The sequence below is a fragment of the Ooceraea biroi genome, chromosome 3, assembly GCF_003672135.1.
Source record: "Ooceraea biroi isolate clonal line C1 chromosome 3, Obir_v5.4, whole genome shotgun sequence".
Classification (NCBI taxonomy): domain Eukaryota; kingdom Metazoa; phylum Arthropoda; class Insecta; order Hymenoptera; family Formicidae; genus Ooceraea; species Ooceraea biroi.
In genome coordinates, this window is record NC_039508.1 from 5,645,429 (window position 1) to 5,717,517 (window position 72,089).

The window sequence follows — 72,089 nt, forward strand, 5'->3', positions numbered from 1 at the left end:
TAAATTAAATTTTCATCGAAATCATTATTTGGCAGAAAGGATGAAATTTTACTCAATCGGATTATTTGAAAAGTAAATGCACTAGCTAATAGCGACCGCCTCGTTGATGAAAAAAAAAACACTTAACGTTGTCTTTTAATGATTTCCTCTAGCTTGAGCGACGGTAATGGTATAGCGTGCTCCACTTTCGTGACTCTCGTTCCCTAATGCTATCTCATTCTACGCCACACGTTTGCGTGACATTGTCGCATAATCCATTAAATATTATACGGAAGTTGGATGCAAATAATTTGCTCCGAACGCGCGGTAATCTTCCAACAGAAATACTCACTTCGGAAAAGCTTAAGAAAGGTCCCTCAAGCGATAGCGAACTGATTTGCACAGTTTCGCCTCGTTTATTGCTGCACCGTAAACTCCAGTATCTTTACTCTTAGAGTGTTATCTCATTTCACTATGAAAGAATATACGTTTTTTTACTACGGCATTGTAAAAGGAGGAATCGACTGTTTTATAAAGAACAAAGTAAGCCGGACTTACGATACACTATTTGATCGACTCAACTTGTTCCTATATATGAAATACGTACTTAAAAGGATTTTCATTTAGCCCGGAGTTATCCAAGGGCTAATAGTATTGATCTCGGCCATTTGCGGGATGACAGTGAAGGGTACAAAATGATTCTTCATCCTCAGCGGACGAGCTCCCGGAAAGCAATGACGAGGACGAATGAGGGAACATTGGACAATGCGAGGGTTGGACAGTTTGGTTGTCGCTGTCCTAGAAGCCTATGCCTGGAATCGTCAGCTTTTGTCCACCTGAATTGGTGAGCTAACAAGTTTCTGCCCTCTTAACCATTCAGGCAACCGATCCGATGAAGCTACGAGGGAAGTTTGCACGTCAGCTTTTTTTCGGACAGGATTTCACACGCGCACTTCTGTATGGTTCATCTGTGTTTCATCTCATTCTTCGAGACTTCTATTAAAACTCAATACAATAGCGACCTATAGTTTTTTAATTTCATTACGCGGTGCGATTCCCTCGAGCGAACACACCTTTATGAGAAACCCTCCTGGATATTGGGAGTGAAATTATAAGCATGCCTCTGGTCATGAAATCATGAATACGCCGAGACGAGGATGAAAAATGCGAAATGCAAATGGGACATGTTACGTCATTATTTGATCCGAATGCTCATAGGGAGTTTCTTTTTCAAGAGGATAGCACGTTCGGAGTTCTCGCGATAGAATGAGAATTTAATATCACGCGTCCTAGATCGCTAAAGCCGAAGTAAACACTTTTTACGTAAGGATTATTCTTTCATATATATATAATTTAATGTAACTTTTACTGTGTCTGGAAGTCACACCGATTACGCGGATCGTCACGCGGATTTAACGTAATAAACTTGATGAAAGAAGTTTTAAGACGCATTATAACAGAATAAAGCGCGGGCATAGCTGAGACTTTACGATCGAACGTCAAGAAGCGTGAAATTTTTCTTCTAGCAGTTTAGTATCCCACGGTTCAAGTGCGTTTAAAGTATTTACACACGTAAACGGAATATAACGTGGAATATGCAATCGAGAATGTTCGTCCGTAAAGTCGACGACTTTTTCCTTCCTCTTTTTTTACGATCCGTATAAACGTGCTGGCGTTGTTGAGGGATGCAGTCTCCCTATACGCTTAAATCATACGAAACGGTAGACTATAAAAACGCATAGAAACGTATATTTCCATCGTTGTCACTCGTAATTTAACATCGATTTGACCGACATTTTGCGAGAATAGTGCTGAGGGCATTGTTGATGGTGGGATTGGAAGATTTTTATAAAAGATGACAATACTGTACTTGAGATACCGTAATACAATTTATATTACCACGATACATTGACTGTGACGGAAACAATCGATAATAAATCTTAGATTGAAAAAATTCTATCGGCTTACTTGATGTAAGGAAACTTAATATTAAAAATATTAGAGACAATCTCTCGAGTGTCAGTTACACTATGCATAATTATCCAATAAATTTCTTTTCTAAATTGAACTCTAACTATTTCTAAAAGTCAATGCGATTTATGGACTACATATACTACGTGACATTTTATTTTACGAGCGTTGAAATTAAGCACTCACCAATGTAGAATGAGAACCTTTGATGTTGATCATGGTTCGTCGTAGTTCTCCGATGAAATCGGTCGCTTGGAACCTTCCGCATCTGGAAACTCTCACATCTGGAATCTTATGTAGCTCTGCTTCATTCTTGCACTTCCCTCGCCAGTTGCACTTCCTACTCTGTGCTTCGCTGATTACACTTCACATGCGCACTTCACATTTACACTCGCGACTCACGATATTGTCTTTTTAATGGAATTTAATGAATATTTACGTTGGAACAGAATTTACGAATTTCTTCGATGAATATTACATAGTGAAACAGCCAATTTTAAAATAGTTTAGTACTACACTTTATTTACGATACGTGAGGAAATATGCAGAAAAAGTAATCGCAGATTAAATGTCATCAAAGCATAAAATTTATCCATATATGCAATCAACATGAATATATGATAATTATCAAATATTTAAAGTTCTCATACTCGACTGTGTCGTAATAATAAGATAGCGAAGTTTATTGCAAAGCTCTTACGTTGCCTCCCAGAAATCGCTTTGCAATATTTTTGGGGAGAATGCTCCGCAATATCTTTATAAAGAGCTTTTTTCCGTAACATGTGAACAAAAATTACGCGATATTTTACTTTAATTTAATTAAATGTGGAAGAAAAACTAAAATTAAAAACGCGGTGATTGCGAAATCTAAAAATGTGTAGGCGAGCAAAATATAATTACGGCAATTATAAAATTATATATCCTTTTGAAGACATAAATAATAACTGCGAAGTACGAATGCAAAACTACGAATGTTAAACCTACCTAGATAACTAAAAATCGACGCAATTGCGAAACTAACGTGTACACGAGCAAAGTAATTACTAAATGCACGAAAACTGGACTGCTCCGCCATACTTTGACGATGGACGTTTCTGTGATATTCTCGTGAATTAAATTCGACGAAATTTCTATCTACAATCTCTCTCGATGACGTAGTTCTATCCATTTCTCTAACCGCATTGCGATTTTATATGTAAACAGTGAAAGATTAAATATCGCAACATGATTGCATAATCTATTGACGCGAGCAAGTATTCATGAATTCTAAATGACGTTAAATCTGGCGTGAGTTTGCGAAATGCAAGTGCCATGTTACTTGACGGCATTTGAACAGTCATATTTATCTATGGAAAATAATACTATTGAGTAAAGTAATGGTATAAATCTGCTAAACATTTTTATATTTTAAAGAGCATAATACTTAAATAGTTAGCAAATTTTTTATTGTTCTTTTTCTATAATTTACTTTTTGTAATTATAAAGAAAAATATATTCAACTGGTTGATCTTTTCTAATTCAGCAGTTTTATTTAAACATGTTATAAGAAGATTTGAATGAGAATTCAGATTTGCAATTTAGAAAGTTATAATTTTTCATTTAACTTTATACCATTTTTCATTCAACGATTTGCGGGTAAACATGCACAAATCTATTGTATATAGAAAAATATTCCAAAGCAAAATAAATTGCACTGATTTACACTGATTTACACTGATTTATACTGATTTACACAAAAGGAAAACACAGGGAAACATCTATCACCCTTAATTTTCTTCTATTTCTCACTCATCGATACAGTTGTAACTCAAGATTGATTCTATTACTCATATCTGTAATGAAAGTCATTCTATCGATTAGACTCATGAAGTAAACTTGATAAAAGAGCGATGTGCAGTTAATCATGTTTAATCCGCGATATCTTGATTATTTTAATGGACATATTTCAGCTTTCGATGAAAATAAACCAATCTATAGTATAAATGAAACGTATAAATAAAACAATAACAATATATAGATTAGTAGTGAGTTTATGAACTTACTTTCGAGTCAATCCGAATCGAAGCTTCTAGTATCGTGAATATTTTACACGTTCTTGGAACAAAAAATAAATATTCTCATTAGATGTATAATTTTAATATAATGTAGATTGACGTAATCTTATAATATCATTAGCGGTTTGCGCAATTATCACTCGCGAAACATTAAATATTAATAAATTCTCACGATAACATTAAATCTTTAATGAATCTTAATGTACAATTATTAAATGAGTGAATTTTAAAAGAATTTTACTATCTTCAAACGTTCAATAAGATAGAAGAATAAAGAATGTATTTAAGAGAGGAAGAGCTTTATTTATATTTTCATCTTACACAAAATTACCTTACGGTTCCTCCGTTGCTTGATGCTCCCCGGACCTCCTTCATCCCTAAAATATCTATCGATGGTTGCTATTTTTATTGCAAAAATGTGGCACTTCTCCAATACTACACGCGTTCGTAAAACGATTACTTTGCGCGGCAGAATACAACACTCTCAATGTACCAATCCTTTGAACTTCTGACACTTTCACACTTTTGACGCAATGTGTTAATTACACGATTAGTAAATCATTGCTTAATAGTTTCCACGAGTTTGTCACAGAAATTTCATCATTATTTAAATTAAAATATTACGAGAAAATAATGGCGCGGTTAGTGCTCCTTCGTACTTGTCGTGATTACGTACAATTAATGAGGTACGGAGTGACTTGCCCGCTACTTGCCTGCTCGAGTATCCTTGCGCGAGTGCACAAGAAATGGCTGTTTTCAACATACAAAACAGCGCGCCGTATGCAGAAAAACCGAGCAAACACCGTATCTCTAAATTGCTTCTAAGAATATAAATCTATTGAAATATATGCACCGATCTAATATTATATAATTATAATACTATACATAAATTTGCTTCTATGGTATAATATTCCTAAGCTTTCTTGAACAATAGATTCGCTACAAACGAGATGGAATACGTTGAACAGAAGTAAAAAAAACATAAAAAAAGAATGTAACATAATTCCATTGTGTAATAGAGTAAGTGCAACTGCATATCGCGTAGGTACCGCACAATTCATCATGCAATCGCGGAAATAACGGCGCACGATGTACAGGAGAGAATTAGTTTATGAATCGCGAATCCCGCCTGTTCGCGATTGATACAAAAAATTACTGTTGTTTGCGCAATTCATTCCTAACGATTGTTAAAGAGTTGGAATGTGCGTAGAAAACGCACTTGCCTCGTTCGTACAACGTTAACACAGATCTTAAGTATGATCCTAATTGGTGAGAACAGGTTTTCGACTTGCTTGCACCGGGTTTACCTTACATAATGTCAGAGTATGAAGCTTCTGCACGGCAGCTTACTACAAATGGACATCTCCATAAGCACTACTCACTCCACTTTCTCGTCCAACCGAATTCGGAAGCAATCGCAGCCTCCGAGCAGTTCCTATCCCGCAGCGTTAGTAATCTGATTTTAGATGCAGTGGCTGGCTTTTACCGGTATCTCTACTTGCCGTTCTAAAACAGTGAAGCGTTGCAGTGAGTTGTATGTATTTATTATGTATGTGCAAGTAAATAAAAGCTGCCTTTGCGCGTTCCAAAACATTTACAAATTATTTATATGTGCTGGATATTTCAGTACATCTTACGATATTTTCTATGTTTCTAGAAATCTTATTTATGGATTTTTTACACATATCACTGCTAATTGCTTTGCAAAATACATCTCTTGACAATATTCTTGACTTTACGCTTATCATCACTTATCACGATTTGTTAGTTGTCATGATTAACGCGGAAATGTGCGTAAGGTAGTCTTTTAACATAAAAGTTATCATTATTAGTGACATGTTGCTATTATAAATAGCAACGCGGTTTGTTACATCTTTAATTATTATACTATTGCCATCTGTGCAAAGTTTCATGTGTTAACTCTATCTTACGACACGATATACAGGGTGGCCCATTTTAATTTATACAGTCGATTTTTTAAAAAACTAAAAGAGATACGAAAAAATGTTTCAGACAGACATGTCACCGATTTACGTAATCACGTTTGACATTGTCGATATTCGACAATACACTGTTCGAACGTTGATCTCCATACACGACAGAGAATGTGGATACAACTAGACGGGTCATTGTTTATCGAAATTCTAACTTCCGGTCTGAAATTTTTTTTTAATGAGACATGGTATTTTTTTATTACGGATTCGGATTCTACGCGAGAAAACATGCAACTTTTGTCTGAAACATTTTTCCGAAAAATGTCATCTTATGTCCTTAAAATGATCTTCAAGATGAGTTTTGAGGACATTTTAAGGACATAAGATGACATTTTTCGGAAAAATGTTTCAGACAAAAGTTACTTACTTTTCGATGAAGAATAAGAATCTGCAATAAAAAGTTGGGGTTTCAGTTTAAGAAATTGAAGGTGATCTTCGCGTGACCTTCAAACGACTATTCAAGGCCAAACCAATGGTATCATCTTATGTCCCCCTCGAAATCGTGACATGTCTGTCTGAAACATTTTTTCGTATCTCTTTTAGTTTATTAAAAAATCGACTGTATAAATTTAAATGGGCCACCCTGTATATAACTGACGATATAATAAAATAAAAAAACGGATTTAGATACAACCATCTTTAGCTATCACGTGAAACTGATTAATATCAAAAAATGATTAGAAAATTATTCTTAAACGGATTTCTACTGTGTCTTATATTTTATTTATTCTTCGGTTGTCGAGAAATTTTATCGGACACTAAGGAACTCCGAAATTTATTATGGTAGACTGTAAAACGTTAAAAAATGTTTGTAGACTTTGATTATTTCTGAAATTGTAAGATCCTGTACAATGTACATCATCAAGGAATCTTATGAGACTCTGAAAGACTGATATTTATGTAAGAGAAAATTTACATGGCCGATCATCGATAATGCATTATCATTCAACAAATTTCTGAATTTGTATAAAAAGTATTAATAGTATAAAAAAGAGAGAAAGAGAGAGAACGAGCGTTTGTTATGAAAAAGTCGATTGCACGAACTCTGTATCACGCAAATAGTTTAAAAACATTTTTATCTAAAGAGCAAGTGATTTATCTTGCACTGTATAGTAAGGGACTTGCCGGTAAATGAGCAAAGAGATGCGATCAATCGTTTGTTGCTAAAAAGCTACAATGCATATAGATTATAACAGCAGTGGCACAGTAGTTTATTTTACCGATCAACGGCGTTTATTTATTCACACTAATCTTTTTATTAGCTGCACAATCTGTTTTTATAATAAAAATTACATGTAAATGCAAAGGAGAAAAAGTTGCAACTCAATTAACAGTTTTATATTAATACTTGCTTCGTATAAAAATTCTGCTATTTTTATAAATAAAATAAAAGTACATAGAATTGTGTTTTCTATTATAGAATTGATATTGAATTCTTAAAAGTGAATTTTAGAAAGCGAATCCAGAATTAGTTACTGCTCGTGCTATAAATGGATTCTGTGGAATTGCATTGATAAATGCTGAAGTTTTTTTATTTGTAGAGTAGCAATAATGCATAGTTGTAAAGTAACAATAGTTTATAAATCATACTGACAAGAGAGATAGATGTCTTTTACACTTGCATTTCGGAAAAAAATGTCTCATAAAAGTTTCTTTGACAATTAGAATCATTATGTTCACATATTTTGTGAAAGAATATATTTATTTTATATTAACTTATATTATTGTCATATATAGAGATGATTTAATAGATTTAAGAGGCAGAAATATACAATGAGAGAGAAATATGCAAGAAAATTCTACATTAAAGTCTACATTAAATGATTAAACGATGTCCGTTAATAAAGTGAGTATGTTATGTTCAATTAATTGTAAATTATTGCCCTAGAAATTATCCCACACGTATCATCGTCGATTTCCATTCTGAAATAATTGTAATGCAAAAGAATTAAAATATATATAATATTTGTTTTACGTGCTCGTCATTTTTTACTTTCCATTGCAACTGTAAAAAAGAATAATATTGCATACGTTATCGTATCATATTACGTATGAAATAATATTGGGATCATATAATTCAGCATACTAAGTTTTCGTAATTTATTACATCTGCCTGCTGATGATTATGACATCGATAATGTCGATTACGATATTTTTTAGTTTTATTTAAATAATGACATTTTCGCATCGAAGTTCGGCAGTCACTCCAGCATCTCCTTAACATTTGATACTTTGATACATTGATACGTGCGTGCGTGCGTGTGAATTAAGAGAAAGAGAAAATACGTTCAATGATTTAACTAGTATTCGTTTATAATTACAGCGTTGTGAATATTAGAATTTGCGTAGAGAGGTGCATTATTTATTTATAGCTTTTTTCTTGGCAAAGCCATTGGGTCGCATAATAAACTTAATTTTTTTAAAAACATGCAAATTTCTCTTTTCAAACAGAAAAAAGCGATGCTATAAAGAATATTTATACAATAGAACTTCTCCGATATTACACAGGCATTTTTTAAACAAGCTGCTGACCCTGTGAGCATAAGTAAATTAAGTTTTTAATGGTCTGCATATACGCTTGTTTTTATTTTAGATAAATTTTATACTGACGAAATTGTGCATAGTAATACACACCTACAAGCACTATCTATTCTTTTTCTGCATTTTTAGTCCAGTCATTGTAATTGATACTACGGTAACAAAAGCACAAATTTAAATGATGGATTACACAAGAAGTAATTTAATCATTTAGACATACATAAACAAGAAGTAAGTAAAACATTTAAACATAATTTAAACTTACGTAAAAAGTAGTTACGTAAATGATGAGTTACGTAATCAAGTAAATCGTTATGTAAAAATGCAGGTGTGCTCCGAATAATAGTAACTTTATTGATCGTTGAAATAAAAATTCTCAATGTCAGATAGAATGTATAACTCTATTGGAATAGATGCTGTTGGTGCAGTATACTAAAATCTGTTCATTTTAATTTTAATTAGCACAGATTTTTCCTGTACCAAAAAAAGAAAGTTTTTCTTGCTAAAGAATACATTATATTGAAATATTTAATTTTATATTAATATCTTTACAATGATAATTTACAGTTTTCTTTATTTAATTCATACAGACTTTAATATTTGTACTAGTGAGAAATATTATTCTCTTAGTTCTTACATTTCTTATCTTTGTACACATTATAAATACAAACTAACACAGATACGCGTTGATTAATGTAGATAAACACCATAAAGATATAACTCGGTTGCCGTTTCGATAAATTTCGATTTTCTCTCATGCACGCTCAAAATTAACTTTGTCCTATACGCTTAAATAATCCGTTGTTTCATATGTTTATTACATTATCCTTACAGCAACTGGAATCACTTCACAAGAATTTTAGTCTGTTCTATGCGTTCGTTTCTCTACGTATAAATGCATACAGAATCGCTTGTCTTAAAATCTTATTTCGTTTCATCTATCAAAGCCGCGAGTCCTAATACTGTAACATATTCGGCGGAATGTGAGTTTTATTGGTCGGACGAGATATTAAAATTCCTCATAAAAGCATACGAAGTTCGCATTTATCATATACTTCGTTTATCGCTGATTATCACTAATGTCGCTATTATTAATGCCTTACCATAGTAAACGTGACAAACGCAAGTGACAGATGACGGTTCCAGCAGCCCCAAGCTTCAACAAGTAAGAAGATACTTTGAAAAATATATTGTACATTCACTTAGTCAGTATTAAAGTGAGTGACGTGGGAATGATCTTATGCGTGGTCGTAGTAATGGTATCTGGTGTCTTCTCGACGATAACTAATCGGTCGCGTGCGGTTGGCTCCATCGAGATACGTTGATTCTTCAAGGACTCGTCGACTCCGTTCGGATATGTCGACAGAGTAATGGTAGTTTCTTGTTCCTTGATCGGTGTATTCGGTCGCATGTCACCCGTCAAGATGGAGAGCCGCATGACGCTTCGTTGTTCCCGACGTGAATCGCCCAAGTATTTTCTCGAACTGACGAGCGAAAAACTTTGCCCCCGCCCACGGGAACTCAGATCCGACGACCGTCGATGTCGTCTTCGCAGCTTCTTCCTGGAGCAGCACAGTAGATACCTGCGACCAGAGTTACAAAGTTCTCTGAATTTAATCGGTCGAGCGAGTACATCGATCAAGCTGATATATGTATTTTCGAAGCTTCATTCGAGGAGAAATTTCGGATTTTCTTGCGGACTTTTGAAGAAAGAGAGATTTATATTTTGGAATAAAATACCGCACGCGAAACGTACAATCGCATTTATATATTTGTTTTTGTACAGAGATTTTTGGAAACATGTGCACGAGAAGTAACGAAAAGTTGTTTTTTTCAGAGAGGTGCCATCTCTCTCTCTCTCTCTTTCTCTCAATCCACAGTGTGTTTTTTGCAAAACTATTGTTAATTCGTCGCTAGTAGAATAGAATGGAGAACGCTTACCTGTCAAAATATTTCCTGAAAGTACCGCTCACACAGTAGAGGGCGATAGGATTGATGCAGCTGTTGGTGAACGCAAGGCAGAAACCCAAAATGCGAAAATAGTGCCAGAAAGCGTTGTAATCCTTCTGCGCGTTCGGATGGAGGTAAAACCACAGCATGAAAACGTGTTGCGGGAAGAAACATACGGCGAACACAATGACGAAAGCCATCACCATCTTCGCTACTTTTTTACGGGCTTGCACTTGTTTCACCTGAAATCCAGTGTGCATCGGTGTACAAAAGCTACGTAGTGTTTACTGTGCAAACCACCTCAAGGTAGCAACACCGCATAAATCTTGAACTGAGATTATCCGTGGATAATACGGTAGAAAGAGAGAGGGAGAGAGTGAGATAATGAGAAACATAAAGAGACAGAGGAAATCAGTGAAAAAGAATAAGCTAAAGAAAGACAAAGACCGAAAGAAACGAAGAGACGATGGAAGAGAGAGAGAAATGAAAATTGGAATTTTTATAAGAGGAGTACTTTATTTCTGCCGCACACTGTGCTTGAACGCATAATAAATTACCTGGCCCTGCATCTCGCCGGGTATATTTCTCGTGCTGTGTATAAGGTGTCTGGCCATCAGCATGTAGAAAACCGCGATGATGCTGAGTGGTATCACATAGTAGATGAAGAAGCGACATATCAAGATCACCTTCGGATAGTACGGTCCGTATTCCTCGGGAAACGGATAGCACGCCTTGGGAAAATCATTAGGAAAGATCATTAGCGAAAGTGTGATTGATGAACGCGAGACGTTCCGCTGGAACATTGAAAGGGAGGAATGTCGTTGCATTTCATTAAGGAACGTCTATTCGTAATTTTTGCGTAATTTTAGCGTAATACGGTGGTTCAGGATAAACCGCGATGCTTTTACAGGCTCGATCTAAAACGGGACTCTTTATGAGCACGATGATCCGACTTACGCAAAAGCTCACGTTCCGGTTCACCTTGAAGACTCTGATATACGAGAAGGAAGCTGGGATCGCGCATACTATAGCCAAGAGCCAAATCAGCACTGCAACGATCGCGGTAAAGCGTGTTGCTCGTCTTCCGCTACCTTAAACGAACGAATAAGTAATTTATTCGCTGCGCTTCAGTTCTCAGTTTCATGTATTGCAGTATAGTAACAACATAGTTTTCTTATTTTTTATAAAAGATTTCTGTAAAATTCTGTGATCTAAAAATATATGCGGATATGCCGCTTTAACACTAACCAAGAAGTGTCGCTCATAATATCGTTCTTGGAGTGTTACATCGTCTTGAATCGAGATATTGTTAACAAAGAATGTTCCTATTTGTTATATTCATATTTTTATTGGAAACTTTTTTCGTTTCGTGCGATTTCCCGGGATACGAATATCGTTTTCCGAAACTACTGTAAAATCGTATGTACCTGTAACGTGCAATTTTCGCATGGGATCCACAATGGCGAAAAATCTGTCTGCTGAGAGAGCAGTTAACGTGAAAACGGATACTCCGATGGAAATATCCTTCGCGCACTCGGAGAGTTTGCATAGTAAGAGCCCGAAAGGCCAGGAGTCCAAAATGTAGACGGTGAATGTGAACGGTACGCATGTTACTATCACCTACAAAACAGAACGAGCAGTTACGCATAAATGATGATCAATCAAACTTAAGGAAGATTATAAAGTAGAAAACACACATATATTCTATTGAATATATTTTGAATATATAACATTGTGTGCATATATCAATACTTGGATATTCGACAATAGCAAAGAAAGCAAGCTCGAGGTCAATTCTTACTCCACATCGTTGATGCCTATTAAAAAAATCTGAAAATTTGATATTCGAGGGATTTATGCCTTTTGGATATGCTATGCTCATCGATCTCAGAGACCTGCTTGTCAAGAAGTGGTAAATATCCGTCGCGCGCGTGCTCGCATGAACTCATCGTGACGCATAGCACGTTGTTACGTTGTATGAGAATGTAAGTTATTTGTAGGTAGAGCGAAAAAAGGAGCAATAAATTTTCGGAGGCGCACGAGGATCGAAGTACATTCAGTAGCCTGTCCGTTGAAAATTTCGGAAATGATGTATGAGACGGTAAATATGAAGCCAGGCCTGCCAAGAGCTCCGTACACCACGTTAACACCGTTATTTGATGTACAGGGCTGAGAGAGAGATGAGTCGAGCTATCTGCATTACATGGGATTTGCTGCAAAGCAACGATGCGGCATGCGAGAACGGACTTGTGCCTCTGTACATAGCGACGTCGCAGCTAAATCGATCGATTTCGGCTTTTCTATCTGATGAAACTCGCGTGCACTGCAAGAAGGATTTAAAAGTCTCATTTTTGCGTGAATATCTTCGGTTTATTGGCGTGGGTTCCGCAAATGAAGTCCCGTAAATGAAGCGAAAATGAATTGATCGCACTTCTGAGCTTTCTAAATGCGCAAACGGGAATAAAAACGTCAGATCGCAAGGGAACGCATTTACTTTAAAGGAAGTGCTCCCCACAGTCTTAAGAATCCTGAGAGCGTGCGGGTGAAAAAGCAATTCGCCATCTGTCAAAAGTTTCAGGCAATATTGCCTCCAAAGTTTTCACATTTCATTTCTTCTGATGCTAACCGGATTAAGCATATGATTTGATGTGACGTTGCTTTCTATAAAAATATTTTATAATTATGAGTTAATACTCTTTTCCTATAAAAATATTTTATGATTATGAGTTAATACTCTTTTCCCGAAATTATTAGATAATTTAATCGAGAAATTGTCATCTGTATCAAATTGGATTATTATGTATTCCAGCATGCTAATGACGTTAAACGCTCGAATATGTCCAGGTGTTAGCATTCCGGCAAATAATAGCAACTTCGTCATATTATAGTCACATATTATAGTCACCTCATTTATCAGCGGTGTTCATATCTCTTGCAATTTTCCTTCTTGCAGTACCGAGTTTGCATTAAACACGCGATACGCTCATAAGGTAGACATAATAAATAGTTAAGCAGCGAAAAGAATATATAACGAGCAAATGCAGAAAGAAACATTACTGAAGTAAAGCACGAAAAATATTTGAACAGTTATGAAATTTTAATCTTTGTACAAACATCGGCATATACAAAGCAGTGATATAAATAATGAAAAACATAGGAAAAACATCAAAAAATGAGAGAGCGTTTATTTAGAGAAAGATCCGTATCTTTTGATGAATATTACAGCTGCACAAATATTCGCTGGCATCTCGAATATTGGCAAGCTCGCTTAAATCGATAGCAGCAGCAGCAGTATTATCAGCAGCAGCAGCAGCAGCTTGCAGTGAATGTGCACGAGTAGAGAGCTATGTTTTGCACGGTGCACCACAGGATTCCCCATGAAGAAGTCTAAATATTACGTGCCAGTAAATCCCCGAGCGCCAGCGACAGAACGTACGTATTGGGTACGTTCCTCATATTCGTGTGTCGGAGGATCGTGAGAGCGAGCACGCCGTTTCCGGTCAAGCCGATCAGCAGGATCAGGAGAAAGACGATCGGCACGATGTACGTTTCTGGTCGATCGCTATACGGCGTATACTCCTCTTCTTCGTCGTTGATTTCCTTGGTGATGGCACTGCCGATGATGCCATCGATGTTGCTGGCCTCCGTGTAATTCGATGTTAATGCCAACGGTATCATTCGCGTTGTCACCAGCAATGTCGCGAACGAGAAGGACGACGGTGCGTTGGTCGCGTGTGGCCAGGACATGACCGCTCGTGTCCGATGCAAGCACTGAAAAATTGTCGCTTCTCTCTTGCCGTTAACGAGAATACGACCCTCTTTGCATTTTGATCTGCCTCCCGTCGTCCGATCGTTACAAAGCCTCCGACGCCGGCGACAGTCACATGTACCGGCTGTAAAATAAAAAAGAGAGGGAGCGCTGATGAGACTTTTACGCAAGAAGCCTGAAACCAACTCATTTTCTGTTGGCTTGCGTCCTTTTGGACACAACGACGCGAGAAAACTTTATATTCGCTAGGAAACGGCATTCAATGAATGATTATTCAAAAGATGCACTCGATAACTATAGCACATCGATTTTAAAATTCAACGTTAAATATAATATATCACAATTTATTGTTATAACATGTTGGTTTTAGAAAAACATATATGTAAAACATATATGACAACATCAATGCGTGCAATAAGTTCCAATAATTAGTAAATTACATTTTGAACCTTTTAAACATAGACATATTTATTAATGCTTTCTCGGAATATGTAATCCTATAGAGAGTTTTAATTTTCCACGAACATATCATTAATCGATATGTATATCGACGAAATGTTTCATGCAGTTCACACAAGGAAAAAGCCGTCGGCTGCATCAAACATTGATACAGTCCTCGTGACTTGAATCTCAACCCGATTCAATACTGAGGAACTGTCAAGTACTAAAGTAACTTTTGCGCTTTGGATGTATGACAAGTATTTCTCTTGATGAATGCAACTGATAAATATTGATAAAAGTTACTTATAAAAAAAGTATGTAATTTCGTTGCATTAAAAAATTATCGGCTGCTAGGTATAATAGGCAAATGAAATTTATGCAACTTTAACTGTTGGTCATTGTTAAGATTAAAAGTTTTGGTCATTGCTGATTTCCAGTTTTCGCTGATTCACTTTAATAAATTGCATCTTACATGCTTCGATGACTTGATTGATTGCGAAATACGTTATTGTGCCTTCATGTTTTGCTCTGCTACATCATACTTCATCTTCGAGCTTTCGTCATGTTATCGTAAATCGATTCATAACTTTATGAAAGGACGACTATGACGTAAAAGTGATCAAATATACAAAAAATAACATAACAGGAATAATTATAAAGGTAATCAAAAAGTGATGTAACGGAAGCGCAAGAGCTTTACATCGGATGTCGGTTAAAGAGCTTCTACTCTTTCCTCGACTCTGCTCAGGATGAAAGTATTTATATATGTATAAGGTTGACATTTCACGAACTTCTTTCACATAAACAATATTATGTACTTTCTATAGGTACATTTAAAACCCTCGATATATTGACGATAAACTGAATGTATAATATTTTATTCTATACCGGCAGGATTTGAAATGTGTACACCATAAATGAAATCTTACTGTGGGAACGAAATCAATGCATAAATTAATCGTAATATGATATGTGATAATAATGTAAAGACCGTATCAAGTAATAATGTAAAGACAGTATCAGAATTCGAAAGAACTTTTGATACAAGATTAACGAAAATTTACAATTTTATTCTTTTTGTTGAGGCAGCATCGAAATATAAAGTTCAATTATAATCGGCGTTAGGAGCAAAATGGTTAAATATCGTCAAAAAGTTATATCTTTTGAGCATCTGTAAGATACGTACTTAAAATTTATCGCAAAATATTAAGAAAATGTACATGTAATAGAATATATAATAAAAAATATAATAGATAGGTAAATGTAATAGATGCTGTGATTACGTGATAGCTTACGCGTTCCAATGGGTTGTACACTCATTCTCGTGCATAACTTATGAATGAATTACAGGAAAAAGAGAGAAAACAATACTATTGCAGTACAGTAAACAAAGTACACATGATCGAATCATACAGTCGGAGGATTAGCTTACTCCTGTATCGAGGTAACATAGATTCATGAATGCAACATGCTGAGATACCAGTGATATCGCACCTCTATATCTGGTTGCGAATTTCTATGAATATTGACCACTCTCGCACTGAGTAATATGTGTGTTACATATGTATATGTTACATTCGCGTTGCACCTATGCATATCAAAGCTGGGATGTAATCGTGCGCTTTGATACAAATACAGTCATCAAGCGTCGCTCTGACAATGAGAGAAATTTCTTTCTTATGATTGCAATCGAGTCGTGAAACATCGCGAATGTAGCTATTGGAGAAAAATCCACGGTCCAAATTAAATTGCATTTTGCGATGTTTGTAAGACACACGATGACCACGCAATCCACGATAATCTAAAGAGGAATCATGTCGCATCCAATATTTAGCCAACGAAACTGCACGGGAGAAAACGCAGAAGTTTCGCGCGAGATTCGCGTTTAATAAATGATTCTCAGCTTTTTCATGCCTCTCATGTAAAATATTGAAAAATGTCTCTGTGCGTGTGGGTGTTTTCATCAGGTTGTAAATATTTTTTATGCATTCATTTAATTAAATTTTCTGTTACATACCACATGTTATTTGTGGCGTCGTAAGTTTCACTTTGTGCCTATTTTGTCGGCATGTTCGAAAATAAAATAATTAAAAGAACGTAACTCTCTTTGTTTATTCCAGTGTAATTACGTTATAAAAAATACTCAGTTACATGTTGGTAACAATTGGTTTATGTTGGTAACAATTTATATATCAATTGTGCAAGCTGTGTCGACAGATCGAAAACTCATGGGAACGTAAGCTGAGAAAGCATAAAATGCAGAATGCAAAATTAGAGATTAAGGAAAGAACGAATGAAAACAAAAGAAAGCAATAGAAAGATTAAGAAGGATGATAGAGATTAAGAAAGCAAATGGAAAATGCTGAGGTAAGATGAAACAGGGTAAAGTGAAAGGAGAATGAGAGAAGACGAGAAAATTGCAAAGCAATCTTTGTGAATCAAGCTTAGTTAGAGGCATATGCTTAGATTTAGGTAAATAATTTAATAAATATACATGTATGCTAATCTCGAAGAAAACGCAGGGGAGAAATAACTGCTAATCTGACAGTGTAACGCAAGCACAATTCATATTACGAATGCATAGAATTATACATTAAGAGATTTTATCGCAATTTAATGAAGTTTCAGGGACGATCGCGTAGACTAAGATTCGTGAATACAATTGCAAGTTTCAGGTGGAGGAAAGTTTCAGAGATTTCGTGAACTTTGTTACGCAATAATTTGTAATTAAGAGATTATTCTATTCTAGTCTAGGATATCAACTACCAATAACATTTCACCATACAAAATCGATGTTTCTTGGAAACGTAAAACATCGCGACGCAACAGCGATAATCAGTGTGCATGTCACATGAATAAAACTGCCGCAATTTAAATCTTTCTATAATGAAGGAGCGATTTTTCCGCCGGCAACAATGTCTGTTGTTGTCACTTTGCACGAGCAAAAACTGCTTTCCCTGTAAAACGCGAAATCTCGGCTGGCGTCATAAACATTTTAACGACCTATGATGAGGATCGTTTCAAACGTTTTCCTCTTGGGGAGGGAATCGCGGATCAAATGCTTAATTGGGACAAGAAAATAATCAGATCCGGACACATGGCCCGACGAATTTGCGGTCGGTTGGGCCATCCCCTTTGCCATTTATCCCATAACGACTCCATAACGTTCGGTCATTATCAAATGTTACATTTCCGTTCCTGCTTACGCTTTAATTCACAAATCTAACGTCTATCCTTCAGACATTAGTCTTTAGACGCAGAACCTGACAAAAAATACTACTATAATGTTAAATGTACCGTAATGTCTCGATATATCAAGATATTGAATTGACATTGAGTCGCTTCTGCGCTTTGACTACCTTTCTGCACACCACTGCGATAACGTAGCTCTGCTTTCCTTTCCGCTCTGTACATTCTGCCTATATTTACACAAATATTCCTTTCTTTCTATTTGTTAAGATAATATTAGTAACACGTACCGCGAACTATAATAGATTATTGCATTTCTGTGCTGCGTTCAACTTACAGTCATTTCTCTCTCGCGTTATGACGTGCATTTTGCCATGTTATTTCCTTAAGAAAATATATATAAGGAAAAGCAATTGTCGCAAAGAGAAGTGTTGAATTATCGACTTGTTGTTACAGTTATCGGATTCTATCATCAAACGCGTTTTCTGCGAAGATATTAGACAGATTTGCCGCATGCCGCACTCGCGCTCGATCGATACAGGAGCTAAAAGAAATTTCTTTTCGTCAGCCCCGGGTGATTTCCCTCCATTTACGATCTACCTGACCTCGTAATAACTCAACTATCAATACCGTCGCAGGTGGCAAGGCCGACGCCGTGTTGGCGATCTCGGTAGCTTTCGTGGGTGGAAAAAGTTCATGTTTTCAATGGAGTTTAATTAACCCTCAAATTAAGAATCAATGACGCGAAATAACGTAGATAGAAATATTCTCGAATATCAAATTTGTCTCGATTGAACATCGATGTAACGGAGGATCTGTGCGGCGATCACATTGGAAAAATATGCAAGTGGACATACAGCAACATGTAAGCGCAAGATACAGAAAGCTAGTGAGATGTAAAATAGTAATCCAAGACTGCAAGTACGCTCCTTGACACATTCTAGATCTTCATTAATAAAAATTCACGATGTCTAATAGTTGCGCGACATTGAGTATTAAACTTACAAGGGACCTGTCACGACTGTCCGAAACCGATTTGATTCTCCTTGAAATATGTTATTAAGTATAAAAATCTAAGAGACACGTATTTTTTTATACGTGCCCAATCTCACTTTTAAGGGGTAAAACACCCCCTGAAAGGTTCGGCATATTTACTTTTTAGAGAATATTTTCGAAACCGTGAGAGATACAAAACAATGTTTTAGATAAAAGTTTAATGGAAAATAACGTTGTTGAAAATGATGTAATAAAATTTTGCAAAAATTTAATATTTTGCAAAATATCCCTACCACCATCCCTTATTTTTACCCCTTAAAAGTGAGATTGGGCACGTATAAAAAAAAACGTGTCTCTTAGATTTTTATACTTAATAACATATTTCAAGGAGAATCAAATCGGTTTCGAACAGTCGTGACAGGTCTCTTGTTAGTTAAACTTCAGGATTACGAATGAACAATAGAATCTTATGTCACATTTAATCTCGAATAGCCGTAACAAAGTATTTCACTGGAACCTAAGTATGGACAGTGTCAGACTTGGCGTTTAGAATTTGCCATTTTAACAAAAAAAATTAAGTGAAGCTTACTTAATTAGCAATTAAAACCTTGTCAAAGGACATTCCGTGATTATTGTCTACGTCGACGTCCGTGACGTTGATTACGTAAATCATCAGGCGCAAGGATGGACTTATCCACCGTAAACCGCAATACGTTGCACCGGAGAACAATGGCCGTCAGTGCCAGCAAAGCGCTGCAAGAGCAGCAAAAGCGACACATCTGTCTTGATTTGCAGCATTACCGAGTGTCATTAACACATTAATTCTATACATTGTCTCCGCAAAATTCTGAGAGTCCGATAGAGAATCTACGGTTACTATCACGTCGAAAGCGATTATCCGCATGCACCATGTGGGCGATTTGTGCACCGCGTGCTCAGAACGTGATAATAGTTCTAGATCTAGACTGGTTCCTTCCTGTTCTTAGACACGGTGAGGTACTTCGCACCCTAGATAACTTTTCAGTGGAATCAAGAGCTTAACCACGTAGATCTTGGGACTCCAAACTAGGTCTCGACAAACTCACACATCGCATTTGCGAGTGATTATCATGTTAATATGCTTCGAGTCGCTGCACGTTGTACTTTCATCAACACTGTAGGAACTATGACCGATTTAATCTACAAATCGCTCGCACATTGATGAACAACATCGCACGTGCGGCTGTACAGCCGATAAACACTCAATTAGCATCATCGATTAATATCGGCATAAATATTTTACGGTGGGACGAGCGTTTACGGGCAAGCGGCTATTGGCCAGCTGGATATTATACACGTCCGTTATGTGTGTCTGAAATGTGTGTCTGAAAAATCATTTATTAGTCCGCACGCATGACACACGCCTCTCTGATGCTTATGAGCGAATATATGCTTCCTGTAATGCACAATATGACATTTAGAACGCACGAGCGAACTTCATAAATCCTCGAGATGTGGTGCGGGAAACACCGACGTACGCATTAATGCGATATTCGCCGATGCTGCGACATTTGATATCCCCGGTATGGGACAGATGCTATACCGCCAGAAACTGTTTTAAGAAACGTTTCGCGATGTTATGCTACATATCATATGTACATGAACAATGTCGATGAAAGAGATCGATCCCTATCGTCGAAACTTATTAACTTACTTAATGAATGAGTTTTCACGAAATTGTGATACTTGATATGAATTCTTATAATTAGCATGACTCACATACAGCACCGTTCACACATTTTCGGCTCGATTAAGGCCCGACACGGCAAAAATCGTTTAAAATTACAATGGAATTTGTTAGATAGCTAGCTAACCGGCATTCGTGCCATCCTCACACACGCAATGCGGTGCCTGTTAAATGGCGATAGCTCATATATTTTCAGGAAGTTTGACATCATATAATGGCGTTTATTCTCTTTGCATGGAGAAACTGGAATTCGTGGACAAGAGCCAAATTACTATCTGGAATAGCATTAAGCAAAACGAAAAAATTATATATATAAATTTTGCGAATGCTCGTGAAACGTGATTTCTCACGAGGAATTGAGGGAATCACTAAAAGAGTTATATACACAGAGTTTATAAAGGGATAAGGGACGCGAAACGATTCGTTAAAATATATATGCGTAAAAATAATTCATGCATTTGAAGTTCCTTTTTCATTTGAATCGTTGTCATTCGTTCCCATAGACCTTTTCAAGTAATTTATAGTGATCATAAATTTGAGCATATTTTGATAGGAGTGAATTTGATAGTTTTCTTTGCGGCAATAAATATTCTTAAACACTATCCTTCAGAGCTTTTTAATATTCCTGAAAAAAGGTATAGAAATTATATTTTCAACGGAGAATTCAAATATTTCTTTCTCTTGCACATATTTTTATCAATATAAATTATTATACATTATGTTATATATTATATGAGTAAACTCCGTGATTCTTTTGTTATTTCGTACTTTGTATTTTACAAGTACCTTCTCACAGACTCAAAATTTCCCAAATTATTCACTATGAAAATAGCAATTTATCTTCAGGTTCTGCGCAAAACGAGCGTTATGAGCGCAGACGGGAAGTTTACATAAAACGTGATACATTTAAACTACGTGGAAGGCATAACAAAGACATTATACATAAATCAGACATTAACAGAAATGACGCTCGCACATTTATAATCGGATCGCATTCTCATTCCGGTTTCTTGTTGTCTCTAAGAGTAGCTTTTCTCCAAGCCGCTTACTGGAATTGTCGCTGTTCATTTAATTCATATTTCTGCTATTAATAACAACATTCAATGTACATACGAACAAAGTCGTTTTTATTACATAGTGAATGCTCAAGATTGAAATATTCATGTAAAAGTGCCAACATTAATTATGTGCATAAGCATCCCACTGCAAAGTGAACTAATTAAAAACATTATTATATCTTCCGTCTACAAAGGATCTTACTACAAAACGGTCACGAGTGCAACAAGCATGTGTAATTGCAGAGCTTTTATACGTTAGCGTATACAGTCATATGGTTCTTTATAGAATGAAGCAATTCTTTTTTGAAAAAAAGATTGTTTAACATTTTTTATCATTTATAACATATTCCATAAGTTTTGTGTATGTATGCTTGCATTGCTGTGATAGAATATTACACTGTGACTGGTTCCGAGTAAGTAAATATCTATGGGAAGACTACACTTTTAAATGAATTTTGAGACGAAAAGGGCGATTTTATTACAAACATTTATATTGATTCCGAATGTTTAACATGAAAAATTAGAGGATTGTTAGCATATCGCGTCTCAATTTTGCATGGAAATTTTGCAAACAGAAAATCTCGCCGTTTGTTTTCTACCCCCAAAAATGTTATATATGCTTTGATTCATGCTGTTTTCATCATCAGAGAAAATGCTTAGTTTTATGCTTTTTTCTTTTATTCCTTCTAACATTTCTTTTATACTTCTATTATGCATATGCAACCGTAACATTGTAACTGGGTTAAGTGTAGAAGCACGAAAGGAATAAGTACGAAATGTAAAAGTGATAAATGTGTACACGGTCGCGCGATCAACCGCACGCTGGAATCGTTAAATTATTTTCATGCTAAAAATTCTACACGTTTTATTAAAAAAAAGAATTCAATTTTCTAACATTCTTCCACAAAGACCCACACGTTTGCTTTCGCGCTCCAATGCAAATACGTTTTGACATAATTAAACCGGACACGAGGGTATATAGCCGTTAAAATTGACGACCGACTCATTGAGCCACGCGTATAATGAACGGGTTAATTAGAAGCGGAATGGCTTCGCTTGCGCGGTAGGAAAAAACGATGTAAGACCGTGCGGATAAGCGCTAGAGCAATAGGAAATAGAGCCTGCTGCTGGCATACAACGCGGTTTTCATAATTGCTCTCTTGCGGCAAAACGATCGTCGGTGTTAATGTATTCGCGTAGTAGCCAGCAGCGTAGCTCAGGTATATAAACCATCGGACTCACCCTCCGCCCTTCACCGCTCGTCCCTTTTCAAGAGGAGACCGACGTATATCCGTCGGCGATTTCCTCCCTTCGTGAGCCATAAAGTTGCAAAAGTACCTGCCCTCGTTTCTCGTTATACCTTGTATTATCTCTTGGTCACCCTTTAAACACATCCACCTCCCTTCTTCATTCTCACGTCGCGAGCAATCTCGCGATGAAAACTCTCACAGCCTGTCGGCCACGTGTTCTAGTACTGTATAGTCTATACTAGTTAACTGAGGAAACAATCTCTAAACTGCATTTACCTGTATATTGTGCAGGATTTTGACGATACCTCAATATGTCGAGTGGCTTAAAATGACGGGCATGTATTTTTTATGTATGTTCTTTATTGTAGATTCGGAGGTGAGAAGAGTTATTGGAAGCTATAAGAGCGTATATAATCCGAACCATATGACGCTGAAACCATAAAATATAAAAGGATATTGGGGAAAAAAGTTCTCTTTATGGTAATAAAAGCACTTTGTAACCATGCGTTCGAGGTTGCCAAACAAATTAAGCAGCTGCAGAATTGATCGTAAATTTTGAATAATAACCTAAACATATAAAAAAGCATTTCTCTCGTAAAACTTTTATTTCGAATTTTCAAAGCTTTTGTTACAGGATCATTGTCTTTTATATTTTACAAATCTGAGATATATTCGAAATTCAAAATTAATGATATATCTAAAATCACTGCGTATCTCATCTGTAGGATGTAGTCAATTTTGATGTATCATGTATCTATAATTTGTTCTGAAATAGTTCTCTCTCTTTCTCTCTCTCTTTTTCTCTGTCTTGTGAGCAATAGTTTGGTCAGTTCCCTTCTAGTTGAACTGTGTTTGATTAAACAACTGAAACAAATAATGCTAACAAGAGAAGTTCATCGATCCGTGAATTCAAACAGATTTGAAACTTTACAGAGATTTCAAGGAGTAGAATTGCTGTTCAAAGATAAAGCAAATTTTTTAATTATCTTCATATGAAAGCTGTTATATATCAAAAAGTTACAACAAATTATTTATTTAGATTATGATATCTTACAAGCTATAAAATAAGATGCTAATGCAAATAATCATTAATTTATATATATGTCATGTTTTACTTTGAGTACAAAATAGATTTCCATGTTTCCATGTGAAATGCACGAAAAGCTAATAAATAAAATTAGAAGAATTCGCGTAAAAGAATACAAATCGCATTAATAGCTCATAGATTTTCCATGTTGCTTGTCAAATATGCGTTATTTATGTAATTTGAGAACATAGATTAAATTAGCACGTTTTTTTAAAAAAAAATCATAATGACTTTTCGAGAACGACATCCTTATGTGAAAGAATCTATCGAATAAGAAGAAAACTACTTGGAGGGGAAAAGTTTTAAGTTTTGAGCAAATAGTCTCACTTATTTTTCGTTCGGACCGTGCACTTGCAATCTTTGTTATTTATGGAAAGCTTGAATATATATAAGATTTTGGTGTTGATATCTGTCAGAAATGGCTGAAGTTCATAATATAGTACTTTACCGCATTCTTCCTGCATCGTGTCGTTCCTTTAACAATTTATCTTTCCATTCTTACTTTTTTATTTCAATGACATGTTCCTGTTTTATATTCTACAATCACTGAGATGTTTCTGTTACTATAAACGATAGTATATAAAAAGAAAAAGATATTTATTTGTACTTTTGTCTGTGTTAGAAAATTTGTTAAATTTAATTAAATAATGAATAAGATATATCGTGTCAATAAATTTCTCAAATCTTAACGTTGTATTATCGCACAATGTGTACAGAAAATTTGTTTGCACAGAAATATTTGTTAGTTAAGCTTCTTATATAAGTTGTGTAACTTCTTAATTACAAGTTGTTGGACAAAGCAAGTATCAGAGAGTAAAAGAAGATTTAAAGTTACTACAAAGGTATCCAATTATTTCTAATAGCTTCATGTTATCGATGCGGAACATTTTATGTAATACTTATGTGAAAAATAAAAGACTTTATCATATTTACAAGCTAACATTTCAATAGCTGTTCAAGCTGTCGTAAGCTTAATTTACATCTACTTTACCTCATGGTAAAACCATATTTTACCAAGAAATCACAGAAAGATTAGTAATGTCAGCAATACATTATTACTTCAGTTTACATTTTCTTTAATTAGTGCAAGATATTTATGAGCACGTCACGTGAGAATCTCAGCGAAGCGTTATTACCTCATTGCCACTGTGTGTGTGCACGCATAATTTTCTCTATACGTGTGTTTACTATAGAAAAAAATAATGATGAATAATATTAATATATTTTACATTTTACTGCTTTGCTTGGTACTTGAAATTTCCTTAAATTACAAGTAAACTTCTAGCGTTTCTGAATATAATTGCAGCATATATCTCGTGCATATTCAATGTTAACAGCACAGTTAAAAGCATGTAAAACTACGTGTAATGTATTATAACAACAGGTAGCGGTTATTTATCCATAATGTACATATACAATATACGAGAGCTTCTGCAGAGCACTGAGTTATCGTTTGATGTATTTTTACAGAGCTATGTAATAAAAATGCTTTTTATGTGCATTGATTCGTCTGATATAGTTCGCGTATTGAGCTTATGTCCTGGTATTATTATTATTATTATTATTATTATACGACGGCATAATCCAGTAACAGGAAGAATGTCATGTGTCACAAATTTAATATCGCGATATTATACCTTACGTAAGAGCCATAAAGCTTTTCACGTCTAAGTCAAATATCACCTACATCAGGTATTAATCTCCTTAATTTCTTTTCTGCATTCTTATACTCATTTTCATTAAATAAGCATTGACTTGTTTCATTCTGCTTCAAAGCTCGAGCATTTCGCAGAATTGGCGGATTTACACATGTGCATAACTGAATGTCCAACTGACTAAATATGTCAATTCAACGTCAGAATTTATTTGAAACGTAACGTGGTTATCAAACTTTAAAATGTGAATGATTTTCATAAAGCTATCCGCCGTGTATGCGCAAAAGTGTCGAGAACCAGTTTGGCGAACTGAACGCTTTAATGTTTACGACGTATGCAATGGCTGGTAGCCAGCTATTAAATATAGACAAGTAGTATATATACCAGTGGATTTTCGGCTTGATTGCACAACGAGTGCAAATCCCTCTTTTTTAATAAACAACATACCATATTATGAACCATCGTTATTTCGCTGAAATCGTCTCAACATACATATAGTAGATTTTAGAAATACAGATTGTACTGCATAACGCTTTTAGTCGACCCTTCACTTTACTAGCGTATCTATGGATCACATGGCTATTAATATCGACCATTCTAAATGGACAAGATCGTAAATCAACAGTGACTCGTGAAAAAATACGCTTCCGCATCTCGACGATATCGGTATGAAGCGCATCGTAATGCAAATTGAAACAGATACGAAAAAAAATAGCTGTTCTTGCAGATGGATGTACAATATGCGGACGGGATAATCATTTGTATCCAATTTCGTTTATGCACATACGATGAAATATTTCATCGTATAATATTTTATCGCATAATTATCGCAAATGTATCGTACGTTGCGTATACCCGTATCCTAATTAACAAGTGATTTGTTAAATGAGAGCATTTTAGTATTTCAGATTTTCAGGAAGCATGCATAACTTTGATATATAATCATTCACATTTTAATTCTATGTGAAAGAAAAAAAATTCAGTAGTTCTGAAGATTAATTAAGTCCATATTAAATTGATCAATCGATGTAAAATATTCTCTCTCTCTCTCTCTCTCTCTCTCTCTCTCTTGTTAAGTCTAATAATACTCATGTAATAGATCGTGGAGAATGCGGGAACCTACATTTTCCAGAAGAAGATTGCACTGTATATCCGCACTTATCGCTATCGGCCAAACCAGGGAATTTCGTAGAACTATCGAAAATTCATATATTGAGAAATCGACTTCCTAAAATCTACCGACAGTGCAGGATTTACGGATTCGACCTAGGTCATGGAGATACCTATATCATATCGTAGTTGTTCGTATACGACCAACTGTTGAATCCGTTTAATATTTTATTTGAAAACGGAAAATACACAATGCATACGCAATATGCGTAATGGACTCGTGCACGCGAGCACATAGAATGCAACGTGAAACGGAACAAATGATAAAAATGATTGTTTAAAGTCAGTTTAAAAATTAGAGAAATAAGGAGAGGGAGAGGGAGAGAGAGAGAGAGATCGAGAGAGAGAGAGAGAAGTTGAAAATTGTTAAATTTAATAAAATCACAGTTAATACGCGCACAATGCTCGTATCTTGTCACTGTAAAATGTGACGAGTACTGCTATTTATTCCGTATGGACAACGATCGGGGACACTATCGATAATTCCGTATTAATACCTATGTACGTATAATCGGACGCGATAACTTCTATCTCCCAGTTCATACTCGATACATCGAGTATTATTACGAATATTTCCAGAGAAAAACAAACCTTCATGTCTCTCCTCGTTTGCTCTGATTTGCTCGATAGAAATTTAAGCTATGATTACATCGATTACTTCTCGTATAGAAGACGGGTTTTTGGACAAACATAAATTGATGTAAAGAAATGTGCATGCACAAAGTTGAGATAAATTGTTGTTTATTGAGTATACTGCGAATACCAGCATTAATATTGGTCGGAAATCAAATAGAGGAAGAAGTAGCGAGTCTGTAACTATATGCATCATGTATATGAGATTACGCTTCTGCGATACCATAAAATGTCACAATTTCATTACATGATGAATTGTAGGATTCATGTATATGTATTATTCGGGATCAAATTTTCACGAAGAAAATTACTACCGGGAAGTGATATAAAGTATAACATTTTACACAAGAAGTAGTTTCATAATCAATTTAATATGGTCATCGCGATCTTCGTTCGAGAAGAAGAACGATTGTACATAGGTACTATCCAGTGGCGTTATGAATTGTCCCACTTTTTTAGTGTTTTAATAATATAGGTATAACATATATCCGTTATTGAAAACAAACGGAACGAATAATGTTACAACCCAATAGATTCCTAGCAGCACTTCCGTTAGCGGGCTATAAGGTAATCCACTGTCAATTTCCAACGATACCGTATACCCTGCAAGCTATTGACATACAATATGTATCCAATATCGAATTGTGGAAAACGATATCGAAGCTTTTTGTTTTTCTTAACGTGGCAACGATGCATTTCGTGAAACTTTGTCGATCTGCTACATCACGCATCGCAGTAAAGTACCATGCGCAAGTTAACGAGTTCTCAATGGCAGGAAGCTCTGCGTTAATTTCCTCGATGTTAATCCCATTAGATGTATTTTATGGCCTTGCGAAACTTCATAGGCCACGTGATTTGATGGTAGCGAGCATCCAAGGATCAAAGATATTAATATTCATAATTGAGACAAAGCGTTCCACCTGCGCGTCTTGCAAGGACGTCGCGGCGATTAAAAGCTAAATTGAGCCTGATGTGTAATCACTGTAAAATCGATCGTGAGAAAAAATTAAAAAATTGGTCGAGTGAAACAGGATTGAGTACGCGCACGCAGTGGGATAGATATTTTATAAAGCAGCAATGTACGGACAGCGTAAATATACGTGTTTGATGAGTTCGCTCGAAAACTGCACAACTTCTTGTATGGAACGATGCAATTTGCGTCTTAAAGCGAATTATACCAGTCTTCGTGCAATACATTACATTGCGTTCGTCCAACATTAAAGCAACGAGTAAAAACTTATGAATAATAACATAAAGTAGAAAGCTAAAGCGGATGAAAAATTCAGAGTGAGGAAATCTATTCTAGACGATTTGTTATTTTTCTTTTCGGTGTGCTTTTGATCCGATTTCTTCTATTGATCTTTTTATATCTTCCATCTTGTTTTTCTCGTTATTCGTTACATTCGTTGGTCTTCGACGTCTTATTTTCGGCGGAAGATCAATGCTGACAATAAACCACCTACCACCTACTTGGCGGAGGAACCTGATGCCATTCGCTGACTCTCATTAGATCGCATATCGATATATCCTACAGCTTCACGCCATTATGATCCTCGTTGCCGTTATTGTCGTCATTAATCTCTGCCCACATCATTCTCCGCGACTGTACGGTTTTGCGATTCCCCGTAGCCATACATGATAAAATTCATTTACGTCACATTTTGTCTTCTAGCAGGAATTAAATACGTGACGAGCGGCACATTTCAATCGGAAAAATGTGTCGATATGCAAATTGCGCTACAGCGCAAAGCGATAAAGTTACTAGGAATAAAGTTGCACGTGCATCGGTACAATTGCTGCCAATACGGTATTTTATCCATATGGAGCATTAGAGTATCCCCGGATGTGGCACGCGTTCCAATATTCATTTATATGCAATTCACTTCCGTTAAACTCGATAGTTTCTATTCATCTAACAATCAGATTGCATTACGCCAATTTCATCTGATGAGATCTATCTAGTAAAGTAAGATCAATACGCGAACAATATCAGATGAATTGATACGCATAAAAAGCATATTTACTGCACAACTCCATAAAAATACATCAAACGCCATGTCAGTGCACTGCGAATCCTCGCACTATACGTATACATTATAAATACCCGCTCCCTGTTATTACATGGTTTCACATAGCTTCAATTGCTGTTAACATTGTTTGAATACGCATGAAAATACACGTTGCAATTGATTTGTAATTTACTAATGTGTGTCAAATGACAGCGAGTCATAGAATGCAGAACACGTGGCCGTATTAACTCTTCCGGACTTTTCACCCGCTTATACGAGCTTTAACGGAATCAATTTATCGGTCGTCGTGGCTGCGTCTATAAATAGACGAGGTACGATTAAAGTTCTTTTATCGCGCAGTAGGCGCGGTGCATCCCGCTAAATCCTGGTACGAAGTTTCGTAATGGGTATAAGATACGCGCACGAGTGCGACGAGGCGCCCGGCGGAGATGCGATCGAGTATAATATTCACACAGTGCTTCTAACTGTGTAGTGTGTGTGACTTTTTTCAATATGTGTTATATTCACACATATAGAAACATTACACATATGTGAATACTACGGTGTTTGACTATTTTATGCATCATTGGGTGTTTGACTAAATTCATACGTTGAAGTGTGTGATTTTTACACATTCTCTAGCGTATTTTACACGCGCACCTTCAGACGCAAGTGCATGATGTTTAAAAATCATGCATCAAATATGTGTAACGCATTAACATTCACACATTTTAAATGTGTAACGTGTTAATATTTACACATGTGTGACAGATCAACTTCTAACAGTGGAGTTTCCGATTTGAATGGTGAACTCGTCGGCGAAAATTCTCGCCGTTAAATTGGAACCGCTCTCGCGGGACTTGTGTGCAAATTCGTCCGACGCACTTCTATGATCTTTCTGAAATATGCGAGGAACCCGAAGCGCGTCATCATTCGGGCGGGTGCTACGCACCGGCTACCTTCGCACGGAATTTTAACAAGCCCATTGTAAAAACGGATTCCCACAGCAGCGCGCGTGCGGATCATTCCCTGATTTATTGTACACGTGAGATGTCGGTCACGTCCGATTTTTAATCGGGTGTCAGTGATGTCAATTGGAAAACGTGGCGTTTCAGCGATCAAGCGTCAGCACTAGTCACTAGTCGTTGTCACGCGCATCATTTCGATATTTCTGGCTGTATTTTCCGTGTATTGACTATCGTTTTGTTCTACCCTGTTGCTCTGAATCTCAGTAGCGATCCGCGGACCGAGTGTGCTTGGTTTTTTAATTGACATTGTGTAATGCATTCAGTACGCATATTGTTGCGTTCATGCTACGGTCCACTGATAAATACTCTAAATTGCTTTACATTCGTGCAGGGAGTAGGTATATATTGCGGTGCGCATAATATTTAATCCACCCGTGAATGCTTGTGGGACACATTAGCTCAATATTTGATGGTACTGTGTTGACTTGCACGCGAGTTCATCCGCACGCGGTCGTGCTGCTTGTGCAATTGCACGCTCTATTTAGGCCGTATGACTCCATAGACTCGGCTGTGGAGTACTAAAACGAAAAAGGGAGAACTAGCAATTACCGCGATATCACGTTAACTGTATTGAAAATAATCGCGATCGATGTCTGACTAGACTGTAACTAAGAGATCGTGTAACTGCTGTGTAAACGTGTAAACGAAGGAATATCGTCGAAGCTTGCTCATTTGCTTAGGCACTAATGCGCTGTCGAGACACAGCTGGATGTCCAGATTAACTCTGGGATAATTGTTTAGGCAGACAAACGCAGCTTCTCTAATTGTAAGTATGTAATACGTATTGGAGTGACGTCTTTCATTCTGTTCTTCATGTAATATCGCGTTCGACAGAGAATAGCGCAATTTCGATGGAATGCATCGAGTGACGGGGAATTAAACGCATCACTGACGATGGATATTGCGTAAGAAAAAGTGGAAGTCACGAGTACTCGAGTCTGCAAGTATCGAACAGATTCAGTTGTTATGGTGACGCCTTTGAGAAGAAATGTTCGTGCACAGAATAACTTACAGTGGTTTGGCAATTTAGTCGATCCTGTCTTGATGAGAACAGAGTAGTGCATTCAGTAAACAAATTAGAATACTGTTGAATAATCTACCTCAAGTCTTAAATCGTCTCAGTAAGGTTTTTGAGGAGTTAAAGAAACAGTGCAACAGTCGCAGACACGTTCTTGCGCGGAGAATATAATTATAATTCAACGTTACATAAGTTTCATAAGTTACTTAATGCCTCGTAAAGGCACGTCTTGCGTGGAACAACTGTCTCATCATATCTTTAATAGTTTTCGAGAAATTTAACATGCTAGTGTTTGTATGCGAAAATTGAACTACGAATACAGAGAAAACAATGGAGTTGATTGCATTGCAAATTCAATGCAACGGTAAATTCAAAGGTATACGAACGTGATCTTACAAGTTTGTTTAAAAATGCACGAGCTATCGTACTGTTATTCCGCGTGCTACCAAGTGTCTCACGTTCGGATGTGTATTCGGATGTAAATTTTACGAAATACAAGTGTAAAACATAGATTGATTTTTCGATAACGTAAGAATATTTTTTTCTTTTCGGTGCTTGGGTATAAAGAATTATGCACACTTTTTTGTAAACTTTCTATATTGAAAGCTTATGAATACATTTTATTCTTATTTTTACTAGTTTTCTATTTTTCTCATAAATTTATAAAGAAAATTTACTATTTATTTATAAAAATAATAAAGTAAAAAAGAAAGTTTAAGGTGTAATGTAGCTAGTAGAGAAGTAATAGGGAGGATATGATGCATAACACAATTTCCATGCAGTAAATTTTTGTGAAAGACCTGTATCGCAAAGTAAAAATTGCATTAACGTCACATATGTAATTCTGTTTTCAAGTTGCGTTCTATTTTGCGATAAAGCTGGAGTGATGTCACTATAACAAATTTTAAACTGTAAAATATTTTTCTAATAAAAGTGCATTTCTTGAAATATTTTTGATTGTATGTATAACGTTGTAAAAGTAAAGTAATATAATATGGATTAAATCATTAAACTAATTATATAAAAAAATTAATAAGAGAAAATACACTTTTTATATGCAGAATTGTCTTGCGTGTATTTAAAATTTTTGCTTAATTGGCTATTTGCGATAAAAATCTGTTTTGCTTTATAACTCATGTAGAAAGATAATTATCTGAACGCACATAACACGGATAGAAACATGAGCCGGACTAAAATAATGAGAATAGTGTCTTTATTGCAGATGTATCAACTTACCTTGTCCCTGTTATAATCTTTAATGAATCATATATCATATGTGTACGTGTATTAATCTGAGGCCTTGACCTACTTTATGCATGACGTCATACTAAATGTTATATTAATAGTTTACTTACTTTGTTTAAATTTTCATTTTAAAGATTAAAAGTCCTAAAACTATTTAAAAACTTACAGTGTTTAAAAAGATCAGTAAATTCATTGAAATATTGATTTAGTAGACTGCAATGATAAAAATACGTACATATACAGGGTGTCCCGGGTTTTAACCGATAAATTGCGGGAGCATATTCTACTAGTGGAAATAAGAAAAAATTCTTATATCGAGTTTGCTTAGAAATGCTTTATTACAAAGTTATAAACCAATATTGAAAAGAAATATGAGATAAGTAACAACGGATTTTTTCACAAAAATAAAAATTATCTACGCAATGATTTAGTGACGCATTTCAAAATGTTGTCCTTGCACATCGATACAAGCTAGACATCGACGTAGTACAGAACTTGTTACAGTACGACATTCCTGAAAATTTTGTTGCATCTCAGTAACTGATTTAGTAATTCGTTGCTTTAAATCTATCTGGTACTCTCCTGTTAGGAAATCTACGTTGATACTCTCGTACGGCAGCTCGTGCATTTCCGTCACAGAATCCGTACACGAAATGAATATCAGTGTATTCCTCATTTGAAAACACTTTTGGCACTCTGATAGTAATTGCTAGTTCACACGACGATTGAAATCTAACAGCTACTGTTGTAAAAGTAAAAATCATACTGAATCGTTTCAACATAGTGAACATGAATACATGTGAATACACATAACATAAACATCTTCGACCTTCCAAATTCTACACTATGTTCCGTTGTTACTTATTTCATATTTCTTTTCAATATTGGTTTATAACTTTGTAATAAAGCATTTCTAAGCAAACTCGATATAAGAATTTTTTCTTATTTCCACTAGTAGAATATGCTCCCGCAGTTTGTCGGTTAAAACCCGGGACACCCTGTATAGGTATTATAAAATCTACAGCAGCACACAACCGGTTTTATTGGAAAATTTCTTAAAGAGCAGTCAAACCCAATGGTCCAGCGAACAAAAGTTTGGCGATCACGTTTTGGAATCACGTGTGCGTACCCGTGTGAATTTCAATGAACATTCCAGGAAATGGCACATTCTCAAAATTTTGATGGAAAAACGGTTTTTACTTATTTCTTTCATTCGTTCCATTCGAGATATCAAGCGGTGATGCAGGATAACTGCACGAGTGTAATTGATCGTTTATCGTTTGTACATGCCTTTGTTAAATATATCATCGATCGTTACGTTCGGTGAAAAATACGACACAGAAATTGGAAGTGATTTAATACGTAATCTGGCCAATTAGCGATAAAATTCTGACATCTGTTTTCATCAGTCATCAAATTAGAATTCGATGTTAAACGTTGATGTAAGTAAACGTGAGCTGTCGCAACGCTTCGCCATCGACACAGCTCGATCAACTGTATATTTAGGTGCGTGGTTCCATAAAAGAAACGGTGCACCTTTGATCGCAGCGGAAGTAGTTCGACTAATGTAAACTTAGAGTCCACATCCGATCTAAATGCACGAAACGGGAACTTAAGCACCTTAATTAAAAAGGTTTTCGAGAAAAACTGATTCGTAAGCAACACATTTATACGCTGCTGCGAAAGTCGATCGCTGTCGTTCTCTGTTTGAAACAAGCAGTCATGAAGCAATTGTCAAGCACTATCGATGTCTTAAGATGAGAAATTTCTCTATCCGGATTTTCTTCAACTTCAACACGATTGTGATTTTTCCGCCATAACTTTTCTACCGCAATACCGACGAGAACGAATAACGTAACGGACAAATGTTTAACAGCAGAGCATCGTGAAGATGGCACATGAATTGCTCATGAAAACTTTTCTAAAATATTTTGATATAATTTCATGTAATACGATTGAATTTTTCTTTCTTTTTATATGATATGAAAACGTAAAGTAAAAATAAAATTGAAAAATTTTGCAAATTATAACTATGCTGTTAACAGATCTACTTTATAGATTTTACATGGTGCTTCTTTAACTATTAACTCATTTTTTAAATTACAAATTATTAATTCATGTTTTAAATTATGTTAGATGAAAAGGATGTCAGATCTCAAATGAAAATCATGGCGCAGAATCGTAACTGAAAAAACAAACGTATCGTTTTAGATAATGTAAAAAAATCAATATTTTTTCGGAGAATACCAATTTATGGTCTCGTAAATCTTTCAAACGTTATTATTTTCAGTTGTTCAACTGTGCTCACTGTTTTCACACACTCACACTTTTCTCAGTGGAGCAAATACGATGTCAGAACTGTCCTTCCCGTAAAACAGTATAAAATAGAAAATGGAGGTACGGTTTTTCCCGCGAAGATAATTGGATCTGTACACCTGAATAACAAACAGATTTTTTGAAAAAAGTTCAGTCGTGCATCAATAACGAGCTTGAGCAATAACATCCTAGGATCATATTTGCATGAAGCACCGCGGGAACGATCGGATAACTATTAACATGAAACGATACAACTCATTTGATTCACGGATTTGTAACAGAACTGTGGCAATATGATATTTAATGCATATATCACGTTATTTCTACGTTATTTATGTTATGAGGATTTAATTAAGAAAGTAATCGATATGTGTTTTGCGATGTACGTTATTAAAAACATTTTTACATATACGCATCTGTTTTGCGCATGTGTACATGTATGTGTGTGGTTTATCAATCATACTTAATATGACGTTTACACATATTACATGTGTTTCGTATGATAGAATTATAAATAAAAAATATTATTTTCACATAAAAAGCGATCAGTGAAAGGTAAAGTGCAATTATATGCGCATCATTATTTATTGATTTACTAATTAATTTTAAGCAGAGAGAATATCACTCAAATAAAACAGAATCGAATATTCTTTTTATCTTTCGATTATATTAAACGCGGCGAAAATATTGTGTATATCGCGCATATCAGTTGAATTATGTAAAGAATATGTGCTATTTACTAGCCTTTAATGATCTAAAAGAGAAGCTGAGACAGAATTGTATAATGCATCTACAGATTCCTTCGTTATACATTGCTTCCGACTAAAATGCGGTCAAATAGTTGCAAGAATACTTTAGAGACAATCAACTCTAATGCACCCATATTGTGGAAAATTAGCTTCAAGATTTTGCTTAGTTAGTTTAGTAGCGTTTACATGAGGGGGCGACGTAGGATAATGAACGAGCGAAATAATCCATATCGTGATCGCATGGTTGCGTCCTGAATGTGAACAATGGCAGGGCTTCAGAAGTTTTAATTATCGCGTTCGGCATTTTTATATATGTCAGACATCGATATTACAATACAATACTTACAATTAGACGCCAGTCTAATTACCAGGAACATACGTCGTACACGCCAATTTTCTGATGACATATGCATAAATCATGGGACCGCGTAAAATCGATGCTTCATTATGATGCAAATTGAAAGAAATTTGAATTTACACGCCAAAACAACCCCATTTTAAATCGTCATAAAAATTATTCTATCGCAGCATTACTTCTGAAAATTATATTTTCAAATGCCCAATTGGATTTTTCTAATTGGACTTCTAACTAAGAATCTTGGTATCTAGCTTCGAAAGAAATAAAATTTTATTTATACACATTTATCCACACCTATGCCGCACCCGAGCTGTGATTATCCGCACGTGGATAATACGAAGTTAATTCTTCGACGATGTACTTATAGAGGATAGCTCTGGGCGCTACATCTTTAATGCGAATTGCGCTAATTAAGTTTCCATATTAGAAGTAGATGATACTATCACTATTCCTTATTTAACTCTAATAATATTTTTAATCTGAGATTATCGGAACACTTGAGAATTACTTGAATATTTTCCATAAAATTATTTAATATTAAATACAAATAGAATGCATAAAAACATGACGATTTATTAGATTTGGCTGAGAGTAATTCTAAACTGTGAATAATCCGCGAGAATCGTATATACATATACATAAGCATACTGGACACCGCTGTTTAAACATATTGAATCATTTATATCTATACCAAAATATAATGAATACTGATGACAAGAGATACATTCAGTAAATGAGTACAACAGAGATAGTAAACATGCATAAATCCATTTTAATAGCAGAAGCCCGAAATACTAAAATTTCTTCTATGAAAATGTTTGCGAGCGACAAATATTATAAAGCGTATATGCATACATATGAGATCACATATAACGGTACGCATACATCGTTTTGCATAAAGATTGATGTTTATTCCATATACAAAATTTGTATAAAAAAGAAATAGAGAAATAGTATCCTGAGTCGTTAAAAGATAAATGCGAGAAAATAAGTTTTTTACTTGTATATTCGACAGATCAATTTGAATTCTTGTTATTCCTATTATGAACCAATTTGAACTTTATGAATCTTCTAAATTTAGAACGCGTCAAGAGATACGAAATGAATAATGCCTGTCGATCGCGCCACATTCTTGCTGCTTTCCGCGAAGTTTATGAGTTTGAACGATCGATTTTTCGCCGCAAACTTTTTCGCGCGGGATTTCGACAGACGGTGCGGCGCAACGAACTTTCTCAGGAATATTTTCCCCTCAAATCCGGTATAATTTCAGTGAGTCCAGATAATGGATGGATTCTGCTAATGCACAAAAATAATCTCTATAGACAAATTATTTTTAAAAACCAAACGCGACAATTCTCATGAGGTACGTTTTCTTCTCAACATCAGCAAACTTCGAGGATCGAACTCACCGCAAATACACCGATTTTAACGTGTGTCCGATCCTTCGGAATCCAGCATCGTCCAGCGTGTACTTAGAAATTTGACGCTCGCATGTCGTAGCGAAAAGTCGAAAATAGAACAAAAGCGGAGGGAGCAATGAGATCGGAAAGAGAGGAACCGCGCCGGACCGGCACCGCGACGCTACTGGCGACGGCGGCTTCACCGCCGCGCGAGAACGAACGTATCGTCCGCCCTGGTGCGAACCACCACCACTTACCCCCGGGACACACGGAGAATCAACCCCTTGCCGTTTCTGCCTCTTTCACCGCTCGCGAGGTACGATCGAGAAATCCTTTATCTAAACCACAATATCCTGTCAACTGTAACTTTGTATAGTCATCAAGCTACACGATCCGTGATACGCTCTAGGCAGTGACAAGGCGAATCGATATTGGTTCACCAATCGAGATATCGTTTGTTACCGTAACCGACTAAAACGACTTAGGCTGGGAATTCAGCCGAAAAGCCAAGGAACGAAAGCGATAAATTACGACTTGGGCGTTTTTTCACTTTCCTTGTGTTTCTTCACGCATCATTTCCGACATTTCTGCCGAAGCATTGAACCCATACGAGAAACGTACATTTATCAATGCCTAGTTTGCTTGGAACCGTTTTGATACGTCAAATGAAAGTATATAAATATTTTTTATTATTCAGCTTCTGTTTTCGAGTATTCGTGTTTTTCAATTGATTGCTTTACTTTCTTTCACGGTTTTCCGATATTACAAAGAGCTCGGAGGCATCAATTGTAATACATCAATTTAAGGTGAGTTAAAGTAATGTTATGGTGAAAAGCGCAAACATTTAATCATAATATTTGATCTCAAATGAGCATCCAACAAAAAGTATTGTCAGTATGCAAAACGTTATGTGTAAGTAAAGGATTATTATTAATATTTTACATTTGTGATGTACAATGAGAGAATTATAATGCTCAACCGAAACAAGTCGATCAAGGGGACATCAATGAGCGCACTTGATTAATTATTAGTTTTGATTAAATCTATTAAACATGTGTATTGTCTTTACAAATTATATTATTAATTATATTAATTGTATTAATACGTTGTTAACCTAGACAAGTCGATAAAAATCTTTTCAAATTATATTATTAATTATATTAATTGTATTAATACGTTGTTAACCTAGACAAGTCGATAAGGATATTAATAAGCATACTTGATTAATTATTAGTTTTGATTAAAGTTATTAAACGTGCATTAATTTTTACAAATTAAATTATTACTTGCGTTATAATATATTACCAAGTATTAATGATACTTTTATAGATATTTACATTAATTGTACATGTTACAAAATAAGATGTACAACTACCAAATAGGATTATTCCAAATTCTCTTTCATTTTTCTATACATACTTCTTGTTTATTATAAATGTATATAACAATTAATTAAAATACATTTTCTGAGAAAGAAAAAAAGAGAAGTGTATAAATGTGTTTATTATCAAAATTTATATGATTCGCAATTCTCATGAAATTCTCATTTTACATTCCAGATTAATTTATGCTCCATTTTATCTCTGTAACTAATTATTTTTTTGCAGAATATTTTAATGATATTTAATTAAATGTTTATTAAAGACTTTCAAGTTGTTTACATAAATTGTCAAGAATACTTCTACACATCATAGTACAATTAGTAACATATATACGTATTTATCTACTAATATTTAAAAAATTATGTTTATGCAATAAAATTTTATAAGTTTTATGAGAATATATATATATTTATGAGAATAGCGTCTGTCTGTGTGTGAAAAGCCTAAACTGATACAAATTTAATTTGAAAGTTTAATATAAAGATAAAAGCTATTTCTTTAGTGGTGTGATAATTTAATTTAATAAAAAAAGGAGTAAAGAGTCTATTTTAATTATTAGTCATCCTGTCTTTAATCACTACAGTGTTTTAAGGAAATGCATATTTCTTGCAGCAACATTTTTATTATCGTCCTAATGCAAGCATATTGGAGAGATAAATGCCATTAAGTTATTGTGCAATAACATAATTAGTCGAACAGAAAAGATTTATATTCCATTGCATTACGCTTTTCCTCATGAAGATATGCTTCTGTTTTACAAAGTATTTCTGTTTCATTTTCGTACCTTCTCGCATATTAAGAAAATAATATAATTAAGAAAATAAGTGAGGTAATTAATTGTCATCGGTGATGATATCTCTGACGGTTAAACGAAGTTGCATATATGTATGAAAGAACACATTCAAAAAATTGCAGGTTTTACTTTTGTTGTTTTTACACTTATATTTTATTAATCTGATAATATGTATAATTATTATATCACATATCTCGCGAGAAAAAGTTAAAAGGTCGCTGTTAACAATTTTGCGATATAGTGAGATAAATGCGAAATTTATGGAAAGCGACACGGAAATGAACATATTCATATTTGACCTCTTCATTATTTGGTGTATAGAACTTCGTACAAACAGTACATATTTAACATTAATGATAAGTAAACACCGTAATTCATATATGCATGAAATATCGGTAGTTTGAAATTCTCAAATGCCATTTATTTCGAAAATAGAAACAACAATAGTTGCATACAGCGCATTGTTCGTTACTTACAATGAAGAAAGAAAATATAGTTACGAGAGCCTTTCAAGGAGATGACAAAATGGTATTTTCTTAGCCCCTTCCATTAATTGATTAATTCTTGTCTCACTGGGAGACGGGTTTTTCTTCGACATTCTTTTAAACCTTATGTTTCTTTATTTATATTGCGGTTTCAAGAAAGAATAGATTCAATCAGTGTAGTGTAATTTTTTCCTCGACAAAATATATTTAAAATGTTTGCTCTGGAAATGTTACGTCAATCATGTTTAATAGTACCGAGTTTATTTCTGATATTCTAAGTATTTTAAATCGAATGTATTGCATAGTCCCAATAAAGTTCCTCTTTATGAATCACCTGTTATCGCGTACGTGCATATCAACTTGCTATTTAATCAATGCAGAAGAAATTGTTGTTTATTTAACAAATCTCGTTAATTGTTTCTAGTTATTGTTGATATGTTACGAATTACAAGCGGAAACAGTTCCATTAATCCTGTTCAACTTTTTTACGTGTCTCACGTTTACTAACTCTTCAAATAATTTCATATTTATAATAATAAAATAATTAAATGCAAGGATCTTCCATTGAAATAATATTTAAAACACACATTCAGTTTATCACAAATGCTACATAATCGAACTAACTTATGCAATTATATATAGGATTTTTAATAAATAAATGTTGGGCTCTCCGTAAAATTCACTTAATATTGAAAATGACTTGTGTCCATAAAATGTTCAGTAAATTCTCGGAAATCCAATTTAAAAATTACCGAACAGTTCCAAAGATATCGTCTGTATTATTCCTAGAAAACAGTCATATTACAAGAACGCATCCATTAACGAAGTACATCGAATTTTTTCTGTATCTGTATGTCGATATAACATAACGAACGGTTTTCAATATCAACCGATATAACTTTTATACTAATGCAATTTATCTCGTAAGTTATAAAAAAGTTATGTATTAATTTCTTTTTTATATTATCAAGGAGGTCTCACCGGAATTAACGAGAATCATATGACAAATCATGTCACTTTATTCCTGCATTTTTTCTTTTGCGGATCGTTGTAGACTAGAAACTCACAAAACCCATGAAATGAATAGCGTCAGATGTAAAAAGGAAAGGTACGACTGGAGAATGAGAAGATATGCTGGGAAATGAAAAATCGTACATAATTAAAGATGTAGTATACTTTGTAATCAAGAATATTTATACGAGAATGATAATGTAAACTGGATCTTCTACAGCAAATATATATATATATATATATATATATATATATATATAGAGAGAGAGAGAGAGAGAGATAAACTTAATTATAAAATTCTCTTGTAAATTTTTCATTTTGCTGCATTTTAATGGATCTTTATTTTAAAAAATCATAATAACTTTTAATACAAAATCTTGATTTAAAATTGATTCACTCATATGTTTCTTAATTTTTCAAGTAAATGTAACAAGTTACAAAAACTGTTGCGCCGAATAATAAATATGAAGATGTACATTTAGAAAAATAATCACAGATTAAAATTCTTGTAATATGTGAACTGTCTGGATTAAAGCTGGAAATTTATATTTTTGTTTATGATGTCACGCCATGACGAGTCAAGCCTTCAAATGAAAGACCACCAGAACATTTTTCGTGTCTAAAATTACTTGCATGCGATGTCCTAAAGACTACAAGTTAATAGTCGCGCAATAAAAGTCCAAATCCGTATTATCCGTGTGTATCTGTACAAGTATTCTTTGCAAATCGATTATCCACAATTTTATGACGCATGAACCTCACGGTACATTCGTGTCTGGAAGTTTAATCGGCGGTAACAATATTAGTTATAATAAATAAAATCGTGCATAACAATTCCAATAATAACAGGACATGTCGACAGTCAAAAAGCTGCAAAACGAGCATTTAAACGCTTCGAAAGTAGATCGATTCACAATGCTGTGAGAGAAACACATAAACCTACATATTTTTTTCATACTACCTGCTTTGTTTCAGAAGCGGAAAGATCTTTGCTCTTAACTTAACGCTTGTACATCCTCATTCACTCTTTTTTCCCGAGAACTCTTTATCCGCACTCGTATATTTCGCTTCCGTAATTTGAGAGTACAATTGTGGATAAACTTGTCTGTGTCCCAATTAAGTCTCATACGTATTGCCCATTCACTTTATCCTCACACCCTCAACCCCTTCTTGCCTTTCATCACACAAAAAAAACGCATTTATGTAACAAGAATGTTATTAAAATATACTCCCTTTAATCACTGTAATGCGCAAATGGAGGTACACCGTACACCACGTTCGATTAAGTATTCCGATACAACTGCGCTCATTATCCACGGACACTCTTATCTGAAAGCAAATGTACACGTGTGGATCTACTACTATACATAGTCCATTGTATTAATCGTTCTATGCTGGAATATTGCATCCGAGATTAATGTACATTTGGAAAGCGGAAAAATATGCGAAGCTCTGCGAGAAAAATATCCACGTTCTGTCAATGAAATATTTTCGTAATGAAAATGTTTAACTAGTAAGTGAATCCATGAACCGTGCATAATTATCATTTGCTTAATATTTAAATCAAATTAGATAGAATCTTCTCTGCTCGCAGTGCAGAAAAAGCCAACCAGAACACTAAACAATAGGCTGGAATAATATTACATTTTGGGAGAATATTCTGTTTAAATGTTAATCTAATTATAAGATAAGTTGTATATAATTATATATTAGTATATAGTTATATATGTATAATTGTCTACATTAATTATTTTCTGTTGATTCGTGTTTATCTGTTTAAAAGTTTATTTAAATTCGTTTAATATTATATTCTAAAATATGTCTGTATATATTATTGAATAACATATAGTCAAAAATAAAAAATGTGATACTTGATTTTGATAGAAATAAAAAGTAAGAAATTTTTAGATGTTATATAGATGTCCCATTTTCTTATTTTATTTAAATTACTATCGTTTTGAAATGATATCATATATACAAAAGATATATTTTCACATTAATCATACATCATCATCCATGTGGTAAGAAATGCATAAAAAAACTGCACCTGCATGTATTACAGTATAACGTAACCGGTATATGGTATGTAACGTAAAGTTCAATGATGAGGAAGTATGAAATGTCTCGAAGATTTTCTTATCTCGATCATGTACCAGAGGTAGAGCAAGGAACATTCGAATTTATCGGATAGCATTCTGTACGTGCTCTTCCAAACCGGCTGCTTCAACCGTAGCAGTATTGAGCGTTTCTATTCGTGGTTGCAGCGCTATTCTCGCAACAGATAAAGTAGTGCTTCAGTTTATTGACAAACAACAATATCTCACTAATAAATATTTTAACTTTAGCATTAATAAAATGTTAATTGATAAAGATGATTTTTTACTGTGACAACATTTCATCAAATGTAAAAATCTAGGAGCGAAGAGAGAAGAAAATTTCAATGTAAAGAGAAACTTTGTAAAGAATTTCTTTAATATTTTAGTTAATTATATTATAGATTTTTAAATATATAATAGATTTTTAATTGTTTTTTTATTAATAATAATGTTATATTAAAGTATGATATTTTTCTCTCTGGTTATATCTAATTCTATTAGCAGAAAATCAATAAAAGGGAGAAATTATCCTGCCTTTTTTTCATGTCTCTTAGCTCAAAGAAATAGCTGTACTTGGTCGTATTATAACTTTATTAGAGGTTTTAAAGATTCATCACGTAATAAATCATTGCAGTCTTCTCGTCTCATTTACGAAGTTTTTCTATTAGGTTTGAACTTAATGTGTTCGTAAAGAAAAGATTGTTTGCAAAAATATTAAAGTAACATTTATGAGGAATGTTATTTTCTCTCATTTTTATAATGGAGCACTGGAGCAAGTTGACTTATTACAATTCAAATGAGCACATAATAATTATAATTGTAAAAAATTATACTAACAATATACTTTAATTGTATTTAATAAGTATTTAAAAATCATCTTCTATCCTGTATATAAGAATACAATTCGGAACAACGATCCCGACTGAATAATGCATCGTGCAAATCCTGCGATTACACAAAAGTCGATAAAGTGCTTATCACACTTAGTTATAAATCGTTAAGGGAGATTGGACAAAAGGAGTCTATTAACAGGACTCATACCACTAAATTTATTTCCGTCAAATTTGAGTGAAAAAGTCTAGATAGTTTCGCGATATGCTTTATGCTGCATCTGCGTATCGATTAAAATGACAAAGATGGCGAAAAGAATGGAATACGAATGACATCGCTGATACGCGAAAAGAACTGATTAAAACATGACGATAGCACATGTTGGCTTTCTTGATCGGAACATTTCTGCACCATTTGCGTCATAATTCATCCCGTGCTTCCAACAATGATCATCGCAGATTGCATTTTCAGACGATGATCGAAAATCTCTTCCTTGGAACATACTTGGGCAATCATTGCTGGCAATAATCACTGGCTTAAGGAAAGTGCAGGTTATTGGCTGGATGTCGGTGTAAGAGTTTTTGATTATGCGCTGTATAAAATTGCGTTCAGCGCGGAATAATGTATATTTACATGGTCCTTTTACCGTTTTCACTATCCTGCAACCGGTACATCTTAATATGCCCGAGAGATACGTGTCCATTTTTGTGGTCATTTACATGGTTTTTCCTGCGGCTCTTCCGCCGCGTATTATTTCGCTTTGAAATCTCCGAAAGCGAGATAGCGAAACGAAATTGTATTCCCTGCGCTGCAACGTATTCTGCGCGATAGATGTGTCATTCACGAAAACGAATTTGGCCGGAAACGAAACTCGAGAGAACACAAAATTCAAGCCGTGGCCACGATTAAGCGTTTTCGCATAATGATCTGTTGCGAGAATAATTAATGACTCTGTCTAACGTATTAATCAATCCTGATTCTTCTAATTATTTCATTTTATTTTTAATTTATCTTTAATTACGTCCGGTATCACGTATCATAATTATCATTAACTAAAACTTCATGGAGAAAACAAGCAAGCGTTTAATAAAGGATCAATTAGACGTTTAGCACCGGATCTTTGATAATTTCGACTATTAATGAAATTCTACGTAAATAAACTGGCAGAATTAAGCAGAATTGGTAAGCCATGATTTTTTTACTTCGCTTTATTCAGACTGTCGATGCCGTGACGTCAGAAACGCGAAGTTTTTCCTACCAACCTTCCTGACGATTATATACGTGGCCCTTTTACTGTTCCAAACAAGTTCCAAAATTATATACTCGTGCTTTTCTTCGTACATATTCCGATCGCATTATACTCGTCGCTCAATAACTAAAGTACTGATGCTGAATAAGTTAAGCTTTCTTAAATTAATCAATCGACTTAACTTAATAGGTATCAAACAAATAGAATGTCAATATTGAATGTCTTTTGTAAAGCGTCACATTGGGTTCAGAAATTTGCCTCGCAGATTGTTTGCCAGTTATTACTTGGAAACTTAACGACGTCGGCGCACTGCTGCAACTACATCACATTTCCATAAATTTCATTTCGCGATTTAATCAAGAAGTATCTTCGGAAAACGGTACCTTGAATCTTTTCTCAGTCTTCAATAAAACATTGGTTACAATAATTCACTATAGCAAAAAATAATTAATTATTTGCAGTATATATAAATATAGCAATTATTGCTATATTTAATAATATATTGCAATTATCGAACAAAATTTGCACTGTACATTACGTTTCTGAATAAGGCAAAATAAAAATTACATGTAAGAAAAAAATATAAAAACACGTTGTACATGTTTTACTGACATAATATATTTTTCTCTCAGAATTTTTCTCGTAATTGCAGTAAAAGATATAATATACATTTAACGTACCATTGTGTAATATTATACCAGATACATCATATTTTCTCTCTTTTTCGTTATATCGTTAAAATGTCATCTCGAAACACTAAGAAGACAGAGCAGATAGAATTCTTTCTAAAAGGGAAAACCCCGTAGCGAAACCTTTATTGCAGCGTCTTTTTTATCAATAAGAAAGTATCATGGTGAGGATTAATAATTGGTGAAGAAAAATTACCGCAAGACAACTAAGAAAGTATGAACTAAATATAATAATACATATAATAATACATGATCGAACAAGTATATATAAAAGTATTCTTTATTTCTGACTTCTACACTTCATTATATTTCATTATATCTTTATTAATTATAATTAGTCGCGAATAGATAATTGAAGAATAAAAGATTAAAAACGAATATTGTACAAGTATAAGAATAAATTAAAAAAATAACATTATACGCTATTGGAAAATACAAATTGTAGTGACAGTATCTTTTTTAAGTATTTTTAATTATTAATTATTGTAATTTTTAATTATTATGAGACTATGACAAATATATTAATAAATTTGTATGTAAGGTTTATATTGTATGTTATAAAATATTGCTTACAAATCATTAAAAATTGATTTGATCTTTTAGAAAGCAGGAAATGTTAGAGAGGATTGAGGGAACATTTTACGAAATGTGGAATGAGAATGCCAGATTCTGTAGATCGATGAGCTACAGAAAGGTGAAACGGAGCGTAAACTAAAAATTCAATTGTAAGCTGTTTAGTCGCATGCTAGTCCTCCACTTATGTGTAACGAATATTTTATGTTGTGCTTTCTTATGTAAAGCAGATTTCAGAACCGACGACGAGCAAGAAAGCGCACATTCGTGCATTTTCGTATAATTCCGTTGTTAAAATAGCTGCTTAAAAAGAGATTCAAGGGAGGATAAATATGGCACAAATTTACGGGAATAAAATCTCTGCTCGTCTCTTATGTAATATTTAACGCGCGATTTATTCTGCATTTCACAATCTCATTAATTCCTCAACGTTGAAAACTGTTTCGGGTTTACAAAGCGTTTATACATATATACAAGTCATATACCTAGCAACACTGGACAACTTGTGGGAGTGTTAAGCTTTCATGAGAGTTTCTTAATCTCTTTGGCATTCCGTGCTTCAGCTAATATGAACGAATAAAAGTGCCAGTTGCAAGCACAAAGGAATCTTCTGAAGTATAATTAAATGTTGTTTGCTCCCTTTCGTGGGTGGAGTATAAATCACCGACTATTATGTCCGCTTGTAATATTTATATATAAAAAATGGTTTTTAAAAAAATAAAAAGTTATTTTTTGGCGCAACCTCGTTGCAAGCTTTACATTATCGATTATACGATGAAATTTTATTATAATACAAGCATGTGGTTATCGTACGGATATACATATACATATTAATTGGCAATTTAAATTATGTAATATAAAGGAGAAAGTGCGCGTCGCTCTTATTATATTTTCTTGTGACCGCGTAAGCTTTGATGAATATAGAACCAGGCTTTTGTTAACGAAAATGTAATAGTACGTCTAATTATAAGGCCATCCAAAATTAAAGCGGATTACGCCGCGAGCGTGTAAATCGATGATAATATTTCATTAGCCAATTCTAGAATGGGCGTTACTCGTTCCTCGATTATTCCAGTTCAAACAAACATATTGTGAGCGTAACTCAAAGTAGGTACGTTCTTATTAGAAAGTTACGCAAATTTGTTGCTCTTCAGCTTTTCGCACGTAATAAATTTGAGGTGAGGCGACACGTTAATGCATATTGTGTCCTCCATCCTTTTTCGATGTTGTACTCGCTTTGACTGCAAGGCCTTACGAGCTGGGTAAATAGCGCATTGTGATTTATTTCACGTTTATACGGCACATGCATTTGCATTTGCGCGTTCAAGTAGCTAAGTAACTGCTCTTCAAGAAAACGCGCCTCGTCTCCCGCAAAGCGTATATTATATTTTTGAAGTGAACTGTTTATGGAAATTATGAAGAACTTCCCGAGCATCATACTCCAGTAGCAGCAATCCCCAGATGCAACATATTTCTCCATTTCCTTCGTCTTCCTCTCGAAAGCAAAATTATTCAAACTTACTTTCTATTTATTCAAATATTTATTCAAATTTATTCAAATAATTATATGAAAGCTGTTAAGTATTTTTATCTCGCAATAATTCTCCCATTATTCTTCCGATATCACACACTAATATGTGAAGGGTATATTCTTGTAGACACGTGCAAACTATATCGTTACCAAACCGTGGCAAAGTACATACTACAGTTTAGGACGATACGTTGCTCAGATAATCCACCACAGCTAAAACGCTTTGTTTGTTTTATGCTCGACCATCCAACTAAACAAGCGTAACGATCCGCAAATAATTTACCAAAATCCTTTTGCTTTTTATTAGAACTAGGTTAATATACTTCAGTTATCGTATTGTTTCTCAAACAAATCGTAGTTCTCTCGGTTCTTACTGACCCAACTATCTCGTGAAGAAGGAAACAGAAATGAGTTTATTCTGAGGAGTTAAATCAAAGCAATTACGTTTAAGGTTATACACTAGCAAGAATGTTTGGTTAATAAAATTATAACTACTGCAAATTTCATTAGATTTGATAAATTGCTTAATCTGCGCGCCAGAGATCAAGTAATCCGTGACTTGACGCTAGCCTCTCAGCAGTTCTCTTAAACTGATATATCGCATAATTAAACTAAGTTCAAGTCGAGTTAAGTGCGTGCGAGTTAAATTAAGTAGACGCAAGGCAGAATATATTCAAATTGAAATTCCGATACTGGGCGTACTGTAACATACAGCGCGAGAATTTATGCAACGTAACTTTGTTAGATGATATCGGCCATTGTCGCGCTATATGTGATGGCAGAATCGATCGACTCTTTGATAACTTGTAATACTCAGGTACAGACGCAATTTTTACAGCATTATCAAGATATATTTTATCAGAATATTTTAATAACTATTTTTATATGCGCGGGAAAGAAAAGAAAATATCGAAATCTGAATTAATCGTCCCGTTTTTCACTAATCTTGCATATTATTTTAAAAACATTTATTCGCACGCGTATGTATGTGTGTGAAAAATGAATGCAGTCAATGGAAAATCACCGCATTGAAAAACGTACCTGCGCATCGTTTGCCTTCACCTCGTTCTTTCGTGTTTGTTCCTGTCTATTTCCAGTGGTGGTTCAACGTGTAATCAATCACGAGCAATCAGAAAAATCTGGAGCTGAATCCGGCACAAAATCGGTGCACAATTTGCGAAACGAATAAAACAATATCGCAGGCAAGAGCTTGTATCGCGAAATGGAGCAACGAAAAAAGAATCGTGCGCTTTGACGTCCGACTGAATGATCGGGAACAGAAAAAAAAGATCGACCACGATATCGGGAAAGTGTAAGTGCATATGGATACCCAATGTAGGCATGGCTGGCCTGTTCGCAGTCTCACTTACCGTAGGAATTCTAATTGAATTTCAAGTGAATTCGCAAACGGAACCTCGAACGGCCAAGAGCGGTAGTTTAGTTAGTGGTGTCTGATCGTTTCTAGAATATCTCCTTCGACGTCCCTTGATACAGAGAATATCCAGCGCGGCCACAGTTACTTGTAGGAATAATTAATTATCGATGATGCGGATAATTATCGTGCAAATGTGACGATATAAAGTGAGATCCTCATAGAGATGGAAAGAATGATATTTACCATGTATGGAACAAAAGATTACAAGAAATTATGCTAATCAATTAAAATCGATTTAAAAAGCTAGTATTTTCTATTAACTTAATCTAAGAAATCTAAAGTAAAAAGTTATTTTTGATTCCTCGGTGCTTTATTAAAATGCATGTAAATTAAAATAAAATTTTTATATCATGCAACGTATTATATGTGAGAGCCATGTAATACGTCTCTCTCTGTCTCTCTCGCTTTCGCGTTGAGACTTACATATAATTGTATTGTATAAATACACGTGTATATCTACGACAGGAAATTGCAACACCTTAACTGTAGCTAAGATTTGCTCAATCGATTGATAGGGATGATAATATATTCGGTTATTCCTGTGTCTGTCTGTTGGCTTCAGTTCGCAAATTTAATGTGTATTTGGTTAAAGCACTGATCAGACAATAGATTGCAATGGTAAATTGGAAACTCGAAACTAAATCAGACTTTCCGTGTAATATGTTCCGTGCAATCTCTTTCTATGCATGTGTATATGCATACATATTAATACTTTTACGTTGCAATTAAAATTTGAATTATGTTCATAACAGGTGTCTTTCATTTTAATTGTAGGAATAAGAATAAAAATAATTATAATTTATTAAAACAAGCTATGCTTTCATGTTATAGCATAAAAAATAACATGAAAAATTAACAACACATGCGAAATTGACAAATTTTAAATTCTCTCTGCATTAATTTTTTTATATAAAGACATACATTTTTATACGTAATTATCCTCTTTTTTTAAGTTTTAATCCAGTATGATATACAATTTTTTTATCCTTTTAGGAAAAAGAGCTTTCGGTGAAGAGTTTACCATGTACTAAATCCTTCTTTCTATCTACTTATTCTTTTACAATTCGATCAAGAGTACATTAATTAAAGAATTGATGATATCCCGCAACGTGCAAGCTATAAATTTACTATATATTATCAAGGGTTCACCTATGAAGTTGCTGTGCCTTCTATGACTTTATTGCTACGTGTTCATCAGACTTCTACAGCAGCGGTATAAACCAACTGCCGTTGAAAAGTGTATCGATAATATGGGTGCATACTTTGACTGAAAATAAAATGTTTTTCTTTAAAAAAATGTCAAACTTTTATTCAAAAACTTCATAGGTAAACACCTAATATATTATAAGTTTTAATTGAAATAATTCATTACATATACTATGTATAATTTAATAATAAAATTTATATACTTTTATATATGTATATTATATTTATTAATTGCGTTGCATACGATCAAAAATATTTTCTATTGTTTTTTTCAGGAAGAGTGTGATACGCACAACTTGGAAGAATGGTGGTGCAAGGAAGACAGGGAGCACGCACGACGGAACGGAAGGAGAAAGATGGAAGCACTTGGTTGCACCGTGTTTTGCGACTGCGTCGAATGGACGTGGATCCTCCGTGAATCTGAGATTCCCTTCAGTTTACGCTGCGCACCCGATCTGCCAAATTGATACCCCGTTACTATACATGATAAAGGCAGTTTGTAATTATTTCCTCTAGTGGTGCAAAAATTATAATAGTAATAGTGCGTTTATTAATATTTATCGATAGTTTTAACGTTTATTTACAACTGCCTTTTAGATAAATGTATTGTAAAACTCCCAGTCTCTGCAATTAAAAATAACATATCAATTAAATTTTCGAAATTTCTCGTAAAGAATTGATTACTAAGATATTATTATTAGACGTATTAAAACGTTATAAATTATTATTTCATAAGTTAATATATTCGATTTCGTATTTTAATAACAATTATAATTTAATAACAATTCTTATATACTATTAAACTTAATTTAGTTTATTCAGCTTTTTTGCTATTATGATTTTAATAAAGAAAATAAAAGAAAATGGGATAAAAGTATCTTGCTAAAACGTTTGTCATCACAATTGTGATTCCAATCATAACAATCGAAATTCGATTTAGTTTTATTTCAAGAAAACGCGACAGTTTCATAAAACGAAAGATCAAGAAAGAATTTACAAGGTAAGCGTTTTCCAAAAATGGCTTTTTATTCTTAATGTCTTGGTCAATAGTACAATGTTTAAGAAGAAATTAGAGATGATAAGTAGATGTACTTCTCTCTAAACACAAATTCAATGTTTAACTTAGATTTAAAATGTGTAATTATAGTTTATTTCCGTATAGGATGTGTTTAAAAACGATCTAAACAATAACTTTAAAATTAATTTTTTACATTATAAATATTGCACTCCTATCAAAAATTATCTATTTTTTAGATAATTATGTATTTTTTAATAAAATTCTGATAAATTTCTTTGAACCTTATGTATCTAACAATAATCATAAATTAAGTTAAATTATTTAAATCATTATTTAAGAACAATTCATGTAGGTATTTTAAGATTTGTTTTCACCATTTGTATCGATAAATTTAAGCAGATTACATCTTTTCCCAAAACAATTCGATGTAAAAAATCCATTATATTCGGGACAAATAATTCCGATGATTCATTAAAGATATAAGCATGCTAATTTATCTCAAGATCGTCTCTTCCGTGCTAATACACATGATAGTAAATGTAGTGGATACCCCATAGGCATGACATCAGTAACTAGGTTGATATTAAGCAACTTCGAAGGTGCTTTCAAGCCTATTGAACAAGCGCTATTTGGCTGTCATCTATGTCAAGCAGAAAGTTTCGACAGATCAGAAGCATCGATATTCCTACGAGTAGTACTTGCTACCGCGACGTATCCGTGATACATGCAGTTTTCTTCAAGTCGTTATTACGCGAAAGTTCCGATTGTGTTCCGTCACTTTAGATTGCGTAATGTATCTTTGCTTGCTTGCAGCGTCTGTTTTCAAAGATACGCGATACATCCAGAAAGATCTTTGAAATGTTATGCACTTAAAGTTTCGAATTTTATTTTTAAAAGAAGAAAAACGAGAAATCATGTAAAAGATGAAAACGTGTAGTTATAATTACTCAATGTAAAATTGTCAGATTACACTGGGGAACACGAAGTTTTTGTCGGGCCAATGGCAACTCATTCTGATAGGTTTTTTCCCGTAGAATCCAAATGTGGAAATGAAAATAGTGAATTGGCTCTAGTGTTTAAACAAAACGGGGTCAAATATGCAAAAACCGTGGGTTTTTGGTTATTTTTGAACACCTGTAGAAAACAACGGGAGCTCCTAGAACTTTCTAATTGAGATTAAATGAAAGCCTAAACTTTCTTCTTTTAGGCTATAGATCGAAAAATGAGGTACCTTTAACTTGGAGTAACAATTTTTTTACGAGCGCGCACCGATTCCGCCACATGCTTTTCTGGCCGCGTGCACTGTTCTCTCCGCTCTCCAATTATTTTATCACTAGCATCCCCTGTCTTTGGCTTCCTCTGTGTTTTTCTACAGTATATTCACCACAAATGTAGCAGAATACATCTGGATGATTAAGACAAAGTTTTCATAACGAACTCATATTTATACAAACCTTAAATCGTAATTCCAATGTTTATACGATGTAAATAAATACGAATGGTACCTTGCACTTGCAAACACACTTTATGACTCGTAACAAACTCACGAGATGCATCTGCTCATTCATCTGCTCATACATGTGACGGATCGCATGTGGCGAAATCGGTGCGCGTTCGTAAAACAATTGTTACTCCAAGTTAAAGACACCTCATTTTTCAATCTATAGCCTAAAAGGGCAAGGTTTAGGCTTTCATTTCATCTTAATTACAAAGTTCTAGGAGCTCCCGTAGTTTTTCTACAGGTGTTCAAAAATGACCAAAAACACGGTTTTTTGCACTTTTGATCCCGTTTATTTCAAAAACTAGAGCCAATTTAGTATTTTAAAGGCCAGATTCATGTTTAGCGCATCCAAATTAGTAAAGAATACCCATTCCCTTAAAAACAATCTAAAAACGATAAAATTTTGTTGACCAGTGTTATCTGACAAAATTATATATTGCGAGGTAACGCGCGATATTTATTATTATAAAAATACGATTTTCTTGTTGGTTTGCAAATCATTTCGCAATTGCACTTTGAATTATTCTCGGTCACTATAAATATTGGATATATCCTTACGCGTTTATTTAGTATTCTTACATTGTAAAGTAAATTTGATAGTACAATAACAAGAGTAAAAGAAAGTTGCAAAACGGACAAAAATTACATTATGATAAGCGACCTGGGATCGGTCTAGTAACCTATGTCGTTACGAGAGCTAAACTCACATACGAACGTGACGTGTAAAGCAAGTATATTCTTTGGCTTAGGTAGCAAACATATTAAAGATACAGGAGCACATTAAGGTTTACTTGCCATCTTTTACCTAAAAGCACCTTATTAACGCGTTATTAATCTAAGAGTATCCTGTTGCAACCTGCTTCTCGTTTGCCAATGTTCTCAAATGCAAGAATATGTTTGTGACAACAAAGAGAAATATTACTGCTATTATTAGACACACATGAGCAGTATTACGGCGCAATTATAATATATAGTCTTTGAAAAGGCTAATTAGTTTGCTCTAATTATAATATTACCTATATTATACATTACAAATACGTATTACACAAGAAATATGATACATACATACTACTGAAAATACATGCGTTAAATGTAATATGCAGACGTACAGATGTAACTACATTAACAATGTAATAGCTTTGCTTTGTTAAACCCTCTAGCATTGATTAAGAAAATAGTTAAGATAGTTTTGTTAAATATTAAAATTGAATATACACACACATGCTGTTATTATACAACGCTAGAACTCTCAGTTGCAAACTTAGAAAGTAACAAGATCTTAATGTAAAAGTTACTAATAAACATTTGCGAATTGTGTTATTTATGCGACAAAAGATCGAAATGAAACAATTATAAATATTCATGTTTTATAACATAACCTGATTTTATTTCGAGAAATCAAAATTTGACACGTTCGTGTGAATCAAAGAAAGAAAGGAAATTTAAACAAAAAACTGAGTTAGTGACTTGTTGAAAATCTCAGCTCGCGATCATCGGGTTTATTCAAAGTGTTTGCAATTGAAAGTTTGGTCCGATTTTGTATGATGAAAATTTTGTTAGATTGTCACTCCTGCATTATTAGCTTTTCTAAAACTCCAGTCATAATCGTAAAAGTTAGAAGTTGAACCTCTGTACATAAAACAGAAATATTCTCGATAATGACACGCATATTTCTAACGCATAGAAGAATCTCCGACAATAAAAAATGGATTCAGATTACATGTTATTTTTGCACGTAGTGAGTGCAGTGAGGACGCGATTTTTACGATTCATAGCACTCGAAGATTCGATCTTTACTTGAGAGTTTTTCTTTCTTACTATGGTAGGATAGTTTTCTTATCGTTTCGATGACGAAGTATTTTATTATATATATCTTTCACGTTTTCTTTATTACGGTACCGTGTATACCACATTTTTGCTCGTCACGATACATTCGTTCATCATTTTGTTGCGCGATTTTTCTTCTTGTCACCGATACGTGACACAGATTAATAAATTCGATTGCTGTCAGCAAAATCTCGAAAACGCCTGACGCGACTGCACGATAAATTTCAGGTGTTGTTAAAACAAAGCTTAACAGCATTATCGGTTTGCACATTTCGCTTTGAGGCCGAATTACGGAAAATTCAATTAATCAATTCTTTCGTAAAGGCGGGATTATGCATTGTTCAAACTCGTTCACGGCCGATGTCGTGCATTGACAGATGTCACGTATAGAAAATATCGAACGTTTTAAAATACGAATACAACATCCGTTTGCTATAAACCATATATTATAGTTTAATAAAGACAATTTTTATCACGGATGTTCATTTTTTACCTTTTAGAAACATGTTTGTTGAGTGTTTATAAAAACGTTTTTACACAGTCACTCAGAAAAGGGTGGGATAGTACGACCTATCACTAGCTAGTGGACAGACAGTGAACTATCGATCGTCATAGACGGATTTGCGGACGGATTTGTATGAGCAACGCGTGATAAATTTAGTTTCTTTTCAAACGTTCGTCGAAGGAACACGATTAAGAAAAAGAATGATTTATTTGAATATAAAACTTTCTATTTATACGCTTCACTATTTCCAATATTGTAGTGCGTAATATTCCGCGAGCGCATATTACACATTCAAAAACAATTTGCATGTTATTTGAGGGATATATTCCACACAATTTACTCTCCGTTTTTCCTATTTTTTTATATCGCATAAATCAATTTTACATTCTCTATCCGCCAGAGGCAGATCATCAATATCATTATCGATCCCATGAGAGAAATACTTTATATAAATTTAAAAACAGGAATAAATAGAAGACAACTGTCTAAGAGAGATATGTACAAATATCATGTTTTCTTTTTGCCATATTGGAATATTTTATCGTATTGGAATTATATTACAAGATGTGATGATCAGCTGGTCCGGTTCGGTTCGATTGCAAATACGCATCACTGGATAACAGGAGCTTCACGTTACTACTATCACGAGTGACAGCGCAACGTTGGCAAACAATATGAAATAACAGCTTGACGTTTTGAGCAGCGTGCATTTTAGCAGATATTGTCACCGTCACGTTATACAGTGCTTATTTCGATGGCGAAATCATCGGCGACTCAATCATCTTCCAACTGACTTGACTCGATATCGTAGCAAATTTTAACAAAAAGACTGAAGAACGATCTTATTTGCATTTCGGGCCGCTATCCAATATTCATTATACCAAAGAAAGCAAAACGCAGCACGAAGAAACAGATCGTGAAATAGATCACGGAAGGTAGAAATCATGGATGTCGAAAGAGAACGAGCCTCACCTTTTTGTTAATAGACGATCTCGCATTGCGCGGTCAGATCTATATGTAAAAGATGACTCGATGAGTCTGGAATATCTTATTGGCAATTACGGCATTCAAGCATTCAATTTTGCTATCTGCGCAAGGGAGAAACGGAAATTCGTTGCACTATTCAAGAATCTCTTCGACTTCTCATCGCTTTCTCTCAAACGTAGATCTATATGCCTTATAATAATTACCGATGGATTGCGGAAGAGAACAGTATTATTCGACGCTTTTGGTGTATGTTCGCGGATTACCGTTGAATAAATCTTGATTACCTCGCTTGAGCTTCTCTCCGCTTCTATCATTACATGAAAGGCGATAGATACGCTCGTATCACTGACGTTTACATCGTTAAGATGCCCCAAAAGCCCAATTTTGAATCGATTTTCCGTCAATTACGTCCTGTCGAATGAACCCTCTGTAATTCAAACGAGATTGTGATTCGATAATCTATTGAGTGCTACCATTGTAGCGCATAAATTAAGACAGTAGCTTTAGCTAAATTATAGTTACCTTCCACGAGCGATTCCACAATTATAGTTACCTTCCACAAGGCGTATAACACGTTGCATATATTTAACCCATTGTTCGCTAGTAAACATACAAATAACTAGGTACTTGAATTACAAACTGCTAGAACAATTCGCTTTCAGTTATGGTTTGTTGTCAATTTACGTCATATAAATGCAGGAACACAAACAATATTAATTATAAACAATTTTTAAAGTTACTGATAAGTGGAAAGATATTAATACTGGAAAATTTAAAAGATCCTGAATAAATTAATAATTGTTTAAATTAATTAAGAAAAAGACAGATATTATGAGGCAAGTAGACAAACGCGTAATTCACTATTAATTAGATTTGCATTTTATATACAGGGTGAGGCACCTAAAACAGGCCACCTGAATATCTCGGCTGTTATTGGTGATAGAAAAAATGTGTCAAACCAAACTTGCATGGTTTCGAGGGACACATAATTTGTTCTAAATAGTTTTTTATTAGGTGGACGCGTAGAGATCATATGAAGGTCAACTTCGTTTTTTTAAATGGTATGATATTTTTTTTACGTACCATCTAGTAGAGCGTTTGAATATGCGCACATTGATCTACGGGTCAAAATCATTCAAGGTCACTGAAGGCCAACTGCAAGGGAAAATAATTTACTCTATATTGCCTAGAGTTCTCTGCTATTAAAAATACTGTAAACTCAGAAATGAAAAAGTTCTAGCCCTTAGAAAATTTTTCTTTTTCCGCGAAGTTCTGAGTTGTTGTTATCATTATTTTTTATATTGCCTAGAGTTCTCTACTATTAAAAATACCGTAAATTCAGAAATGAAAAAGTTCTCAAGTTTACAATTTTTTCTTCTCAGAGGAGTTCTGAGATGATGATATCATTATTTTTTATATTGCCTAGAGTTCTCTGCTATTAAAAATACCGTAAACTCAGAAATGAAAAAGTTCTCGAGCTTAAAATTTTTTTCTTCTCAGAGGAGTTCTGAGTCGATGATATCATTATTTTTAATATTGCCTAGAGTTCTCTGCTATTGAAAATACCGTAAACTCAAAAATGAAAAAGTTCTAGCACTTAGAAATTTTAGCCTTCAGTGACCTTGAATGATTTTGACCCGTAGATCAATGTGCGCATCTTCAAACGCTCTACTAGATGGTACGTAAAAAAACATATCACACCATTTAAAAAAACGAAGTTGATCTTCATATGATCTCTACGCGTCCACCTAATAAAAAACTATTTAGAACAAATTATGTGTCCCTCGAAACCATGCAAGTTTGGTCTGACACATTTTTTTCTATCACCATAATAACAGCCGAGATATTCAGGTGGCCTGTTTTAGGTGCCTCACCCTGTATATGTATTTTATATTTATAGTTTTCTACAATATAAAGCTGCATTTATACATAAATAACGTATGTGTTATATCTTTTCTCTGGAATAATAATCTTTCTCAGCTGTTGTTATCCTTAATATAATAATTGTGATATTAATTTATTATAATAATAAAATCGTAATAGTTTACACATCCGCAAACATATAGACATAGCTTTTCCAAAGTAAATACGTTTCAACTCTTGGCTCCTATATGCACAAGCATGATGAATAATTCAATACAACTACGTTGCTTTCAGCGAATATACTTACAATACAGTTTTTGCAATAATACCATTAAACTGAACGTAGTTTACCAAATTTTAGCAGAAAAGAAATTGCATAGCTATGTTATATATGCATTCGCGCTTTACACGAAATTTTATGATTACATATAATGTACGTTCTACTAAATTCAAATCTTTATCAACAAATAACTAAATAAAATTTGTGTTGACTTAAATTTTTCCATATTATTTTATCAGTCAGGCAGGAAGGAAAAAACTTCAACCGTGACTTCATTATCCCAGACAGCTTGCCATACAAACCAGACTTGACTACATCAAATCAGATTGGTCGTCCTCCACTTTATTCGACACTTAAAGCGGAGGACTGAAAACGTTAAACGAAAGAGGTCTCCTCGCTGAAATCAGCCGCAGCTTGTAAAGTAGTTTCCTCAATTAAAAGAGAGAGAATGTATTGTTCCTAAGAATATAAAAACCAATACAGATGCATTGCATACATCAGTATCCATTGCTTCAATCACAGTAAAGATCCCTATTAATTAAAACTGATTTAGTTTCAATTTTCTGCTAAACGTTTTTTTAAAGTACGAAAAATAAATAAAGAACATTTTCCTTTTAATAAGAAGTGACAATACTATAAGGAGATCAAATTCTTTGTGATCTTAAACTTATGAATTTGAGCTGCCAATAACATACATATTATAATAATAAAAGATAATATCATAATATATATTATATAATGTGATATCTACATTCTTTGTAATTTATGCGTGATATAAAGCGCATAAATAGAAATATTCCATCTTTTTGGAAGCAAGGAGAGAAAATTTTATAAAATCACTTTAGATTGCAAATTATTGATGAGAGATCTTTTTCCTCTTTTGTGCCATTCATTTAAAGTATAAAATATTTTCGAAGCATCTTTGAGATTTTTACCCCATTTTAGCAAATTAGCGAAGCGTGATTTACTGAGGTAACTGAATTTGCACGGTTAAAGGACTCCGATCGAGTATCGGAATCTTGAGAAAAGCTTCACAGTCTTATAAGAAGTGCGGCAAGTTTTGCGATGAGACGCGTTGCTTTTCAGGATTAAGATTGATTTGCAGTGGGCAAGGAGCAGGCGTGTAACCAACTTATTGATGAACTGCGGCTATGGCGGTTTGACTAATGGAATCTCATGCATATCATGAAAGGCAAACCCGCGGTGCGGTAAAGTTCTGTCGCAAATCTTGTACGATCGTGCTGAAGTTGCGCGAAGTTACTGCGTTAATACGTTAAATGATAAGGAATGAGGATACATTTATAAATTTTCACTTTTTGAGAGTGATTACCGTTAATAAGATGTCATCACGAACGTTCACAGTTCAGACCTTAAACGGGCAGGCCTCACGATGAATTCGAGAGTTTTTCCCCTCGGTGAAAAATTGTAATTAACTTACGATAATTCACCCCTGTAGCTTAAATTCTAACTTAATGAACATATGAATATGCTAAACGATCGATTAAGTATTCGGCGACAATTTGACAATGTGAGAGATTGAAGAGATAGGGTAGAGAGTGGCAGGATAAGAATGAATATTCTTCAGTTTTACTTAAACAGTGTAGACGGTCACTGATGATTTTTCTGTCATGTCGATACATATTAAATAAAGAGACAAGTATAATTTAAAGATATAAAAATACATATCGTAAAAAAGGAGATTTTTGCAGATACAGTTGTTTCCAACAAATACATCATCAGAAACGTAGATACGTTATTTCTCGTACTTTACCAATCACAAAATTGTTTACAACATAAACAGTTGTCGAAATAACATGAATACACCGTGTGTTTCTCATACTTTACTGGAGCGACGCGATTGTTTACGATGCGACGTCCGGAACGACAGTTCCGGTAGAATGGTTTACAGCATTACATTGCATGCAAGGTAGCAGATTTGTAACATCGAAAGAGCAATTTCTTGCCGAGTCGCACGTATTACAGGGAACACGTAAGTCTCGCTGTAACAGAGAAGTGTCACGCGGAAATGTATGAGCAACCTATTGAAAACCAGGTATTTCCCACGTTAAACGCTCTCTTGAGGGCGAATAAGGATTTAATGTCAGCTTACAGAGGCGTCAAGTACCAATACTGCGAGAAAGAAATGGCTAGGCTATTACCAGCTAAGAGACAATTTCGATAAATTGCAATGGAAACAGCGAAGATTTCCGTCACGTCCAGATCATTTCAAGATGATGAGAAGCAAAGTACTGTAGCAGTTAATTTATAATACCAATTATGTTTGCAGTTTCAATATATTATAATATTTTTGCGATATATATATATATATATATATATTTTATAATATTACACATATCATAATCATAATATAGGAACGTATCGAGAAAATGTCATTTTTGTCAATAACTAGAAGCTAGTTATTCAATCTTCTTTATTGCACACATTATTCTTCGCTTTTGAAATCGGACAAATTTATGTACTCTATAAAAATATATCTCTAAAAATATATCTGTAACAATTTACGTCACATATCCTCTTTTCTTCAGATAAATGTTATAACAATTATTAATCCGTCTAATACTTTCGCTCTATCTCTGGAAATGCATTTAATCCACGTCTCAACGAGAAAACGTCGTATCTGTCGGATATAACTGTCGGATATCATTCGTCTACGACATTGCAGCCTTATATAGCCGGCAAGTGGGTGCTTCAGCCACACGGCAACGAATGCCGGTCAATATTTTTCCAGGTCTCGTCGGACCATCTCTCGAACTGGCGCAAATTGTCGAAGGCGGTTTTCGTCAGGAGACGACCGTGACCGGGATATTTTTATCCTGATGGTTACTATTTGCCAACCAGTGGTTTCCAATTCCGCGGAACTCTGTCCGCAATCGTTAAAGTTGCTTGCTCGCTCGCTCGGGGCGAGAAACAGACGGAGAGGCTCGTGAAAATTAAGCGATCGGATGCGGTGAGGAGGTAAAGCGGAAAATGCATCGTCGATGTGTAGCGATGCCGACGCGTGTATGCCGCATCTTTGATCGGGAAACACATCGGAAGTTTCTCAGGTTGCGTCTGTTTGCTATTTCCGCGAACACCTTATACCACCCGGGGGACTACTTGCTACTTTCGTATTTACGTTCGTCTCTTTATGGGCGATTAATGTCCCTTTGCGGATGTGTTCGTCAATTCTGCCGCGTCTAACGATTCTCTCGTTGATAATTCATTTCGGAGAGGCGCGTAAAACGGTCGGTCTGTGTTACGTTAATGCAAAAGTTTTCCGGAAATACCGAAGCGAAAGGGAGAGAGAGAAAAAGATATATATATATGAAATTATGCCTGGTCATAAAATCACGAGTATTAATAATTTCGCATAAACTAGAGGTTAATAATTCTCCCATCGAAACATTTTTATGCCCTTTCCGTTTTCGGATATGATATTATATTTCCATTTCCATATATTTTATCTCTTTTTTATTATTATACTCCTGTATATCGTATTAACCCCTGTCGTGCGATTTTCAAACCGTGAAGGTAATGATGTTTCATTGCAACAGTATTGCTCGCATACAAACGACACATTCTGACACCTCTGTCGATTTTGTTCGCTTTGAGCAATCTATTGCATATATTGTATCAAGCGTTGACGTCAAATTCTGGAAACTATATTTAAAAATAATACAGTACCTCTTAGTTTATTATATTGGAATATAAGCGTTAAAAAGAATAAAATATTTATTTTTATATTGCTATTTATTATTTATTACATTTCACACATAATATTCTCAATAAATTCTTTACATTTTCTGTGTTTAGTTTAATTATAAAAGGAGAACATTCCGTAGCAACATTTATCCATAATTATTATCACTAATAGAAGTAATTAACAGAAAATAACATAATATTATTTGTTATATATTATGCATGTTACTTTTAACAAAGATTAATTCTCCATAAATGCTTATGGAGAGCGCGTAACAACGTTTTACACATTTAATATAAACGAGATACCATCTACTGCAACGATTTAATGAAATATGCATGGCGTTTGCATGGGGTATTGAAATATTCATTACATTTTCTCTGGACATTTCCCTTATCGTGTCGCGTTAACGTTCTTCATTCGTTGAATTTATACAGCTTGAATTATGGCAATATACAATATTATATAAAAATAACTAAATAACATAAAATTATTCCGGGACTCCCATAGATCCATAATCTAATAATCCCAAAATGGCATATTCTTAATATATAATTTAAATTATAAAAATAAACAAAAGCGAGAGCTGGGTGTAATTGCTTATTATTATTTTGTTTATTTTTATAATGATATATACGCTGAGCTTAAAAACATTTTTTATATATAATTTAAAACTAAGCTAAATAACTAAATTAAAAGATATGTTTTTATTTTATTTTAGAAATAAAGTTGGATCTAATCTCTTAAAACTTAAGAAAACTTTCTTACAATAAACATTCCTTACTATCGTTCACAATCTACATACAAAGCTGAAATTCGTTAGCAAGTTTATTTTATTTATTAGTAAAACGTTTCAATGTTACTGTTGAGTTTTGCACATGATGAATTTTGAATAATGTCGCACATAAAAAAACCGAAAAAATTGAAATGCAGGGATCGAGCAGGATAAAAGGCTGCGTAACCACTAGCAGACTATTGAAAAACAGTGTCAGCAAAGTTTGTGTATTTTTTGTAATACGAGAAGAGAACATTTTACCTACGTCCAAATATTCTTTCATTTTTATTTTGAGATATACGTTGCACTGCTATACTGTTGATTTTGTACAGAAATTCACCATCAAATAACTTTGAAAAATAAAATTTTAAAAGATCATTACAAGAATTGGCCAATACATACTTGTATATCTTGTTGTATGTACACAATAATTAATTTGTGTAAAACAACGCGCCAGATTCTTAAACGATCGCAAGTTAAATTTTACAGCCTTAGTCATTTCAGAATGTCTGAGGAAATCCCGTTAAAATCCCACCTCAAAAATATATTTGATAATTAATATATAAATACATATTTAGTAATAAATATATATTTGATAATTAAATGTTTCATGCCGCTAGACATGTTAGAGCTTTTGAGATAACGTAAGAAACGGCAATCACATATAATTCTATGCCGTTCGAGTGCACCTCGAGCTTTAAATATTCTTCAGAATTCATAGAGACAAGATCGTATTTTATACAAACACTTACTTGAAAGTGTGTCAGCCAATGAATCAAGTGCGTTTTAAAGAAGAACTGCTTCTCATAGCCTTTTCCGCCGGAAAATCTTTCTGGGGGACGAGATTGCGTCGAGGCAACTTTATCAGTTACTCTGAACATTTCTGTAAGACCGTCTTATGCAAATTTGTTGAAATTCATGCACGAGCAATGGAAGCGTACAAGGGAACTTCGAGCTTACGTCTATTGATGAACAAGAGTCATAAAAAATGCGTTTCCATCAATTCACTTTCGAATTTGTAGTACATTTAAATAATGTCGCTCGCGCTATGAGACGGCACCTTTGAAATACACCAGTCGACGAAATTAGCAGCATCTCGCCGTTCTCCAGAGAAATTCTATGAAATGACAACAGAGCTTCTTATGGTGACAACCGATTCGACCATTCCCGTTTATTGTTTAACATTCCCTTGGAGCATTGTAGCCGACTTGCGTCATTTGAATTCGACGTCGCACATACCGTTCCTCGTGATTAAACAAAATCCAGACGGGATTACTTGCGCTTGCTCTCGTCGCTTCCGGTTAATTTTTTTCTTTTGCCGAAAAGAGGTCCGATATATTTCATTAAATATATTTAAAAATAAGATATATTAAAAATATATTTAATATGCACGCGAGCGTAGGCGCGCACGTGCGGCCTCGTGCGTGTGTCGCGGTTGTTCGCACGCGGATCGCGGTCTATTTGGATTATCGGGGATCATTTCGACTCAATGAGGAGAATCACGTAATGGCAGCAACAATCAATTCTGGCACATTCAAGTTGCATGAGCTATCGCGCGGCGATATTTATTGTCATAAATATCATTGCATCGGCATAATAATACGCGCGGGCACGGATGTGTGTACTCAAGACCGCATATTTCATCCTATTCCCTGTGGGTACACGTATAGACCTATACATAGCATCGTCTCGTTCTCATTCAAAATGTATAATCGACGACGCATTGTGTAGACAGAATAATGTTTGGTAATGTTTAGTGCTTCACGATTGTTCCGCATGAGAAAACGAGGTGATCCCGTCAATCTCCCAACGAAAGCAACAATCCTGAAAGAAACATCATATTCGAACGCGCACGCGCAACTTTCATCTCTTGCTTTTAATAATTCACCAGCACAGTTTTCCGATAAACGACCGTTCATTTAACGGTTTGCTTTGTCTTCTGCACTCGTTTAGCGCGTGCTGCGACGTACTTTTCAATCTTCTCGAAAGTAGATTGTCTTCGTTAATAAAGCTTTTAGCTGGTAACTGATTTTCGTTTTCTCTCCTTGAATTTTCACGTATATTTCTTTCTAAAAATTAATTAAAAAAAAAATTATATAAAAAATGTGCAATCCGTATCATTATTTCTTTCCTAGTTGTGTATACACAAAGCAGAAGTTGCTCCTCAACTATATATGGATATTTCTCTCATGGTACCTTACGCGTTTTCTTTGTTGACTTTCTTTCTTCCGTTTTCTTTCGTTTCTGTTGCAACGACTAGACCGGGAAAACGAACGTCTCGCGAAGGACAAAAGTCCTTATCATCGCATTCTGCAAGTTCCTGCAGGAAAAAAAGCGTAGGATAGAATTCTGAAACGTTCGTTCGAACGTTTGTTTCATCTTTGTCGAACATCAATCTTCTTTTTGTGGTCTCTTTCATTAAGCTATCGACAAAGATCATTACACGAATATTAAATTTGCTGCGACACAGATCTATGGTTTCAGATCCATCTGGATACTTAACAATATTATTTTCACTGCTTTTCAATTTAACAAATTGAGACGTTACATCCGAACGTATTTAATCGGTTAATTGGTTTTAAATGGAGTAAATGTAAAATATGCAAAAGAAAATAATTAAATACTCCGTGCTGGTCGATAATTGAGAGCAGCATATAATGGAACGTGTAATACGAGATCCTTTTGCTGGCAACATTGCTTCGACAAGTGTTCACAGCTGGAGATTAATAGAGCGAGACGTCATTGGAGATTCGTGCATCTCTTTTGCGTCTTATTACGACAGGCAAAATAAAATCGTAAATACATTTGATTGCACAATTTGTATTGGTATTGCAATACGTTAGTCATTCAATATTAGTGTCGTTTCTAGTCAAATTACATTTCTCATCTAATAGTTTTCGAACGGATTGCTTGCTTGGTGGAGAGACGTATTCAAGAAACAATACGAAATATCATGATCAAAGAACTGTCAGCAGCAGTACCGGTAAAACTGGTCTCTGGCGTTGTCCTCTTTCGAGTATATTTGACGCGTGATATGGCGAGAAAAAAGTATCCACGTTTTGCGCTGGAAACAATCACGGCGAATATTGTAGCCATTATTACAAATTCGTAACATACGTTAGGTTCTACGGCATCGCTATCAACACGTTTGTAATTAAAAAATTCCGGAGATATTGCTAGCTTATAAATCTTTATGAGAATTAATGAAAAATAACATTTATTTGAAGGTAAATATGCACACATAAAATTGACACGTAATTGTTTATGGTATATGAATTGACACTCTAAAAATCAATGTACAAAATGTATATGGTTTTGCTAAAATGTGTGTTTAATTAAATTTATTGAATGTGCGGAAATATTACAAAAATTTTGAAATATTTCAAAATTTATTTTTTCCCCTTTTACATATTTGGCAATAACTCTCGAGCACTTTTTTCTTTTTCTCAGCTTTAACATTATCGCATGCGATACCTGCGGCTAAAAGAAAATGAGTAGAAAATAGGTTATTAAATATTATCAGGTTACACATTTAATGTGGATTCTAAAAGAAAATGCAAAATTGTGAAAGTGCTCGATCTAACTCATCACCAGTCAACATTAATTTTGACGTTGGTAATAAAAATTCCCAGTGATAAAATTCAATCCTAAACAATAAATGATTGAACGCGTAATACGAGTATGAATTCACGTATAATACAAAAGACAATCTTTTAGCTTTTTTTCACAGATATCAGAACCAGAAGCGCACACAGTTTTCCATCGACAGCACAACGGACATTTTACCGGCAATTGATCCGCGTCTAATATCCAAAAGGCAATATACTGGCCGACGTTGTCGCATTTCCTTTCTTCGATAGATATCAATATTTCCGTCGTGTCATCATTGCCGCACTTCCTCTTCATCAGAGCGTAATTCGCGTTTGTAAATTCCTGTCATCTGCCGAAAAACTTGACTCACTTTTTTGCTCGCTGGAACAATCAAGCAACTAAGCCGCGCGGATTTCCATGTCATTTCAATCCTTTGAGGAACGTGGAATAAGAAAGATCCGCACCGTATCTTCTGAGCAGTTCCGCATGAAGCTATGAGAAATTCCTCGGTAGCACACGCCAAAGAAGCGACACATTCCACATTTATATAAGGGAGGAACGTGCGTACCTATATGTATCTATCATATACGTTATATATAAGTAACGTATACGGTAACACATAATAGTATGGTGTGAACATGCAAAATACAATTTCGAGAGCATCTCGTGTGCCAGTGCACCGTATCTAACAAGCCCGTATGTTCTCACACGCTCTTACACGCTCTCATGACAAACGGTTGGTTGACGGTACCATCATCTCGTGTAACTGAAAGTGCCTGCTACGTTTCAGGACGAAGAGATACGATAGAAACGATGATGTTAGCCTCGAAAAATGATCGCAGTTGACTGTTACTGCAATTCGTAAGTTACTTGGAAAGTTTCAGCTCGTACATTCCGCGTCAAAGAGCTCGAGGCGACTCGCACCAAGTGTACTTCTGAAACTTCCGACCCCGTAATTGTTGTGATAACCATCGGTATATGATACTTCGTCAACACCTAGAATCGTCAAGTGCCGTCGGCAATTTTGGAGGTAGAACTTTACAGCTTATTAAGTCACTGTGTCGAGGCGTTGGTGCGCGCGCGATCTTCGCAAACTGGACCAGTCGATGAAACCACGCGATGTTGACGTAGAACGATGTTGACGTCGACTTCATATCACATTGTCAAGTTAGAAAGAACAATGCTCGAAACTTTCCACATCGGTTACTGAAAACGTTATTCTTCCATGAGATATTGATGCTTGACCGATTGACCAATCTTGTAAAGTTCCCGTAAACTGCTCTTATCGATTATCCCATGCTTGGCCGAACAGATAACGTAGAGGACGAACAATACTTAGACTAACCACGCGCCTGACATTACGATACAGTGTTTAATTAACGATACTATGACAGGACGTAGCTTGAAATATCGCGGAATAAGGGATCTCGAGAAAGCTGAGAGTCTGCAAATATAAATAACTGGTTATCTCAAATGCACATTCAGTTGCATAAAAAATAGGCAGAAAGTGGGTTAACTTTGCATCAAAGAGCTCAAGGAATACATCTCGAGAACTTTCTTTGGAAGCAGCGGTCCATGATAAATCCGTAGGAGCTTTATAGTGCTTCATAAGCGTCATACTCCGTGAGAAAAATTTCACGTAATATTTTATTCTTCTTCGCGTGAGCGTCTATGTCCAGCTAAAATCGTACGAATATAAATTTGTTACATTACACACAAACACACACACGCGTGCGCGCGGTAAAAAATCCAGATAATCATAAATTTTAACTTTAGGACTTTATAAAACGCAGTTTAAAAGAAAACTATTTGTAACTAAGATCTAAATGAAAATAAAGTGCCGACGCAGAAGTTTATGTGATAAAAATGATGAATTTATATGATAATAGCGAAGTACCGAAGCATGCATCTCACAATTATACAATTATAGACATACAAAAAAATAAGAATCCACTAAAAATATTGGGTAAGAATAAGCTTCAATATAAATGAAAAGATTGAAATCAAGTAACTGGTAATTTGTTTATTTTTTTTAATAGCGAAAATCAGAGGTAATGTAGCAGTGAAATGTGCAATGTAACAGGCACAACAGTAGAAAATCAATATAATCAATATAAATTTTGCTCTCTTTATCAGGTAGGAAAATACGAGAAGCTATCACTGCTCTATTAACATAAAATCACGTTAAACATCGTTTTTATGAATATTTTAAAACAAATATTAAGCGTAAAATAGTGATCACTGCTTTGGAGAAGCAAATACATCGTTATTTAATATAATGCGAAACCAGATATTTCGCAGATTATAAATATGACGAAATTGCATGTGATATATTATATATTCTTGCGTGTGCAAGTTTTATAAAATTGAGTCAGAAGCAATGACACGTTGGTACATATTTGTATATTATAAATATTTCTGAGTACACACATGTCGATATACGTCCAGAGAATTTCGAATTTTTGTTTGTAATTAAAATTATTCATGCCCAAGTATACTTTTTAATTATTTTCTTATTTTCTTATTATGTCATATTATCTATAAAATCTGTTTTACTCATTAAAATAGATTTATTATGCCCTTTTGTATTATTCCTTTTTTTAATAATGATATACATAAATATATAAATTAATGGAATAAAAGCTGCATATATATAATTGATTATATACATAGCTTGAATTATTGAAACGATGCATTTTAGGGATACTTCACTCATCCTTCATCTCTGAAATCTTAAAAACTAAGTTTTTATTTATTTTATGGCAAACATATAAACGAAAACATTTATTTATCAGATTTTAACTTTAATAAGTATAATTGAGTAAAAGTAAAAGTAGTTAATATAAGCTTGTTACTTGAACGCAATTAAATCTATATCGATCATGTCGTGACAATAAAATTAAGGCCTTTTGTCATTCGCTAATAAATTGATTGCGTCATTAAAGTAACACACAATTTGATTGCGACGTGGCTGACGTTAAGCCGCGATCGATTTTTGATTTGTCTTGCGCGAGAACGTATTCATCTCGATATATGGATAAATGAGATACTTCCTTTTAAACTGACACGAACCAAATATCGGATCTCTTTTTAAATTGTATACACGTGACATCGTTCATACTCGGATGCAACTTAAATTTATCGTCATCTAAAATTTACTGATGTTACTTTTAAAACGCGAACAGTTCATATATTCCAGTATTACATTAATTTCGTAAACTCGTTCGCGCTGCAGAAATAACTTTAATAACAACGACGCAGAAATGTATATTTTGCCATTTTTCTTACATCTGGAATAATTCCGGTATCTTTAAAAGTTTTAAACTTCGTGTCTTCTGTGGTATATATAAGTTAAAACGTTTCATTCATTACGTTTCCGTGTTACTTTGAAAACTATATACTAAACTATGACTACGTGAACTTTAGTTCCAGAGATACGCAGCTTTTTTATGCGTATTATGTTACAATGTTGAAATTAAAGTTTCATACGTGTTTTAGATTCTTGACTGTTACATGATAGTAGTGTATGATATAGCACGAATTGCCGCATCGGAATTTACGTTAAACTTTGTAAACGAAACGCATTCCTCCCGGGGCAAAATCGATGAGAATTACGTTTGATTTGAAATTACTGTGGAAATTGAACTTCGAGAATATGCCAAGGATATTGAACGCCGTGGAAAAGATTGAATTAATTTTCGAAACGTTGTGACGAGCGACAAGTGGTTAAATTCTGCCACTCTCGTAATATTACGTTTAACCCTGCCGACTAAATAGAAAACGCTTCGTTGCTACTTTCTACGGTTGGCTTGAATCGCTCAAAGGATCACAATTTTGCTTTAAAGAGAGCAAGTACAAGAAGACTTAGTAGAAAAAAATTAAAAAGGAGCTTAACCCAATTAATTATGTATATTCCATAGTTGCTCATCAAAATAATGTAAAAAGTTCAGTTAACGATTAAAATTCCATTCCCGTAAAATCTTTATGTATCTTGTATCGTTATGCATATGCATTTGGGCAATATTTCGGCTAGCACACGATTCTGTCATAAATTTAAGGAATTTCTAATAAACATTTTAAAATACGATGTAATCCGTAACAAACCTGTTTGTATGCAAAACTGTCTTATTTTTACAATTAGCTCATGGTATATGTTATAGTTTATGATACTTTATGACAGAAAAATTTAAATTGGAGGCTGATAAATAGTAAATTTTGTCATAAAAATTTTATGGTAGTTTATTGCACCAAGAGAGATATTTTATTCAATAACATTAATTTATTACGGAATGTACTTATATAATTCTTTTTACGCAAAATAATAATATTCACAAAGAAGAATTAATTACGAATTAATTAGCGCCTTGTCGGTTCTTTAGCAATTCCCGATTTTTCATTTTCTCTGTTGATAGTGGATATGAATTGAATGAGAGGACCAAGCAAACGTGAAATTTCTACTTTGATATTTTCAATTGAAAAGCTACGTCATTCTATCAAAGTTTCAATGAAGTTTCTCATTTCAAACTGCTACCTGCATCACGACGACACAATACTTGGACCGTGACGTTAACTTTTGACAATGGCTAAAGTAGAAGTTATCAAATATAATGTGAAAAAGCATACTAAAACAAGTGAGATATAAACATTATACTATATCCAATTGCTAATTATTATGACAATTATATATCTCTAAATTCTCAAAATATATGAATCTTTTCGTTTTTCTATTTATCGATATATACATTACAAAATGCACAAATATATAAAACAGTCAAAAGATAGTAGCAAAAGATAAAACAGACATAAGTTAATATCTGCATCAAGTTGCTCTTTCACTCAAAAGTGTTTATCTTACGTAATTAACAAACAACAATGAGGTAGTATGAAGTTCCTACCTCATATTTTATAATAATTTATGTTTCTCTCTCTCTCTTTCTCTTCCTCTCATTAAAAACTAAGTATCACAAAAATCTTGTAATAATATTCTCAAACTTGTTTTCGATTTATTCTATAAAGCAAGAAAAGAAGATAAGCATTTCATGATTGCGAAGCCGAAGCTCTTGCCGAAGCCTGCTTGAAGCCCAACAACGCAGCGCAGCGCATTATTCTAATTAATTGTTTGCAAGATGTCATCAACCAAAGTGAGGCGTAAATATTTCTGCACGATTAAAGCGATAA

General features: G+C 34.4%; 1 protein-coding gene across 2 annotated transcripts; it reads right to left on the minus strand.

The window, feature by feature from the left end:
• Window positions 1-9,091: 9,091 nt before the first annotated feature.
• On the minus strand, window positions 9,092-49,415 carry LOC105277483 (neuropeptide CCHamide-1 receptor). 2 transcript variants are annotated; one of them, XM_011335864.3, is made up of 7 exons: window positions 49,265-49,415; window positions 13,889-14,379; window positions 11,914-12,106; window positions 11,444-11,577; window positions 11,044-11,217; window positions 10,478-10,728; window positions 9,092-10,119 (listed from the first exon to the last, which is right to left on the minus strand). In XM_011335864.3, exons 2-7 carry the CDS (start codon window positions 14,231-14,233, stop codon window positions 9,735-9,737), a joined length of 1,482 nt encoding a protein of 493 aa, XP_011334166.1. In that variant the 5' UTR covers window positions 14,234-14,379; window positions 49,265-49,415; the 3' UTR covers window positions 9,092-9,734. The 2 variants fall into 2 exon arrangements, with proteins under 2 accessions (XP_011334166.1, XP_011334165.1); XM_011335863.3 differs by lacking the exon at window positions 49,265-49,415 and adding an exon at window positions 37,593-37,763.
• Between the last annotated feature and the right edge of the window lie 22,674 nt (window positions 49,416-72,089).

What these genes read in the sequence shown, in the direction of transcription:
- LOC105277483 (XM_011335864.3), bottom strand. Translation starts at nt 14,233, where the DNA reads ATGTCCTGGCCACACGCGACCAACGCACCGTCGTCCTTCTCGTTCGCG. An exon ending in GCGAAAATTGCACGTTACAG is followed by an intron (nt 11,578 to 11,913) that starts GTACATACGATT and finishes CGTTCGTTTAAG; the next exon opens with GTAGCGGAAGACGAGCAACA. An exon ending in CCGGCGAGATGCAGGGCCAG is followed by an intron (nt 10,729 to 11,043) that starts GTAATTTATTAT and finishes ACTGGATTTCAG; the next exon opens with GTGAAACAAGTGCAAGCCCG.